The sequence below is a fragment of the Centropristis striata genome, chromosome 10 (genome assembly GCF_030273125.1).
Source record: "Centropristis striata isolate RG_2023a ecotype Rhode Island chromosome 10, C.striata_1.0, whole genome shotgun sequence".
Classification (NCBI taxonomy): domain Eukaryota; kingdom Metazoa; phylum Chordata; class Actinopteri; order Perciformes; family Serranidae; genus Centropristis; species Centropristis striata.
The window spans coordinates 20,729,640-20,801,728 of NC_081526.1; the positions used below are offsets into that span (position 1 = coordinate 20,729,640).

General features: G+C 39.7%; 3 protein-coding genes and 1 long non-coding RNA gene across 11 annotated transcripts in view; 2 read left to right on the top strand and 2 right to left on the bottom strand.

Moving 5' to 3' along the window:
* Window positions 1-7,363: 7,363 nt before the first annotated feature.
* Window positions 7,364-9,980, bottom strand: LOC131979480 (uncharacterized). Of its 3 annotated transcripts, none has more exons than XR_009395061.1 (4): window positions 9,936-9,980; window positions 8,167-8,231; window positions 7,728-7,814; window positions 7,364-7,567 (listed from the first exon to the last, which is right to left on the bottom strand). It is a non-coding gene; the product is annotated as an uncharacterized LOC131979480 (long non-coding RNA). The 3 variants fall into 3 exon arrangements; XR_009395062.1 differs by lacking the exon at window positions 9,936-9,980 and adding an exon at window positions 8,594-8,836; XR_009395063.1 differs by lacking the exon at window positions 9,936-9,980 and adding an exon at window positions 8,302-8,322.
* A 1,646-nt stretch (window positions 9,981-11,626) lies between these two features.
* On the top strand, window positions 11,627-12,966 carry LOC131978539 (trace amine-associated receptor 3-like). Its single transcript, XM_059342206.1, has 2 exons — window positions 11,627-11,834; window positions 12,147-12,966. Exons 1-2 carry the CDS (start codon window positions 11,662-11,664, stop codon window positions 12,964-12,966), a joined length of 993 nt encoding a protein of 330 aa, XP_059198189.1. The 5' UTR covers window positions 11,627-11,661.
* A 3,319-nt stretch (window positions 12,967-16,285) lies between these two features.
* rubcnl (rubicon like autophagy enhancer) lies at window positions 16,286-40,998 on the bottom strand. The gene is made up of 17 exons (XM_059342160.1): window positions 40,948-40,998; window positions 38,738-38,831; window positions 37,628-38,024; window positions 36,968-37,242; window positions 36,199-36,296; window positions 33,777-34,140; window positions 32,820-32,865; window positions 32,633-32,738; window positions 31,434-31,570; window positions 31,130-31,194; window positions 30,401-30,440; window positions 23,765-23,842; window positions 20,048-20,168; window positions 19,449-19,510; window positions 18,687-18,840; window positions 18,415-18,505; window positions 16,286-16,578 (listed from the first exon to the last, which is right to left on the bottom strand). The coding sequence occupies exons 1-17, from the start codon at window positions 40,948-40,950 to the stop codon at window positions 16,493-16,495; spliced, it is 2,217 nt and encodes a 738-aa protein (XP_059198143.1). The 5' UTR covers window positions 40,951-40,998; the 3' UTR covers window positions 16,286-16,492.
* A 6,243-nt stretch (window positions 40,999-47,241) lies between these two features.
* The window catches only part of lrch1 (leucine-rich repeats and calponin homology (CH) domain containing 1), a 95,264-nt gene continuing 70,416 nt past the window's right edge, over window positions 47,242-72,089 (top strand). For all 6 annotated transcript variants that reach the window (XM_059343522.1, XM_059343525.1, XM_059343520.1 and 3 more), the window contains exon 1: window positions 47,242-47,554. In XM_059343522.1, coding sequence (XP_059199505.1) covers window positions 47,344-47,554 — 211 coding nt within the window. In that variant the 5' untranslated portion in view covers window positions 47,242-47,343. The remainder of the gene's footprint in view (window positions 47,555-72,089) is intronic.

Genomic DNA, 72,089 nt, shown 5'->3' on the forward strand with positions numbered 1-72,089 from the left:
TGCCTGAACACCGCCTGCCCCGCCAAGTCCTCTACAGCCAACTAACGGGCGCAAAGCGCTCCGCTGGAGGGCAAAAGCGGTGCTTAAAGGACTTCACCAGGGACATCCTAAAGCAAGCGAACATCCCCCTCACGCAGCTTGAAACTCTGGCACTCGACAGATCAGCCTGGCAGGTCACTTGTGCCACTGCAGTTTTGCAAATACACCAAAGCAACCAAGACCGACGATCCGAGAAGCGCACCCAGAGACACCAACGGGCTGCCTGCTCCATCTGCGGACGAGTGTGCGGCTCAAGGATTGGACTCTATGCCCACTAGAAGTGGCACCAGCGGCAATGTCGCTGAACACAGCATCTTCTGTGCTGTGTTGATCAACTTAACTTTGCCATGCACATCATACCTCACAGCCTTTTCTGTGTTTCATGCTTGCTAGCATTGGCTAATTCTGTTCAAATCTTAAAGACACTGTAATCTTAGTTGAAGTCCTTCTTTCATAATGACTGTGTCGAGTCTTCCGATTCTCTCCAGCTCTTTACTGATGCAGCTCCTACAGTTGGTTTTGGGGGGGATCATTTAATATGAGTGGTTTGCAGATGCCTGGCCAACTGAAATTCAGTCCCTCAGTAACCATTCAAATTAAAGTCCCCCATTGCCGTGGCATGTTTACTGTGGGGTAGTATATGGACAAATAAGCAATCATGGCTTTCTGTGACAATTCTGCTACAGTGGAAATAATCAATAGGGTTCACTCTAAAACAGTCTCAAGTGATGTTTAACGTAGCCATGCATTTTTAATGAATTCATTGTTTTCATTATTATTATTATTATTATTATTAATAATAATAATAATAATAATAATAATAATAAATGTATTTCATTTGAATTGTGCCATCTTCAAGTGGAATGTAGCCTAGCATGCTAGCAGGGATTCAGTGCCATATTAGATGCCAAACCAAAGCATCCCAGAGCATTCTCGGGAATCCCTCACTTCAGCTGCTTCTCAATGCCCTGAAAAGGCGCATCCTCAGGCAATGACAAAGACTGCCGTTATCTCTTTCACTGGTGCATAGGTTGATGTCAAGGTCTTCTAATGACTTTATGGGTTTCTCATGTGTAGCGATTGTATTACTAGATTCAATTCTTTCAACTCTAAGAATGATTTCACCTTCTCTGATGTAACTATAGAAACCACATGTATATAATCGTCCTGATCGATCTAACAAGGTACCCAAATTTTCCTTTTTTTCTAATTATTTTTATTGGATTTTTCTTTTCAAACCATAAAACAAGACAGCCATTCAACAAACAACAGACACTTCAATCAGAAAGGAGAACAAAAAAACATACAGACTCAGACAGACAGGCAGTTCAGGGCTTTTTTTCTTCCCCCATCATGATGGGTTATAATGGCTTAAATAAATAACAGTAGTCACGTATTGCAGGCTTGGTCTGGAGATACATACAGGAAAGTGGGAAGGTTAAAGCTTGGTTTCAATGTAATCCGTAAATGGTTTCCAGGTATTCTCAAAGTTATCTGGGGAGCCTCGTAACATAACGTCTTTTCAGCCTACATGACTGGATGAAAAATGTTTCTACTGCCTGTGGTCTCACCTTTATCAGCCACTTTGACTCTTTCTGGACTAGACACAACCTATTCAAGAATGATGGTCTGCATCTAAACAGGGCCGGTACGGAAGTCCTGATTCAAAATTTTATAAATTTTATTGCTTTTAGCCTCGACTGACATACCCTACAGCAAGACCATGCTGAGCGTCCTCGCTCTGCTTGTCACAGTTTTTTACCCAAAAATGCGGGTCCTGCTGTTACTGAATCAGTCTCTGCTGTACCGATGCATATTCCTGTCAGAATCACCCATATGCGCCCATGTACTCCTTGTCCCCGCTGGCGTGGGGCAAATATAAATCCTACAAATCTTCATCCACTAAAAACTGGAAAGACAGAATCTAAAGTCACCTCTCCGGTTAGCTGTGCTCTGTTAAATATAAGATCCCTTTCTAATAAAACCTTCGTCTTAAATTATTTTATTTTAACCAGTAATGTGGAATTTCTCTTTTTAACCGAGACATGGCTCAGAAATAGCGATTCAAGTGCTTTCTCCGAGTTATGTCCTCCAAATTAAACCTTCCTCAACTCCCCTAGGCTGAGTGGCAGGGGTGGTGGACTTGCAGCAGTTTAGAAAAATCATTTAAACTGTACCTTTATCCCAGTACAGAAATCTTCCAGTTTTGAGGTACTAATATTAAAAATCAAACTTGATATCCCTCTATGCTGCATCATCATCTATCGCCCCCCTAAACCAAATAGTCAGTTTCTTGTGGAATTTTCTGATTTTAATTCCAGTCCTCGCAGCATTACGTTGGCTCCCCATCCGTTACAGAATTCAGTTTAAAATCCTCTTTATTACCTATAAATCTCTCCATGGTCTAGCTCCACTTTATATTTCAGAACTCTTAAGCCCCTACTCTGCACCGAGATCTCAAGATCTCAAAATCACATACAGTTAAGCGTCCCACAGTCTAGGCTCAAGACAAAGGGAGATCACGCCTTTACTGTCTTAGCTCCAACGCTGTGGAACAAGCTCCCCCTCAGTATCAGAGCAGCTGAGTCTGTGTATCATTTTAAAAAACTTTTAAAAACCCACTTATACAGACTGGCATTTGTGCAATGATTTCTAACGTTCTTACACATATTTTAATTTTGTATTCTATTATTTTTGCTTGTTCACTGTTTTTGATGATGTTCTGTTATTTTTGTTTTAACTGTTGTATTGCCTCCATGATAATGTACTTTGTAAAGCACCTTGTAACCCTGGTTTTGAAAGGTGCTATAGAAATATATAAATAAATAAATAAATAAATCTCAATTTCTCAAGTTTAAGGTGTTGCCTCACATCTCTCAGCCACTAGTCCAGCTAGGTGACTGAGAATTCTTCCAGTTGAGGAGGATCAATCTCCGTGCTAACAGGGTGACAAATTGGGTTATTCTGAGTTTATTTCCAGAAAGATTCTCGTTCATCCCTCCCGCTATACCAAAAACAGCTATCAGAGGATCTGGCTGAACTACCGTTTTGAAGGCCTCTGATAGCGTTGTAAAGATTGAACTCCAATAGGCGTGCAGGTTGGGACAAAGCCAGAATGAGTGTGCCAGGGAGGCAGGAAAGGCCTTACACCTGTCACACGTGGGATCTACATTGGGAAACATTTAAGAAAGTCTAACTCTAGAGAAATGAAGGCGATGCAACACCTTAAATTGAATGAGGTTATGGCGAGCACAGATTGAAGCCGAATGCCGGTACCCAAATTTTCCTTGCAAGAAACTAACTCCATCTTCTTTTCACTTCTTGCATGATGAAACACCTTCTTCAAATAGTCTTCACTCCTTGACAGATCCTTCAGGAGCAAACCTCTGACAAGATCCTTGTTTTTTTCAAAGCTGCCCAATCTATGCCTGAACTGTGGCCTACCTCCAGAAAGATACACTCCTCACTCTTTAAGAATTGCAGCTACCACTGCAGCACATCATCTGCCCACCTCAACATTGAAATCCATGGGCAGATGGTCATCCACTGTGTACTAAGGACATGTCAGGTTTAAGAAGAACGAGATCCTGCATGCTCAAAAGCTCCTGAGTTCATGCTTCCTTTACATATTTATAGAATAGATATTTGCAGCTACTCCTGCCTAATTCATTACTGCATATCAGGTGGTTTGCTGGATCATTGATCTCATAGTCGTGCATGTGCTATTTATGCATTTCAGGAGTCTGCTTTTCATTGACAATATATTCGCCAGGTGGCCTAGGAGCTCCTGGGGAATGACCTCATGGTGGCTGCTGCCAGGCCCCCACATATAGAATGATCAGTGCTAGGCTCTCAATCCATTTGGTTTTGGTGGATTTTACTACATCACTTCTTAATACCTCATGTAACTGCCTGATGGGGTTGGAGCCTTGACACCAAAATCTAATATGTTCTGCTGTTGCAATAAACATACACTGGATAACATGAGTTGTTCTCAGGTTCTTGTCAATGTAATGTAATCTTTCTCTTTTGTGTTGTGTGGGAGTTGGGGCACTCAGCATTGCCTGAGACTTAAAATTATGACCTGAACTGGGCCATACACTGACGGGACTGGTCATTTACGGTTAGGAGAGGTCAGAGTTCAGGAAAGGTATGCATGGGGGAGCACAGGATAGGATGTGGAGCTTCAGCAGACAACAACACACACACATAAAGTTTGATCAGTGAGATGTTCAATCCCCAGATGCTTGGTTAATGGGTGGTAACCAGTTCATATCATTTCCAAATTGACCAATTGCGTTAAAGAGCCCACCCATTGTACGGGATTTCGCCAAAATCCAAGAAGCTATATGTAAAATCAGAGTTGCTTGTAGGCACTTTGTCCTGTGATGCCATTGGGGTCACTTGGCAGAGTCCAGCGCTGAGCATTGCATTTGGCTATGATTCTTTCAATAAATGGTTGACTTTATTCATTTGTCCTGAGTGTTTTGTAAACCAAGTTTAGGAAAAAGAACCCGGGTGAGAGGTAGAAGCTGTAAAAGCTTTACGCTCTAACAGTTGTAATATGAGATTTTTTTTATGAAGCAACAATGCACTGTGACAAAGCCAAATTTCCCTTTTGGAACAATAACAATAATAACAATTTAACTTTAACCTTAACCTTAACCTTAACCTTGATAGATGACCTACTGTGCATGCTACTGGTATAATTGTTTTGCATATTGACTTGAAGACCTTTTTCATCACAAGGTTATTTCTTATTTTTTCTACTATCATACTAGCCTGGGTATACCCAGACTGCCTTGCATGCTCGATTTCATTTCGAACTGCCAAAGGGTCTGGAAACTACGGAGGTTTCTTAGCCCTGTTTTAGGGATCCAATCACAGAGCGGGGAGGGACGGCAAGACGATGACGCATACTACTCGGCAGACGTAAGCTTGTAGTCTTGTAGTTTTCTTACGGATCCAACATGGCTGCAGCTGACACGAAGCTCTCTTTCGATCTAGCTGACGGCATTTGAAATAGTTTAGAGCTAAAGTTTTTTTTAAAAGAAGAACAACAATTGACTTTACACTCTCACTGGTTTAAGCAAAAAGGTATGTTTTAGCCTTGCTTCCGACAGGATTTGGCCAAAGCCTAATCTACCAACTAGCCCCGCTACCGCTCGCTGCTGTAATGACGGAGATCTGGCTACGAGCCGGGGGACAGTGGAGCCGCCCAGAGACCTGCAGCAGCTAGTCTATTGGCCATAAAATCAGTGGATGTGTGTGGCTGAATGACATGAGGGGGGATAAGGCGTAAAAATAAATAATCTTGCAGAATGCAAGAACTGGAGAAGCAAAGCAGCAAGCAACACTCTCTCACAGAAACACAGACACACACACACACACACACACCAACATTACCGGAAGACTGTGAGCTGAAAGTATTGAGCAGCCAGAGCCAGAAAATGCTGCAGAAAAACGTTGCAGAAGCACAACTTTAGAGCATTTAAGTGTCAAAGTAGAGATGCGAAGTAGAGATGAGAGGGCTAGCCTGGCTATGTAAACATTCATTTCTGTCGCTCTACATACGTCATCTGGTAATAACTGATACGATTGGCTAAGAGCTACCTACAGACGCTTTTGATAGACAATAGTAGCGCCCAATAAACGGCTCTGGAGGATCGTAAACCACGCCTCCTCTACAGAAACATGAATGGCTGGTTTCCAGACTAATCTCATTTGTGATTAGTCTGGTGTTAGCCAGGCTACTATCATACATAATTTGCATACATATGTGTTGACAGATGTTACTTTCCTGGAAAAATAAACATTTAATAATCATTGGCATCATCAAGCTGTGACCTGCAGCAGACAATGGAATGGTTTGGAGTGTGAAGTGGCCGGGATGAGAGTCAGCACCTTCAAGTTCGAGGCCATGGGTATCTGTCTGAAAACAGTGGATTGCTCCTTCTGGGTCGAGTAGAGTCACTGCCCCAAGTGAAGGAGGATGCTATGGTAACACAGACTACTTCATCTGATACTAAAGTCAATTAGTGTTGCACTGAGAAAAGCCATAAAGATATCCCACAGCTACACATCCATGTCAAATCAAAAGAGAAAAAGACAGCAGACAATTGAAAGGGTTTTGCACAGAAGTATATTGTTGCTTTGGGTCAGGGGCACAACTACCTACTTTCTGAGGGGTATGCAGTCATCTTGGAACCTCTTTTGCTTCCTAAAACATCTCTTTGAATTCTGGAGAAGCACATATTTCAACGGCTGTCCTGCATGCAATGTCAAGTGACTTCTAAAAGCCTGTGAGGCCTTTCCCAGTTGTTTCCACAGCAGTGAACCCCACAAAAGACTCCAAAAGTACAAGTTATAAAAGTAATAGTGACCTTCCTCTTCTCATCTGTATGAACATACTGCATGATAACTGAGGCCTGCTCTTGCTTTGAAATATCAGGTGTGCAGTCCAATTCCATTGCAAAGTACTTGGAGGCTTTACAATGGGTACAACTTTGACTTAAAACACATTCTGACATTAAATCCTAAAATGAATTTAGAGTGCACAAGGACAGATATGCGTTGCTTTTTTATTTTTAGATCCAGCCTTTCCAAAATGCTCTGCCAGTGTAACATAATGCTGTGCTATGAGCTCAAGGATACCCAGAAAATTTCCATTTTTAGGATTTCCCAACTGTGCATCTTTCCCCTCAGTGGCAGGTTAAGAGTACGTAGTCGATCACTCGAGTCAACACACTTCTTCAGTGTGCCTTTTCAGCGCACATTGCTCAATATAAATAATATTTAGAATTAATCACTTTAAGTGGCTTTTCCGACACTTCCACCTAATATTAGACCTGCCTGTCGCCTTCCCCTGTCTGTCCTGATTCTTTTTCTCCATCCTCACACCTGAATGACATGAACTTTGTGTTAAGAAGGTTTAAAAAATACAGCAGTCAAACCACATAAACAAACATGAAATTTTAAATTTTAAATGACATGCTTATTGGATACCAGTTATTGATTGGATGCTGCATCTGATCAGACTTATCCCATACATCACAACAGCACTGTAGTGTTATGTCTTAGTGAAGACATTAAACTCAAGTATATCGCTCCCAAGTTCTATAATTTATGATTAACCATCTAAGTTCATTTAAACAATAATAAGTCTCTGAACAACAAAATAACCACAAACAAGTTCCTTTATTTCTGTTATATTGTAAATACTGATCAGTACAGTTGCAAGACAAACCTGAATATTTACAAGCCTCCTCTTGATACAGTGATATAGCATACCTACTTGTGACCAATCAGAGGTTCAGCTTTGTAGTATTTTTTGGTAATAAACCCTTTTTGAATACCCAAAATGACAGAGTGATGGTCAATGATGGACAGAGACAAGTAGTTTCCCCGAGGTTAACAAAGTTTATTATTTACCAAGCGCTAAAAACAATAACAAATATCTTAATTTATTAAACTCTATAATATAAGACCAGAAGATCCAGAGCTATAGTAGGGCCAGCTGTGGACACGGCTGCAGAGGGGACATAAGTCAAACTGAGTTAGAGTCCTCGCCAACCCCCCACACACTTCCCTCATATACACACACACACACACACACACCAAATCAAAACAAACTAGTGCGAAAGCAAAATAGTGAGGGCAGTGTAAAACAAAACAAATTGCCAACTCACTCCAACAGGGGGAGAGAGACAGGGAAGAAGGCGAGACCCCAACATCAGAGGCCTGTGCAGGACTAGCGACCACTGGCTCAGCCACTCCTATCACTCGCACACCAAGGGGTTAAAAAAAAGAGAGAAGTTAAGTGCGTCACACAAAAACCTCCTGGAGGAAAATCTTTAGTAAAATTATAGTACAAAATAATACAAAAGTCAAAGTAAAAATAAAAGCAACTACAATCCAACCAAAAAGAAACTTAAACTAACAGTAGGGAAATATAAACAACTGAAGCAACCAGAACTAAATGTAACTAAATAAGCAAAACAAAACAGCAGTGGCAATCTATAAAAAGAAAAACACATTGATAAACAACCCACTGCCACAATTAGATTAATTAAAAATTACAATATTTTTTATCTCAATTAAAATGAATAAAATACAATAATCTTTTACCTCATTACAGGTCACTAGAGTCAAACCCAACTTGAGGCACTGGCTAAATAGCTGGAGAGCAGGACCTGAAATAAAATAACACATTATGCCTCAATACTAACAAATACATGTGTAGAGAATGGCAAGCAAACCTACCCTAATACCAAGGCTGGCATGTGCATGCTGGGAGCGAAGAGGGAGGTATGCACTGAAAGGCACAGCCTTATGTAGATCACACACAATTAAGGACAAGGAAGTGCAAGTGACTGCACCTGTGTGGCTATGGTAGCCTACAAGGACACATCACTGGCTACATTCTGCCCCGCGTTTTTTTAATTGGCGACCCGACAATTATCTAAGACAACGGCCTAAAAAATGGTGGAGTCTGAGTATAAGAACATGTTGAACACATCTGAGAATTTGCAGCCCTGTTTTCCCTACTCCTTACTGTCACTGGCAGATGATGGGGATTAGAATGTTGGCCAGCAGTCTGACGTGTCGATCTCCGCACTGCGACCAGTACCTGGGCTCGCACTGGCGCCAGGGGGGTTTCCACAGAGGGGTGTTGTGAGAGGCACTGTGTCTTCTTGAGGTGGAGTTTGAATGCTGGCAGGGTGCAGGTCCCTTGGTGCATTGTCCCCAATTGCCACCCACAAGTTATAGTCCTCTGGGTTGGGACTTTGTACAGATGGACTTGCCCCAACAGGTATCATTTGCTCACCAGGAACTGGTACAGGCTTGAGCATAGATCGATGGACACACCGAACTTCTGTCTGCCTATGCTGTGGAGCAACTGCATACACTGCACCCTCTGGTTCAGGGGGTTTAATTACCTGGAAAACCTTGGGTGCCCAGGCATCTTGGATTTTACTCCTCCCTCTGCGAGAGTGGTCCCTTAGGTATACATGTTGTCCCTCTGGCAACTGGTGTTCTTTGGCCCGTTTATCTGCCCTCTCTTTTCGCAGGGTGGCAGCCTGCTGCATACGTTCCTTGGCGTTCTCTACTGCCACCTGAAGTCGTCGTTGATGCTCACATATCCAATCACAGACATGACCAGCAGCAGGCTCTTCCATCCGGCCCAACAGGAAGTCTACAGGCAACTGTGGTTCACGGCCAAACGTCAGCATGAAAGGAGACTGACCTGTGGTTTAATGGGGTGTGGTGTTATAGCTGAACGATACCTGGGAGAGGTACTCTGGCCACCGGTGCTTCTGGTCAATTGACAAAGTGCGAAGGAGATCATGAAGGGTCCTGTTGAAACGTTCACACTGCCCGTTTCCCTGGGGATGGTAAGGCGTCGTCCTGGATTTCTTAACACCATACAAGTCACACAGTTGCTGAATGATAGCATTATCAAAACTGCGGCCCTGGTCGGAGTGTAGGTGAGCTGGTATGCCGAATTTATAGAACCATTCTTTGACAAGGACATCTGAAACTGTGGAAGCCCGTTGTTCTCTGGTGGGGAATACCTTCATGAACTTTGAGAAAACATAATTTAGCACCAATACATTTTCTCTTCCATCCCTGGCAGGCTCTTGTAGTGAGAAGTCGATTGCTCGGATCTCATTTGGTTTGGAAGCTAGCAGGTGGCCCATAGGAACTCTGACCTGAGGATGTGTGTTAAGTCTGGCACCAGTCTTTAATCATCCTTCCTATCCCAGGCCAATTACACCTCTGCCAGATTAGTTCGATGGTACACTCACTGCCTTGATGGCCATGGTGGGTGTACAACTGTTTAAAAACCTCATCTCTCAAATACTCTGGGAGAACAAGTAGTAGTACACACTCACCACCATCTGGCCGTTTAAATGTCCTGTACAGGAGTCCATCTCTCATGGTGAGGCGACCCCACTGTCTGAGCAGTTCCAGTGTTGCAGGGAGAAGGTGCTGTTTTTCCTCCCGGCCTGGCATCCATTGCTGTTGATAGAATGGAAGGACTGCACCTATGGCTGGGTCAGCTTGTTGCAGCGTTATCAGGTCAGCATTTGATCGTTCTGGAACAGCAGAAACAGCATGTTGTGCAATTGATTTAGCGTTTACCACAGCTGTCTGTAAGGTTACTGGTACAGGGGTGCCAGGGTGAGATGGGCCAGCCACTGCATGGTTAGAGGATGGTTGTTGTCTGGACAGAGCATCAGCATTTTGATTGATGCGTCCCGGGCGGTACCGCACTGTGTAGTCGAAAACTGCCAGCTCCGACACCAAGCGCTGCTCAATGGCTCCCAGTTTGGCTGTTTTTAAATGGCTGAGGGGGTTATAATCAGTCCATACCACACATTTGTGACCCAGAAGTACTCACGAAATTTGTGAGCCAGCGCCTATTTCATGGCCAGGAACTCAAGCTTCATGGAGCTGTAATTTTTCTCCGCTGGGAATAAGCTGCGCTAGCAAAGGCAATAGGCCATACCTTGCCACCTTGTTCCTGGGAAAGGACTGCCCCCAGACCATCATGACTTGCATCAACTTCTAAAATGAAGGGAAGTTGGAAGTTGGCTTAGGCCAATACAGGTGAGGACACCAACCTTGTTTTTACTTCCCAGTAAGGCTAGCCACTAGTTTGTGTAAGGGGCCAGCTAGCTTCGCAAACCCTTCAACGAACCATCTGTAATAGTTGGCGAACCCAAGGAAAGACCTGAGATCTGCCATAGTACCTGGATGCGCCCACTCAGCAACAGCAGCAATCTTCTTTGGGTCTGTGGAAACTCCAGCACCAGAAACTACATGCCCCAAGTACTGTACTTCTTGTTGGAAGAAGTGGCACTTGCCCAGCTTGACTTTTAGGCCTTCTTTTTGGAAACGTCCCAATACCATGTCCAGGCGACTGAGGTGTTCTTCCACTGTAGAGGAAAAGACAACAACATCGTCCAGGTACAGTAACAGAGAATGACAGTTCTGGTCCCCAAACATACGCTCCATCAGCCTTTGAAATGTACTGGGTGCGTTGCACAGGCCAAAAGGCATCCGTTGGAACTCAAAAAGGCCGAATGGAGTGCAGAAGGCAGTTTTCATTTTATCCTGCTCAGTTACGGGGACCTGATCGTAACCACTAGCCAAATCGATTGTCGAGAACCACTGAGGTCCGGATAGGGCATCTAGGGATTCCTCGATCCTTGGGAGTGAGAAAGCATCCTTTCGTGTCCTTCGCAGCCTATAGTCCACACAGAGTCTCAGAGAAACACACACACACATACACATTAACTCAAAGAAGTAAAAAGTGGAGAAAAAAGGTAGGAAAAACTCATTGAAATCAGCAGAAAACAAACAGCAAACCACACGCTCTCCACACTAAATCATCCATTCACTCAGAGCGAGAGAGAGAGAGAGGAAGGGTTTCAGAAGGTGATGAAGATGATGGTTTGATGTGCAAAGTGAGGATGGAAGGGACATCAGAGTCAAAAATACACAGAGGGGAAAAGAGGGGTGGGATTATGAGAATGTGAGAGAGGTAAATCAGTTACATGACTCAGTTTTGTTCAGAAAGCTGCCAGAGCTGCAGCTATCTGCAGATCTCTGAAGATGGAGGTTGGAGACGATTGGGTGATCTGTTACCCAGAATACCCCAATATTTCTTGCTGGAGCCCACCGTCTACTTGGGCTGAAACGTTGTTCATTAACATTACACTGTACTCCATCTCTGTGCTCACTGCGGTCCTCAATCTGCTCATCATCATCTCAGTCTCCGTATTCAGGTAGAGATTAACTTTTTAGTTTCTCTTTACAGGTTTTGTACTTTAAACATGTGAAGAACTGATGTAGATTAAGAAGAATTGTCTTTCAACTGGTACTGAATAATGTTGCTCCTCTAACACTAGTCTTATCTTCTGTCTTCCTGACTGCACGTTAACACAAAAATCCACTGTGACCTCTTTATTGTTTTTTAAATTGTCTACATTTAGATCTGTTCACTTTATATGTTGCTGAATGGAAAAAAATCAGACCTTTTTTCCAACTTATTTCATGGGGACTGTTTTGTAAAATGATGCTTTTCTCTTTTCCTCCAGGCAGCTCCACACACCCACCAACATCCTCCTCCTCTCTCTGGCTGTCTCAGATTTTCTTGTGGGCCTCCTGGTGATGCCAGTAGATGCACTACAAAGAACACAGTGCTGGTTGTTTGGTGACCTTTTCTGTTCTCTTTTTAGGTTTGTGTCCTACATAATTTCCTCTGCCTCAGTCATAAACATGGTACTCATATCAGTTGATCGCTATGTGGCCATTTGTGACCCTCTGCATTACACAACCAGAATCACTGTGAATAGAGTTAAAGTTTGTGTTTGTCTTGTATGGTTCTGTACAGTTGTCTTCAATAGTGTTCACTTTAATTTACATCTTAGTCAACAACAAGAAAACAATGATCCCTGCTATGGACTTTGTCCAGCTGTATCAGATAACACTGCTGCTGATCTTCAACTTGTTTTACATTTTATTGTTCCTGTTTCTACCATTGTAGTTTTATATACAAGAATCTTTGTTGTGGCTGTGTCTCAAGCTCGTGCGATGCGCTCTCACATTACAACTGTCACAAAGCAGATTTCGGTGACTAAAACAGCAAAGAAATCTGAGCTAAAAGCAGCCAGGACTCTTGGTGTTTTGGTAGTTGTGTTTCTAATGTGTTTCACGCCAACTTACTTTGTAAGTATGGGAGGATATGACTCCATGAGTTATTCAACACTGTACTTTATTGTTTATCTTTACAATTTCAACTCTTGTCTAAACCCTGTGATTTATGCCTTGTTTTACCCCTGGTTCAGAAAAACAGTTAAACTCATTGTTAGTCTTCAGATACTGCAGCCTGGCTCCTGTGAGGCCAACATACTGTAGAGAAGCTGTGGAAGGATGACTTAATGACATGGTGAGAAAAAAGTAGTATTTCTCTGTTTTTCCCTCTCTGCTGATTTTTATATAAAAAGAAGAAGAAGAAGAAGTTAAATAATAATGAGATGTGAAAATGCTGTTTGAAACTGAAAACTAAACAGTGTGGTGATATCTCCAATATGAGGTCTCTTTAATCCCACAGGGGTGAAAAAGGTTGGGGAACATAACTTAATTAATCACAAAGTTTTGGATGTTACATATTATGACTTATTCTGAATTGTAAAATACCTGACATTTGACTCACGTCAAACAATTAAACAAATTGTATAATCTGCCCATCTGTCATAAATGCGCTAATCTGTCAGGGCCATGAAGTCAAGTGAAAACTGACTCTTTTTTTCCTTGTTGACTTTTCTCTCTCCCATGCACAATATTTTCCATGTGAATTTGATTTTAGCTTCACAGACTGTGGCCTTCTTCCTGTGTGGATCTGCAAATGTTTGTTTTTTTGAGTGTATCACAGGTGGGCCTCTCTGGGCCACACTAAACCGTCAAAGTACAAGTTACACATATTTTTGCCAAAGATTGTTTCTGTCATTTTAAGTATTTATATTAAGATGCACCAAAATTAACATTGCTGTTACGGCAGATAGCCAATATTTACCGATGTTTATATATGAGATGTTTAACAATAATACCTATTATCATCACATGTTGTACATGCTGAAAATCATGGGTACACACTGTGAATTCAAAAAAGGAATGTCTATCATTTTCTAAACATTTGGAAAAGCCCATAAATCATAGTTCCTCTCAAGAAAAAAAAAAGTAAGTAACTCTATTAGTTTTCTGCTACTGTCTGTATAACTTAACAACAGTCCAGTTTAACTCACATCTGTGAAACGTTTGAATTATGAATCCATAATTAAGGATCATAAATCTAAATATCCTGGCATGGCTTTATGACAAATTAAATTTGCTAATATTAATGGCAAACAGACAGTAATGTTTATTAAAGTGCAAAACATGTTTAAAGGTAAAGTAACTTTAAACTCGAGGGTTATTAAAAAAATATCAAGACATGTCCTGACGTCTGACAATTTCCTCATTTATCAAACTTAACAATATTTATAACAAGTAGTGTTGTCTGTTTTGACCCGTCATCATACTCATTCACACAACATACTTTTAATTGTCTTTTGACGGATATAAGGCTTTGTATAAGAACCCTTGGCCTACACATACATTTATTTTCGGACATACTAACATTCTGCAGCTTCCCTTTCTGAGAGAAGTTGCAGAATAGGTTGATAATTCTCTGGTGATTTGTGGCTGGCAGCGAACCCTCTCACATTACACATGGTAATTGAATTCATTTTTATCCCAAAAATATTTTTTATTTTTTTCTCTGAACAAACAATCACTAAAAATAATGACAGACACAATATCAAATAGAAAAAAACTATGACTGTATAGTAATAATTGCATCATGTGTTTATGCTGAAGCTTGTTTTTCTTCACACTTCTGATGGCAGTGATACCTCAGAGGTTGAAATGTTGTCATGTGACTAATCCATGCAGGTGTGAACAAAGTTCTTGTCTCGAGGGGCTCATTACACCACCATCAGGAACAACTAATGCAAACATTGTTCACAGAGAGGCAGATTAAATCTAATGGGACCTAAAAGTATTTGTGTGTCTGTGTGTCTGTGTGTGTGTATGTTGAGAGATGAGTTTCTACACTTTACTTTTAGCTCTGCTCATGTTCACCACAGAAGTTACATTAACTTTGTCTCATTAAACTTGCTGAAGACTACATATTTTTCATCTGTTTTTATTTTTTATTTTTACTGTCATATGAAGTTTCACTGTGGTTGTTCATTAGAACCTTAGGTTTCGGTGTTCCTTTAGTGAGCATATTCCCACATGTGGTCTTGTGTTATCTTTTCCTATGTTTTTCAGTGATTTAGTCACAAAAGCATTATTCTTTGGCATGTTATACAGCAGCAGGTTGTATCTTCAAATGTAAAAGCGTTTTTTTCACAGACATCACAAACTCTTTGTCCAGGAAAACAACGCTGTTTAAATGCAATATGTCCACAGACTTTTAGAGATTTACCTTTCCACTCACTGTTACAAGTCTGTGCTTTGGTGACATTGGGAAGGTTAGGGTAAAATTAACAGGCTTGTCTAGCAAAGGGCCTGTTACTTCTATTAGGACCACAAGACCCCCAGTGGACAAATGGGAACAGTGCATTTAATTGAAAAACTGGAATTCATTACTTCTCTGAAATTTTCCAGTGGGCCGGGATCAGACCCATTGCCTGGCCAGTTCTGGCCTGCAGGCTGTATGTTTGACACTGCTGCTTTAAGCAGTGTAGCTGATAACTTGCTGACAAATAAGTTCACCTCAGTGCTTATATATAACATCAGTATGTGGTTGCTGAGAAAAAAACAACCTGTGTACTCCACTTTGCTGCTGCTCCTACCAACTCTTGTTCATACATGCAGCCCCTAACACTTCCTGTACACGCTGATCTGCAGCATGTACACCAAAGAATACTGAAGAGACCGGCCTTGATTAAACTGCTGAATACTGTGTAATGGAGCAACCTTACTTGTAATCTATGTGCTATAGAGCAACATTCATTTAACATTCTAGAGCTTTAGCACATGCACTTTAATTAACATATAGCAATGTGAAAAAACCATGCTGTCAGTAATGTCCTTTTTTTTTTTTGTATTATGTGATGTTTTTTATGAAGCAACAATGCACTGTGTCCAAGCCAAATTTTTCTTTGACGACAATAAGGTTGAACCTTAACCGTGATAGATGACTTATTGTGTATGCTACTGGTATAATTATTTTGCATATTGAATTGGAAGACCTTTTCCATCTCAAGGTTATTTCTTATTTTTTCTACTATCGCACATCATTTGCATACATATGTGCTGACAGATTGTACTTTCCTGGAAAAATGATAAACATATAATAATCATTGGCATCATCAAGCTGTGACCTGCAGCAGACAATGGAATGGTTTGGAGTGTGAAGTGGCCGGGATGAGAGTCAGCACCTGGGACCATGGGTGTCTGCCTGAAAACAGTGGATTGCTCCCTCTGGGTCGAGTAGAGTCACTGCCCCAAGTGAAGGAGGATGCTATGGTAACACAGACTACTTCATCTGATACTAAAGTCAATTAGTGTTGCACTGAGAAACGCCATAAAGATATCCCACAGCTACACATCCATGTCAAATCAAAAGAGAAAAAGACAGCAGACAATTGAAAGGGTTTTGCACAGAAGTATATTGTTGCTTGGGGAAAACAATCACAATTTAATTTCCACAGGAAACAAGAAATATTTGAATTTGATTCAAACATTGAGATGATATTCCCAGATTTTAGTATTAAAGACATTATTTTGGTTAACACTAGGAAGAAATGTATGAACTCTGGTGAAGGTAATGTAGCTGTATCTTAAAGGGCGGTGCTGAGCTGCAGCCGTTCAGATGTCACTTCATGGATCCATCTCAATGTTTTTTCCGTGATTTGATACGTGCACATTTTGGACACCACTTTTTTGCAAAGCATTGTTTATGAAAGCAGGACCTGCACACTGTAAAATAAGAATCAACATTAATACAGTTTATTATTCTGCGCTATGCTTCTGAATAGAACAGGCATGTTTTCCCAATTTATTCCCAACACTGTGAAAGCCTTGGTCTGTGTTTGACAGCTCAAATGTAAACACATCAGTCCCACATTTGATTTTAAATCTACTTTAGTTGATAAACTCTGTAAAGCTCTGGAAGACCACAAGAAATCTGCAGGACCTTTATCTCTTAAAGGCGACAGGTATTGCTGCTGAGCCCATTACCCATATCTTTAATTTTAGGCTTCTATCTAACTCAGTACCTCAAATTTGCAAAGCCCTCACGTACAGACGGAGACCCTTCAGAGTTGAACAACTACCAGCCAATTTCCAAACTCTCAGTGCAGGCTGAAATCCTTGAGTCCCACGTCAATTTACAGTTACACTTATTACTTGCTAATAACATTTTAAGTGATTTTCAATCTGGTTTTAGGTTGTTGTTGTTGTTGTTGTTGTTGTTGTTGTTTTTTAAATTTCTGCTGAAATTGTTGCGACAAATGATCTAAGAGGTGCCTTGGACAGAAAGCAGCATTGTGCTGCATTGTTTGTGTATCTATCTAAAGGATTTGATTCAGTGTAACAAAACTGCTGCTGAACAAACAAAGGAATTCTGGTTTCAGTCCTAAGGCTGTTAAATGGTTATTATAAATGTAGATAGAGCTCTACATATAAGTGTGTCCATGCCACAAATATTTTCTTGATAAGTAGAGGTATCCCCTAGGGTTCCATTTTGGGTCTTTTTTCTCTCCTTTTACTATCACTTGGGTAAGGACATTCAAACAAAAAATACACTGACAGTTGTGTGATGATTTAAGCATTTTCACATCTGATGGTAAACTCATTGAAAGGGTGCCTTCGTACAAGTACTTTTTAAGAGAAAAAAACTTTTATTTATTGCACATATCGCTATCTATTGACGAAGCTCAAAGCAAAGCTTGGCTTTAATTTTAGAAATTAATCTTTCAATACTTTCAATGCCAAGAAAAAACTTGTTGAAGCTACTTTTCTGTCTGTGATTGATGACATATTGAATATTCCATTTTATAGACCCCTGATTCAGTGTACCATGCATCTCTACAATTCATTACAAATGCAAAGTTTCATTCTCTCTGATTCGGTGAGTTGGACATCATTGGGGATTCACAGACAACTGCATTGTTTTTTTTTCATCTATAAAGCAATGCTAGGTAAACTTCCTGCTTACCTATTTATTTAGTATTTAACAGCTACGTTCTTCCAAGTGACTGCTTTTTATTGTACCATGGGTTTTGACAAATCTGGGGAAAACTGCATTTTCATTCTCTGCACCTCTGGCATAGAATAATCTTCAAAAAGATCTAATTAGATGAGAAAAATGTTTGTGCACTGATTTAGTTACGCCCTGAAAGGTAAGGTGAAAAAAATATTTTTGGGGCATTGTTGGCCAAAACTGTTTTGAGGGAAGTGCCTGACGCATGATACAAAGGGAAGCAAAAGTTCAGTAAAATGCAGGATAAACAACTTAGGAGATAAACTTAGGTTTTGGCCAACAATGCCCAAAAAAACCTGAGAAGAATGTTGTTTTTCTGGAGATACCATTTTTTAAATAGCTGTTTTCTATTTTATTGTGATTTTTTGCATACCATGTTGTGTATGTTTTATTTTTAATTTGTTGTAATTTGTGTATGGCTGTTACCTTGGCCAGATCCCTCATGAAAAAGAGATTTTTTTTATGTCAGTGGGACTTCCTGGTAAAATTAAGGTGAAATAAACTAATAATTTACAAAAAACATTTCGTATTCAGCATTTGTAAGTGCTTACCTGGACAGCGCCTACATATGTCTTTCTGAAAAGGAAAGATGATGTCTCTTTCTCTGCAGAACTCACAGATAAAACCTCGGGCCAGACACAACTGTGTAAATAAAATTAAAAAGTCAGAAGGCTTGTTGAGATCCAAAAAAATAATTCAGAAAAAGGGATAAAGATTGGATTTTCTCCCAGCCCTTTCTCATTTTTTAAAAACAGTTTATATGGAAAAGCAGAATAATTTTAAATACATGTACAAATCATGCACAAAAGCCCCTTACACTAACCTCACAATGTTCCACATGATTGATAGCAGAGAGCAGCACCACTCTGGCCTGTGCCACCAGCTGACTCTTTTTCACCCTCAAGAGGTCATCCATGGAGAAGAGGTGCGGCTGCTCCGTCAGGTGAGCAGGAAGCTGTTCAAACTCAGACATCACCCTGAGATAGAAACATACAAAAAAGCACTATTTCAGCATCAAAAGCTGTACAGTCTTGCATTAAAAGAGACGCCTAGTCACCATACGTCCAGATAGCAAATAACTTGTTTATGTGCTTTTGGATGAACTTTTTTATCCCTTCCTGCCACAACATATCAACATCGACAAAATTCTATCTGTGAAATATCTATATAATTTAATACAGGAAACCAAAGGGAGCTTTTTGATTTGCTGGGCTACATAGTTTGATGCTCCCCTGTGGCAGTTTTACTCCCGCTTTCACACAAATGTGACACCAGCCGCAGTCTCCTGGGTGAAAGGCACTCTCAAACGTACCAAGAATGTGTCATATCAGTGCATCTGTGTTTTGCAGAATGTACAATGCCATTATTTCTCTCTGGTGACTGATGCAGGCAGCAATGCGTGCCCAGTCCTGAGTCATTTTGGCTGGAACTGCCAATAGATGGCGCCAGAGGAATTTCAAATCCTTCAAACACATGGAATTATTTTACAACTCTACTACAGTTTACAATCTCTACATAAGTAAAGTATTATCAGCAGTAAACAGAAATATTTAATACAAATGTTTGTTTAACAAATTCTGTCTACCTTCCTGATAATCTGCAGGCTGTCAGCAGCTTCTTGATGCCAATCAGCTGATCCTGAAGCTCCTGGAAGACAGAGGAGGTAAATAAAGAAGGAACAAAGAAAGTCAATAGGAATCACACCAATGAAAGTCCCCAGTAACCATGACTGCCAAATAAATTCAATAGAGAAGTTTTTATAAGTGGCCTATAACATGGAAATACTAGTAAAGTACAGACTGACTGAGACACCAAAGCCTTGTACTTGTGGCACTTACATGATATGAAAGTAAGATTTGAATTGCACACACACACACACACACACACACACACACACACACACACACACATATATTTTATACATATATTTATTTTATTTTTAATACAAGAATACATCTGAGCAGCACATTTATCATTTAACAAAATGCACTATGTAAGTCAGATCTATTCTTGCCCTGAATCAGGAAGTCATAAAATAATGTTTCCCATCTTTTTTTCCAGCACCTTTGACTACAGCAATATATATATATATATATATATATATATATATATATATATATATATATATATATATATATATATATATCCTCTGAAAGAAGAACACTAATTCAGTCTTTAACTCACCCTGAACTTGTCGAGCTCTTTCACTCTGCTGTAGAGCATCTTACCGACACAGGTCAGGTCAAACAGAGGCTGATGCCAAATTGAATCCAGTAGCTGTTTGGAGAAATCACTCACAGGATATCTGCAAAAAAAATAATTATTAAGACATATTTAATGAAGAGTGAAAGTGTTCCAGTTCTTACTGGGCTGAGCTCTCCAGTAGTTCATTCTCAGTTTATTGTATTATTTTTCATGCTTTAATTAACTTTGTAGTAATGTTAATATGACAGGTCCCTGGAGAGGTCACCACATTATCACTGGTATGTTTAAATACGTCCTGCTCTACGTAATTTTGTTATGTACGTACGAACAAAGCGACATAACCTAGCCCTCTCCCTTAAAACCTAACTTGTTAGGATGTGCTACCTTTGTCTATTACCCTGTGCTTTCCTGGTGTTTCCCTGCCCTTCGTGTTCTGTGTTTGTTTTCGTCTGTCTTCCCAGTCTGTGAAGGCTGACCTACTTCTTCAACCACTCCCTCATTGATCCTCACCTGTTCAGCTTCCTCACCTGACTCTCATCATCTAATCAACCTCCTGCAGTATTTAACTCCGGTTCCCCCATCCAGACTCTGCCAGTTCGTTGTTGTACCTCACGTGGTAACTTGCTGCACCGGCTCCCAGAAGAACTTCTTGTTTATTCTTTATTGTCTTGGATGTTTTTTTGGATACACGCCTGTTTTTGACACAACCTGTTTTGTCTCCAGTCCTGCCATACCTACCTCCTCTGCTCACCGAGCTCAGCCTGCCCTCATCATCTCCCTCGTCCTTGTCATCCTGCCTTGGAGTTTTCCCCCTGGACTTCCCCTTGTCTTCTAAAGCCAGCTATACCAACTCCTGTTTTTGGGTCTGCTTTGTGGGTTCAGTATTCTGCTAGGCGCTAGCCCTTAACATAACCAAGTAGTTTTGGTGCCTAAACCTAATGCTGGGCTTACACCAAACGATTTTCCCAGTCTAAAAACTGAAAGTATTTAGTTAATCTAGGAGTCTTACTGGAGTCACAGCGCTCCCGCCATCCCGATTGTTAAGTGTAAGGTAGTAATCTGCTCTGTTTCATATCAGTCTTTTCCTAGTCTTTGGTTTGCGATCATATCAAACATGTTTGATATTATCGCAAGTCGCAGTGACAGAACACAATCAACAACCAATAGATGAGCGGTTCCAGACCGGCCAGTAAAACCACTTTGACGGGAAAAAGTTACATCACAATAATGGTAGTAAGCTCAGTCCTAAATACAAATATAGAGATGCAATATCTTTACGGCCACAAGGGGGATTTGGGGGGCGCTGTTTCTTAGTAAAGAGAACAGTAAGGAGACCCAGTTAAAATGTATAAATAAATGTATACATGAATAAGTAATAAATAATTGATGTGTGATCAACTAAATGAAAGTTGATAGACCTGATGAGTATAATTATTCTCATTAAACAAATTCTAATTAAATAGGACATAAATGTATATCATGAATTATTTTCTAAATTTTTCTTTCCTTTATTCTTCCTTATCTATTCTTCTTGTCTAATTTTTACTGTAAAATAGTCAACTTTTCAGCTTTGTAAAGGGCATTTTGTGGCGTCTTCTCTTCTTTTCTTTTTTTTTTCCCAACACAAACCACTGCACACACAAACATTGCATGGTAGGTAAAAAATGCTAAAGGAAATCTATTTGTAGTCTTGTAAATAGTGACCCTGCAAGATTCACAGTCTTTGTAGAATCTCAGTGTGAGACTAGGCTGGGACTAAAAACTCTAAACACTTCTCTTTAGATGTGAGCAGGTGTGAGCTGATAGTCTTGCAGGAGTCTTTCCAAATCTTTTCAAAGTCTTCTGGGGCCGGTATTTCAAAAGTGATCAGATAGGATTATCCTGGTCGGATAGGATTAAATCTAGATCTGATCTGAAAACTGGGTATTTCAAACACGGATCCAGATAACCCTGATCCTGAAGATCAGGATTCCGCTCCGGTAATCCAATCCTCCCTTGAATCCAGATAAAAGGCTGGATTTGGGTATTTCAAAACTCAAGGCAGATATCTGGATCAACTTGGTACCAAAATTTCAGGATCATCCTGATCCCACCTCAGAGGTGGATTTCACTTAGATTGACAAAGTCTCAGCTCCACTTCTCCTAGATATTTTTAGTCAAGGTGTTCATTTCACTTAATCAAGTGTTAGTGTTTTACTTTTAATAATTAAAGTAGCCTAATTGAAAGAAATTTAAAGCATAGTAAAATATTTGACCCCACTTTCTGAAATTGCTGTAAATATATCATGCAGCACATTGAAGCACTTTCAAGGTATATTTTCATGCTTCTGATTATTGAAGACAAATTCTGTCAAACTTAAAAATGTACCTTTAAAATGTCTGGAAATAGCTTGAATGTGATTTTTAAAACATGCAGGAAGGTGTTTGAGTACAAACTGATTATTCTACTTCATCAAATCAGATTATATTTTGCTATAAATGACCATAATTATGTTTAGTGAGAGTCTTCTATATAAGGGAGACAAATTAGGATGAAAAATGTTTCTTATTGTGTCACTGACCAAGCTATATAGCATGAAAGTAATGCAATTACAATTTCAAGCAGTTTCAATAACTTTATTCAGAATCCAATAACATTGAATGGATCAATACAATTAAAGTGTTTCCAAGGATTTCCATCACTCATAGAGACCCGGTTGTCCTTAATAGCTGAGAGGTCCATGGCTGAGTGACTCTGAAAGTAAGAAAGAGAAGGTGTATGAGTATATCTTTATGTACACAGAGCATGACATCATCCCCAGCATTACTGGAGCATTCTGACACTTCTAAATGACCCGTATAGTTAATACCGTGTAACGTTACGTTTCCTAAGTACTGCAGCAGCCTGCTCTGTACACATGGAGCAGATTTTTTTTTTAAGTCTGCCGTGTTGCCAATAATGTAACGCTAATAAACTCTAAACAAGTTGGTGTTAGTTTAAAGAGTTAAGGTATGATGTACGTCCGATTAGTTCCTTTATAAGTTAAACCATAGACTAAAATTAATCAACAAAGCAGCTACCTCGCTAGCCCGCTAGCTACTTAACACACAAGTCAATGAAGCGGAGTTAGCTACCGTTAGCACGGCCGCGTCTCAATTAGAGATCGCTGCGGCCTGGTTTTAATTAGGTGACAATTCAAGAAGTTGGCTAGCATGATATGTTGGTTGGCGTTCGTATGGTCTTAAAACCGCTACACATTAGATGACTGTTAACTTACACTTTTGACGTGAAAGTGGTGCTCACTGCTCCTTTCGTCAGGTAGTCCGCCATGTTTCGATCCCAGAGTCGGAGACACGACAAGATTTGGAAATCCAGATCCGCCCACATGGACGTCACGGTGATCCACTCTGCCAATGTTTTGAAATACTCAGATAAAGTCAGCAGGATCACCTTGATCCATGACTGAGAAAAGGAGGATTTCGTTATCCGGATTATCCTGATCCGGATTACAAATTTTGAAATACCGGCCCCTGGTGTATAGGTAGCATAAGGTGATGTTTAGGTTAAGGTATTTGGACGGTGTTGATCTCCGGCTACTGTAGGGCCGCTAATTAAGGAAACACTTCTGTGGGTTGTATCACAAGGTTGAAACAAACAGCATTTGTGATTATATGGGTTGAAGGACTTCCATAATGAGCTGAGAATTAGTTCATTACCTGCCAAAGTCCCAGCAGGACAGAAGTCGACTGGGAATCACAGCCTCGGAGCCGCTGTGGCAGCAATCACAGAAATACCTGCCAAATTAAGAAGAATTAAAAATAATTCAATCAAAACAAATAAATTAAAAATAATTGGCTTAATTTAAAATGGACCCATATGATTTTGTTAAAGACGAAGCATTTACACTATGTAAGAGAATTGTTTTTTTATTCATGCTAGCAGAGTGGCTGTAGAGATGACATGTCGGTCTATGCCACGTGTGGATTACTACCAACTTTTTTTTTTAATCATCCATTACTTCTTCCGGTGCCACCATGGGGTGGCTGTGGCTCGGTTGGTAGATTGGTCACCTACTGGATGGAACGTTGGTCGTTTGCTCCCAGACAATGACAACCTACATGTCGAAGTATTCTTGAGCAAGATACTGAACCCCAAATCGATCCCAATGCTGCGTTCATCGGTGTGTGAATGAATTCTCAATGGTGGCAGGTGGCACCAGTGTACCCTGGTAGTCTCAGCCGCCAGTATGAATGTGTGTGTGTGAATGGGTGAATGAGCGTGGTGTGTAGTGTTTATTTGTTTATTTATTAAGGATCCCCATTAGCTGGTTCCTTAGTAACCAGCTAGTCTTCCTGGGGTCCACAGGAACAACACAGAATATACAGAAGAAAAACATATTCTCAACATATCATACATTTACAGGTAAAGTCAATCACAATATACCTAAAAAGGGTAAGAAAAGGAAAGAAAATATAAGAACAACATTTAAAAGTTTACAGCTTGTATAAAATAAGATTTCAGTTTCTTTTTAAATACCTGTTTACTTTCAGTGCAACAGAGGTAGTGAGGCAGACTATTCCACAGAGTTAATGCTCTATAGATAAAAGATCGCGATAAGGCCTTTGTTCTTGGGTGAGGCACTTCAAAGTGACCGTTGCTGGACCCTCTAGTGCTATAGTTGTGCACGGAGTTTCTACACACAATTTGATTAAATAAAAAAGCAGGCACATTACTGACCAAGACTGACTGAAACATTACAGCAGTGCTTGATGCTAACCTGTTATCTACCATCAGCCATGAGAGGGAATCATGCATGCTGTTAACACTAGACCGGGTGGAGCAGCCCAATACCAACCGTGCAGCCTTGTTTTGGGCAATCTGCAGCTTTTTGAGCTCAGTTTTGGCAGCAGATGCCAGACCACCGAACAATAATCTAGGTGGCACAACACCAAACTCTGCACAATCTGACACATGAGGGGTCGAGCAACATAGGAAGCACATTTCCTAGAGATACCAACAGCTCTTCCCATTTTTAAGATAATTTGATTAATGTGATTACTGAAGGGGAACCTAGAATCCAACATTACACCCAGTAGTTTAACAGCCTCTACTTGTTCCACAGTTACATTAACTATAAATCCAGCTTTGGGCTACAAGATAACTTATGTCTTGTACCTATTAAAATGCTTTTTGTTTTGAGACTGTTAAGGAATAACTTATTACAAGAAATCCAGTCATGTAGAATTTGCAGTTCCTTATTAAGAACATCATTCAATTCACTGTATGAAGGCACAGCATAATACAAGCAGAGGGGAAGCTTCAGGGCCTTCTACGCCTTCACAGAAGGCCTTAAAAATTCTAAACCAAAAAATATGAGCTTTAAATAATTTATGTATATATTTTTTTTAAAAACTATCTCATTTAATTTAATACAATACATTTAATACATTTTCTCTCATCTATGTTCTAAAGTTAAGTTTACTGTCAAGTTCACATCAGCAATGAAAGGGTTACTGTCCTGAAACATGTTATCCAATCAGAATCGTCCGTCTCTATGAGCCCGGTTAGCTAGCTCATTAATTGGTTAGGACTTCACGAATCTCGGGGCAGGCCAAGCTATGTGTTTTGGTTTGGAGAGTGATGGGAAAATTGACCAATCACGGTTTGATTTTAAGTGGGCGGGACAACAAAAAAAAAGGTCGTAGGCCTTCATGAAGTCCAAACAGCGGACAGAGTGGTGAGAGCGGTTGAGAGACAGTTAAAAGGTGGAAGACGAGATCGACGTTGTGGCTAGCTTGATAGCATCACCTTTTTCAAGGCGGCATTTTACAGAAAAACTGCAAATTATGAAAAACTGAAGACCAACTCCAGAACTGGAATTCATAGAAAAAGTAAAGAAAGTGGAAAGCCATTTCAAGACTGAACATTTTCAGCGATATCGATGGATGACGGGCTGTTGGGAAACAAACAGGCTGTACTGCTGGAGTTGTTTACTTTTTACAACTGACAAGTCATCCACTTGGGTCAGCGGTGGATTTGTCAGCCTTACAAATCTGACAAAGTCAGCCCACCGGCATCAAGATTCTGCGGCACACCTGCAAGCGACGGTCAGTTTGAAAACTTCTGGGGACACAAGAGTTGATCTTCAGCTAGATGAGCAGCGCCGTAATCATACTACGGTCCACAACTACAAGGTCAGGCAGACATTTCGAGGACATGATGAAAGTAAAGATTCCGCAAACAAGGGGAACTACTTGGAGTTACTGGACTTTTTGGTGGAGTATGACAGCCCTCTGCGCTGTCACCTGGAGTCAGCCACTGTTTTCATCGGCACCTTCAGCAAAATTCAGAATGACTTGATCCAGTCGGTGGCGGATGTAATGACCGAGGCAATGAGGGAGGAGGTGAGGAACACGCCTTTTGTCTCCGTTATGGTAGACGAGACAACTGACGTAAGTAACACCGATCAGATGTCATATGTCCTACGTTACACCACTGACGGCGGTGTGAAGGAGCGTTTTTTCCAGTTTGGTGATGTAAGTGGTGACAAGCGCGCAGAAGCCATAGCTGGACAAGTTTTGGAGTTCCTGGAGGACTGTGCCTGCACCAATAAGGTAGTTGCCCAGTGTTACGACGGAGCTGCAGTCATGGCCTCTGGACTGAATGGGGTCCAAGCTAAAATAAAGGAAAAAATACCACAAGCTCTCTTCGTTCACTGTTATGCGCACTCTCTGAACCTCGTCATGTCTCAAAGTGCTGCTAAAATCAGAGAGTGCAAATTTTTTTTCTCACACCTCAGTGGCCTTGCAGCCTTTTTCTCAAAGTCAGCCAAATGCACGAAACTCCTGGATGAAATATGCCAGCGGAGACTGCCCAGAGTGACTCCAACACGGTGGAACTTTTCATCACGTTTGGTTTGCACTATGTATGAGCAGAGAGAAGAACTCTTGGAGCTCTTTGGATTCATTGTGGACAACCACAATGCTTTTGATGATGATGCTGTGCACAGCGCTGATGGATATATCGCACTACTGACGGGCTTTGAGTTCTGCTTTCTCCTCGCCACATTCAACTCAGTGTTTGCCTACTCCGACGTGCTCTTTGGGATCTTGCAGAATAAGGAGTGTGACATGCAGTTCTGTTTGTCCAGCATTGATGATTTTTGCACCACCACAGAGAGAGAAAAAGGCCAAATTTGACTCCATCTATGAGGACACTGTGCGCAAAGTCGGGGCTCCCAGCGGGCGCAGGGCACGGAGAGTTGGAGATGTGCGCACAGTGTACCAGCAGCTGCACAGTGAAATCCTGGACAACATTCTCACTCAGCTGAGGAACAGGTTCAAGGATCATGAAAAACTGATGTTCCTTGCCCTTCTCGACCCCAAGAAGTTTGCCTCATACAGAGAAAACTTCCCCAGCTCTGAGTTTCAGAGCCTCGCTGAAAACTACGGGCTGCACTTTGACCTCCCCAGGCTCAAGACTGAACTGACAGTCATGTACAACATGGCAAACTTTGAGGGAAGGAGCCCATCAGACCTGCTGCAATTTCTGACACTGAAAGAGCTGACTGAGAGCATGCCGCAGCTGTATCACCTCACCTGCCTGGTGCTGACCTTCCCCGTGTCCACTTCCTCCGTGGAGCGGTCTTTCTCGGCTCTGAAGACCCATGCCAGAAACAGCACTGGACATGATCGCCTGGGAGCTTTGGCACTGATGTCCATAGAGAAAGGGCTTCTTTTGGAGCTCAAGTCAAAGGACAAACTTTACGACGCTGCCATCGCCCACTTCACAAAGAAAGACAGACGAATGGATTTCGTTTTCATGTAAGGTAGGCGGCTGCCTATATTACAAATCACCTTTATTATTATTTCAAGTGATTAATTGGAAAGTGGAAATTCAGTAATTTGTATTTATTGCGGAGGTTGTATGTAACATTTCCAGCACAAATTGCCTTTAATTCAATATGTAAATTTATCAGAAGTGTGGTTGGATTTTTTTTAGAGGATTTTTATTCCCCCCATTTTATTCACATTAGAGAATTAAGGAGGTGTAGCGGAATCTATATGGAAGTTGTGACTTTTATTTTTTATTTGTCATGCGTAATTGCGCATGGAGAGGTATTTGCACTGACGCCTGAGTCTCGGAATAGCGGACCATTAATATAAAGTTTGTCAACAGTCAGTGCCACTTTACATTTTTGAGCCCTTTTTTCCTTCATGATAGGCAACAGAACTTTCCTCCTGGCATTGATTTCAGCAGGGAAGTGGTCATTCAGCCAGAAGGAAGTCCCCCTCAGTTCCCTTGACCATTTCTTTCTGCTTGTAGTGTTCAAAACGAACTATAATTGGCCGGTTCTTACCCTCACTTGGTTTGCCCAGTCTGTGAACTGTCCTTAACAACCTCAGGAGAAAATTTTAGATGTTTGGACATGAATTCTCTCTTGTTTCAGGGTCAGCATTGTTGGATAATCAGTGCAGAAATATGAGAGATAATCTAATTGTTGCTGGCATCCAAGAGGACAATGTTTCTTTAATGCGCTTATTGTCCTGCATGAGAGAGCTTGAAAATTGCTGGACCTTATTCATTGCTTCTTTGAGAGTGATGTTTTCCATCATTAATCCTCCGGAGTCCATGAAAGTACCTGCACATTACTTCTTCATGACGTGATGACATAAAAATGAAGCAATATTGAGTCTTGCCATCAGCTTCCTTCTAAAGTTCTAGCTTGAAACTCCATGCCGGATTTTTTTTCCAATGATATTCAGCCAAGTAAAACCGGAGAAATTGTCAAATATATTTAGTATAAAATATTGAACTAGATATTATCCTCATTTTACCTGTTATATGTTATATATGCAACCTGTATTCATATTTGCAATATTTAAAATGATGTGTTTTGAAACATAATTTTCAAGATCAGTTTTTATTAGGGCCGGGACTTTAACAAGTTAATTAAGATTAATTAAGATTAATTAATTACACAAAAATAATCACACTTATTTTTGCACCGCGGAACGTTTCTCACTGGATGAGTTTCAGGCGGACCGATTATACTGGAGCACCAACTAGCGTTCATGAGTTCAGACAACAACAAACCACAGTGAACATGAAGGAAGAAGCTGATGAGACGCTTTGGTTGGCCCCGTGGATGATGGGACATTTTGTTACAAAAAATGAACGGATGGAAGCGTCGATAAGAGCATGGTTGTGTTGCTATGCAACAAGAAATTCACATATCACCGCAGCACATCGAGCCTCAAGTATCACCTCAATGCAAAACATATAGCAGCTAGCGGCTAGTGTGGTAGCTAGCGTGGATTGTGTTTTACTTCAAAAACCAAAGTATTCTAGTTTACAGAAGGTCTACCTACCTATAGGCTACCTGCATTTCTGAAATGTACTATATTTCTAAATATGCTCTTTCTACACTTAATGACAAAAATTGCACTGGTCTGTTGGACTTGAACAAAAATAAACAATAGTTAGTAGTTTAGTTGCTTTAGCTTATGTATTCAGTCATTATTCAATGGTATACTAAAAATCCATGTGAAAAAAATTACTTCTCTGTTCTCAGGTCAAATGTTTATATGAGATTAAAATGTGATTAATTTCGATTAATTAATTACAAAGCCTCTAATTAATTAGATTAATTTTTTTAATCGAGTCCCAGCCCTAGTTTTTATGTTTCGTTAGTTTCTTTTGGATTCAGAATTTTGATCAAGTAAGTCAGAGTTCAAAATTAATTATCAGGACATATAGGTGAGGTTGCACTGAAAAAAACTGATACCAACATGGCATGGTATAGATTTCTTAACAGATTTTTTAACGGACATTATAGCCGAAGATTTCAGAGGGTTAACTCTTCAATCTTTTTTTGGCTAAATTCTAAGCTCATTTTCAGATCGCGGATCTCCATTTGTAAAGACTCAAGAATATCTAGTTTGCTTAGTCTGGCATTAATTGATTCAAATATTGCTGCATCTACTTCCAAAGAAGCCATATCAGCATTTGTTGTTGGAGGCTTACGAGACCTCAGATTTTCAGATGGAGGCTTACCTGAGGCTACCTTGTCATTACTCATGTTTGGCATTTCAAGGAGCAATGCAGGGCAGAGCAGTAGATGGAGTAGGCCTCAAGCTGCTTCAGGCTGCAGTGTAAAGCGCTTTGGATAAAAGCGCTATATAAGTGCACTCCATTCACCATGAAGATAACATTTGTGGTTCTGAGGTAAATATCTCAACAAAAACTACTGGGTAGATTGCTTCTCAAGATGATTCCTGTTCATGCTGATGTTAACATTTAGTTTAGTATTGTAAATGCACAAGTGAGAACAAATGAAAAAAAAAACATACCTGCCAAGATAATCACAATACCGCAGTTTCTTGATATACCCTGGTGGCAGAGAGAGGCAGAATTCTTGTAACTTTGTGAAGACATTAAAAACCTGTTGGGTGTTCTAATATTTAGACAGTTTTACCCATGAAAATGTCAATAAATAGTCAAAGAAAAAAACTTCCACTGCACACTGCTAGAAGAACTGCACATTTTCTATTTTTAGTTTCTCGCTTCAAATGTTATCAGACAATTAAGGTTAACTAGCCACCTTTTTGCACAACTAAGGTTAGTGCCTGGGTAGGTGTTACGAGAAAATAAATGCTTGTAAATGCCGGAACTGACATCTCTTCAAATAACATTGTTGACTTTTGTTTTGAGGTTGACTTGAATCTTGGTCTCCTGGATGAAAGTCCTGGGTTTTATTTGACCCGGCCATGATGTGTTTTATAGTCTTTCCTTCTGCCATTCAGTGGGCTAATAACAACCTACTGGCCTACCAGCTGATGGAGCATGCCCCTACTTGCCCATTTTTATGGGCTGATGACAGCTCATAAACGACCATTCAATTGTCAATAGTTAAATTTGAATCGGGTGCCTGTTGATCAAAAATAGCTGTGCCATGAAAATGTCTGTTTTTGTAAAGCACTCTCACCTTTCCTTTCGACAGTGCTGCCCTATGAATTATATATCCATTATGATTCAAAAATGATTATTGCTTAATGTCATCTTGTGGATCCAATACTCACTGGGCTCCACTTCCGTCCCACATCCTGCACACAGGAAGTGCTGCAGAGCCACAACTTCACTGCGTCTGCAGGAAAAAACAGTCCACAGTGAATGTCCACATCTATCTATCTATCTATCTATCTATCTATCTATCTATCTATCTATCTATCTATCTATCTATCTATCTATCTATCTATCTATCTATCTATCTATCTATCTATCTATCTATCTATCTATCTATCTATCCAATCTTTCTAGCTATCTGTCTCTGCTGTTTTTTATTCATATTCTGTGTGTGTGAGTTGTGTCAGATGCGATGAAGACCTGTGTGATGGCTGAACAGTGAAGATGATCTGGAAGCGTGGAGGGGCCCAGCTCAGGGATCCTCTCATTCTGGTCCTCAGTCTGATCTTTTCTGCTAGGCTGCTGCTGCTCACAGCCACATCTCCAGTGCCTGGCAACTGGCAAAAAAAAAAGTTTAAGGAAAGTTAAAGATTGGCTGTAGTTTCCAAACATGTGAGCCAAAGGAAAGCCAGAAAGCAACAGTTAAAACTATTAAAAACATTTATTTTGCTTGTTAAAATGCTAGACCAGTCATCAGAAAAACATTTCAACAAATCCATTGATTTAAAAAGTGTTTTCACCATCTGTTTGAACCGCAGCAGGTTTTCAGCTTAGCAATGTAAAAACCATTCAGAGAAACGGCTAAAGAAGTCAGGTGATGTAGTTAGATGAGCAGCTCAGTGGAGATTTGGGTGGATGAAACAGATACAGGACTTTTACCCGGGAGTGTCACAGCCCAGCTCTGCCTCCTAGTTAATCTCTATTTAGCCAGCCTCTATCTCTCCATCCCCTGCTTTACACACACTTTTTTTACCCTTTCTGACTGATTACCGGTTGCCAACCCTGCCTGTCTTAGACTCACCTTCTCCGTCCAAACCCTGGTAATTTATCTGCATTTTTTCCCCGACCAGTGTCTGTATATGGATTTCCCGTTTCCATGGTACAGAGTGAGTCTTCTTGTGTTCATCGTCCTGTTCATGTTTAGACTTCATGCTCGGCTCCCGTGTGCTTTCCTGTGTCATCTGCCACCACGCTCTCCACCCTGCCCATCTTTGAACTGCTGTGTGTTTATTTTTTTTATTGTTTGGTATGTGAAACTGCAAGTTGTAATCCATTAACTTGAAAAGGGAGGACTCAGAGAGGGCAAGTAAATTAAATGTAGGAAATGTTTTTATTTTCCACACACATCCTGATCCCCACATTATTGCTGGCATGCCTACAGTAAACCAGCTGTCACATCTACATTTACCATTCATACAACTCCACAATGTTAACCAACATTTGGCATGTTTGCCTGTTAACATGAGCAAATGCTGATAGGAATTCTTGAAATGTAAGGGGTCTGACTTGAGGGGGCATTCAAATTAATTTTCCCATTCATAAACATTTTTTTTTTTTCAATTATTCTGACACGCTGACACCCATGAATGCAGCACACATTCTCCATCTCTTGATCTTACCTCCTGCAGTGAGCTACGGAGGCTTTGCCGTCCACGCCGAGGCTCATGGGAAGGAAGCCAGCTCCTCCTGAACTCCAGCACCAGCTGCTGGGCCAACCACTCTGCACTGCATCATGGGGCAAAACCCAAATGGTCAACAAATGTATAGATTGTGACACACACATAGTAATTTGTGTAATTTTCTTACTTTATGAGAGAATCTCTCTGTGTCCGCATAGGGTCAACTCCAAAGTCTGTAATTAAAACAAGCAAAAAGATATTCAGGAATGTTCTATTCTTTAACTACACTGAGTAATAATCCATCCCCTTACTCATATGCCAATGTTACAGTTTTTCTCAGTTGCTTTGGCACATTTCTTAAATCAACCAAGTATATTTCTCAAAACAATTTGTACAAACTGCACCACACAAGGGAAATCCTGCAAGAGTCTGTTACTTGTTCAAAATCCTTAGTAAAGTAAATACTTCAATGATAATGTTGGTGCCATCAGAATGACACATCCTTGTGTCATTGTCTGCAAACAAGATAGTCAAAATGCTGAGTCATGTTGTCAATATCACAGTGTACCCTTTAAGTTTCAAGGTTTTGATGACAATAGTGAAAATGCACTGCACTTTTGCTGTATGGCATATGCATTTCAACAGCACATAGTTGCACATTAGTGTACGTGGGAGATTAATTGCTGGAGATTGGCCAGGAATCAGCTTTACAACTTCACTTTTTATGTTTACTGTACTGATATACTGATCGTATTAATAATGTAGAAAGTAATCCGTCTTTTTTATGTGCACATTTGATGAGATGGTGCGGAGGTTGAACAGGTCATTTTGAGAATTTCAATTCTAATCTGAAAAAGCTGCCAAATTAAGTGAGGAAAAACTGTAATAAGGCCACAGTCTTGAACACCTGCTGAATTCTAATTAGTGTTGGTCTCTTTTGTATTTCGTTTGGTGCCATCTAATGGTGATTGTGAACAGCTGCAAGCTGATCATACAAAGGAAGTTCCTTTTCTCCACATGTTCACAGAGTGAGCATCAGAGAGTGCCATCCTCTTCATCCTTCCTCTTAAAGCCCACAGAACTGTATTCCCCAGTAAATAATTTACTCTTGATATGTCTTAATGTACAGAGAAAATAATTTGACCTTCAAATCCGCTGTCTGTGGAGAGGATAGAGGAAGTCTTGGGCGGATGCTCAGGGTTCCCTGCTTCCTCCTCTTCTTCATCCTGTGTGTGTTGGTGTGTGTGGACATAAGAGGAGTGTGTGTTTTTATGTAGCGTCTTGCAAGTCCCTTGTTTGGGATCACCTGCACTGCATGTATGTGTGTGTGTGCATTCTTTACATCTCTGTTCATGTGCTGGTGTGTCCTGTGCCAAGCTTGTGTGTCTGTGTGTGCACATGTTGCAGTGTGTGTCTTTTGTTGAAGTCCACTGATCAGAGCTCAGAGTCCACTTCACACCTTCCAACACCTCCAGCATCATGTCCACCACGATGAAATGAGCATTCTCCTGCACACACAGTCAGTCATACAGACTCTGGTCAAATAACACTGTCATCATTTTTAACGCAGTGACAGAGTCAGATGATGGATATCATTATCACATTTTCAGAGAAATCAAGGGATGAAACTTATACCATCTCTCCTATAATTTAAGGCTGACTCAATATTGCTATTGAATGGGCATTTCTCAGCAATTATTGTCCCGTAAGAATGGGCAAGTGGGGCCTAGTCTACCTTGTAGCAGGTTGCAAGCAGGTTTCACTTTCAGTTTCGCAAGTTTTAGGCACCGAAAAAGGCCACATAGTCATTCTGTTTAGACTACAAAACAACTTCTCTAAGGTTAGTGCTACAAAGTTCTTGATGAGGTGTTTTAAAATATGTGTTAAAAGATGTTAAGCGATAAAGTGGCGTGAAAACACGACATACTGAAGTTAAGCGACTTCTGGCTTCACGTGGGTGCAAAGCAGGCGGCAACCTCCGTGTCTGGTGAGGGAGGCAAACCAGGAAGTGCCTTAAGCTGCATTCTACCGAAAATTCCAGCAGGGGGTGCTAAGTTTGGCTGCAAAAAAATCACTTGATTTATTACCTCAGAATTTTTTTTTATGACAACACTACAGTCTCAATCGCTAGCAAAAAATCTTCTTCAAGACAATTTGATATCAATAGTGTAAATAATGGCTCCATTTAGAAGAAAATAGAAGATAAAGAATCATATGATTTGGGGTGTGGCTACCTTTGATTGACAGGTGGCTAACAAGGCGAGCCTGTCACAACTTCTGCCAGGCTTTAGTTTTTCATTTGTCTGTTTCCTGTTTTGCCACACTAACTTTCATATCATTTCAGACTCGGCCACTCCCTCCTGCTCTGCGTCACCTGCTGATTTCATTCACCTGGCCTGCCCCACCCCCATACTCACCTCATCTGCCAATCAGTCCCTCAGTATATATACCGTTCCATTTCTCTCAGTTCTTTGCCAGATTGTCTAGTGTGTGAACCTAGCTCTCCAGCCTCCTGTTACCCTGTTTCTGATCGTGCTTGCTCGTGTACTGACCTGCCTGTTTTGGACTTTGGACCTTCCCTTTTGCCTGCTCCTTCTGGATTTGTTTGCCACGTGGACTGACTTCCTGGTTTGACCTCTGCTTGTATTAAACGTTTATTCTTCACCTGAACTGTTCCCTGTGTCGTGCTATTGGGTTCTTGCCTGCCATTTTGTGATACCTGACAGAGCCGTCACCAGGAGAGAAGCAGAACAACGTGTATCCACAGCAACGTGTCAATAAAGTTATATATAACGTTACGTAGATATAAAAAAGGACGTTTACTGATTTGGTCTCATAACTTTGACCCTTTTACACTGTATTTTCACTTAATGACAGTTTATTTGAACGTTGCGTTCAGTAAAAATGTCTCGTTCAGCGTTCGGTTGGACTAACAGACACTCCAAGGAGTCGCTGTTCATTAACGCAACATACATTTTGTTTCTGTTTTTTGCTAGCCAAAACGAACATCCCAGTTCATGCTCCAGTTAATGCTAACATGAATTAGCAGCGGCTTTGCTCAGTGGTGTTGCTGGTGTAGAGAGGCGTGTAGTCAGTGTCGTTAGATCCCTCGCGCTCCTCCACAGTCCAAATATGGTCTGCTCCGCGTATCAGAAACAAGATGGCGATGAATGTAACGCTAAACTCGATGCTTCCAATGGGCAGTCCACAAACCAGTGGGTGATGTCCCGGTGACTACGTCCATTATTTATATACAGTCTATGGTGCAAAGCAATACACATACACCAGTAAATGGGCTGATAACGACCCGCTGTACCTAGAAGGCAGAACAGGAAGAGTAGGCTCTTAATCGCTGATACTTATGGAGTGATAGTGGTGGTTCACTAGTGTGATAATGACTGAATCAGGTGGACTGTGGCAAAAATGTCAAAATGTTCATCTATTGTCTGAACCTGTCTGCACACACTGAACACACAATAAACTCACTGTAGCCTCAAAATGTGTGCCTAGTTCATCGTATTACTTCCATCTATGGTCTCCTGAAAGTTTAAAAAAAACAAATGTACCTTTTCCAGCTCACAACTGGTCTTGAAGATGTCTGCAGAGAATTCTGGCATTCTGCTGCAGCTTCTCTCTTTGCAGTTTTGTGTTGAGGTAGAAAAACCTGACAAAACACAAAAACACGCACACATGCTCAAAGAGAACAACTTTAACAGTTATTGGATGGCTTGCGATGCACACAGTCATGGTCCCAAGAGGATGAAATGTAATAACTTTCATCACCTGATCTTTTAGGTTTATGACCAAAAAACATTTAAAATGGTGGTGGCATCAGTACATTAGCATTGTAATTGTGAGCATGCAAGTATCCTCATTTTGTTGGTATTTTCAGTCTCACATAGCAGCTAGCCTTAGCTTTGTGCACAGGACTTGGCTGTGCATGTAAACAAAGTTTCTTTAAGGTAGATAACCTGTAATGTTAGCACAGCTAACACACAGGTTGCACAGCTGCAAATTTAACATTGGTGAACATTTGCTTCCAGTTCACCAGTTCTATTCTTAGCAAGTGAAGCAACAAATTAAACTTTCACTTACGATGGCTAACCAAATTTGCATCACAAGTTTGAGCCAATCCCAGCTGACATTGGGTGAGTGGCGGGCTACACCTTGGACAGGCTGCCAGGCTATCGCAGTGCCGACACATAGACACAGACAACCATTCATGGTCTCATTCACTCCTACGGGAAATTTAGTGTCACCAATTAAACCTAAGCTCAATGCCTTTGGACTGTGGGAGTAAGTTAGAGGAAATGTGTGATTGTGCCCTGAACCGACCTGTTGAATGGGGGGCCCCACAGCTGGTTAGCCCCCGTCCCTTATGCTCATTAGCCAATCCCTGCTGTCCACTGAAGGGAATTTGGAGCCCAGCACTGAGGAGATGGTTCACATGTGATGAGGCAGAGACACCGCGTGGCTTTGTGTCCTCCTGGAGCAGGGACCAGTGGTGACAGGAGCCCGGTGTGGATTCCTGATCCTCCACACTGTTGAGTCTCAAGACCCCATGCTGATCCAGAGGCAGCGAACCAGAAGCAGGAGACCCGGAGTCCAAGCTAAAAGAAGTTTCACTTCAGTTTAAAAATAAATATGGCAACATGACAAATCATTAAATACACAAATTGCAAATAAAAAGATTTAAAAACATAACATTTACATTACAGAAGTTTCCTGTTATTTTGGATTTCTTAAAAGCTTGCCAAAACAATTATCCTCATTAAAAAAGCATCCAAAACAAATCAGGGTCAAAACTTTAACTGAATCTTTTCAAAAACTGCACACTAAGTCACAAAAAAATAACAAAATAATCAACAAAATAGAGGTCCCAAAAAAGTGCCCCAATATGCAGCAGTAAGTAGCTTAAGAGGGGTTTTTGCTATTCAAGTAAGAACAACAAAAACCCCTGAGTAGCAAGCATTTCATGTTTTATGTCTGTATTACCTTGATGGAGTGTCAGTGCCCCCTCTCTGCCAGGAGACAGGCCTGTGGCGTCTGGACATGACCGGACTGCTTCTGGGAAGGAGGATGTTTTTGTCCTCTGGATGCAGAGGAGACAGGTCCTCTTTGTCCCCCGTTCTCCCTTCTTCACCATCATGAGCAGGATTACCACAGGCTATGTCAGTGTCGTGCAACTCAGAGCTGGAGTGTTGCTTGAACTGGGGGTGATGTGTGAAGACCTCATGATTTGTCCTCTTTTTGAAAGCTTGCTGCAAGTGCTGATGGGAAACTGTTGCATTTGGTTCTCCTCCACTGGTTTCTGGTGGTGACAGAAGGAGAAGTGGGACTGAGCCTGAAGCAGCCAGCTGATGGTTTCGATGTGAAGGTTCTTCTGGAGTGGCTTATAGAGAAAAGGGTAAGCATGCAGACAAATTATTAATAATATGTCAAAGTATTTAAAATCAAACCCCACCATCACACCATAAAATGTGGCCAAAAAACCCCAAACTAGATCTTGTTAAAAACATGAAATTCTGCTCCTCAGTGACACTGTGAAGCCATGATTGATTCTGCTGACACAAACGGTCACATGACAAATATTAACTGAAAATCTGTTTACACAGGGCTGACAGGAGAGTACAGGAGAGGCTGGAAACATGACAATACTTCACTATGTACAATATGAGACCCAATTTTTTTTCCAATAATCAGAGTACTCGTGGGCACTGTACATGTACATAAATTCCAATTTATTCCAATTTAAAAAATGTTAAAAATAAATGATGTACATTATGCCATTAACACAGTTAGTGTTATTCTTTACAAAAGACGTGTTTGAGTTGTTCCAACTTTAGCCATGATTGTGCTGATTATATACAGTTGCTGACTTATATATTTTATATATTGCAGTGAAATACAAGGCCACAGTGAGTAAAATGTTAAAAAGGTTTACAGGCCTCCCAGGAACAGGATTATCATGTCATTTTAGCTGAAATGCTTTTATGAATCAGATTTGATCAGTGTTTCTCCATGAACACACTGATCTCAGTCTTAAGAATCCCTAGAGCTGCTTTATAGCTCTGCTACCTAAATTGAGAGTGTAGTGGATCTTACCTGTTGCTGTCAGAGTTGTAGTTTCAGGTGTTGGTGATTCTTCAGATTCCACACACCAGCTGACATATCTGGCTCTATGGTGACAGCTTCTCATCTGCACAGAGGGTGAGAGGCAAAGTTTCCCAATGACAGCAGCTTTGGTGCAAACTTCCTGGTGCAATGATGCTTCCTGAGTGAGTAGAAAACCGTTATTCCTTACTCACTGTTACAGCTGGGTGCTGACCCAGACTAAAGCAAACTTGCTGTTGGTTCTGTTTGGGGACATAATAGGGAGTGGAGCTACTGTTCCTGCTGCTTATTCACAGAGCCTTGCTATGATTATAATCATAAAACTAGTCTGAGGTCTGAAGATTACTGCCCTTATCTACTCTGACGTGATCAGACAGGTAGAATTTATGGACACTGCTATAAGGAATGCCATTTCCGAGAAAAGATATCAAGAATTTTAACATACAAGTTTTTGTTTTGGGAGTTTAAAGCTTGAGGAAATGTTGGCAATTTTCACCTTTCCAAATCATGGCACTCCCAGTGTGGAGCAACTTATATTTACAGACATTGTCAAGAAATTAATGTGAAAAGAAGTGATGTCACTCTGCACTTGTGCAAGTATAAATTTAACAAATATCAAAGACCATACAAAGTTTGCATGTATGATTTACCTACCTCTCTGACAGGTTGTTTCAGAGTCAAGGGGCCCTGATTTTAAACTTCTGCTTTTTTTGTTTTTAACCTCAACTTTGAAACAGCTGACATATGCATGCTGGTTTCTGGTGTCACTCTTTTAAACATGTAAAAAAAAACAAAAAAACATGTAGAGATGCTTGAATTGGTGTTACATGCACCGCCCTGTTAGACAACGTGAGAGAGCCGTTTCAGGGCGTTTTTGCTCTTTTAACATTTTAAAATGTGAATATAATATATATAAAATATATAAGCCCTGTATCTTTATGCAAACAGCACAATCATGGCTTAAAGGATGAACAACTCAAAAATGTAATTTGTGCAGAATAACAGACATAAATCATAAAAAAGAAGAAAAGTAATTTGATATAAGTAATAAATACTTTAAAAAATAATTACAATTTAACACTTTTCCAAGTGCCCACAAGTGTATTTGAAAAAATATATAGTCTCTCAGCTCTGTGTAAACAGAATACAGTGAATATTTGTCATGTGACCGTTCGTCTCAGCAGAATCAATCATATTTTTTAACAGGATCTAGTTATTCACTTTATTTTTGGAGACGCTTTAACTGAGACATGTACAATAATGTGATTTTGACATATTTGACACATTTTGAAATCTCACAATTTTAAGCTTCTTTTTGGTCACTTTTCCTAATGAAAATATTCATATGATCCATTCAAGGACTGCCTGGAAGTTCAAATTCCAATGATAATGCCTGTTTTCACATTTCTTTCTTCTACTTCTTTCTACTTTTCAAACCACTGGCAGGATGGTGGGGTTCAGCTGTTATAATGAAACCTTCCTGTAATGTTTGAGTCTCTGGTTCTGAACGTTTCTAACTTTAATTCAAACTCCAGCTTGCACCAGTTCTGTCTCTGGTATTTCCCTGCCAGTACAATGTGACAGAATACAGTACACCAAGCATCACAGCTTCGTCAACATATTAAGCTGGTTTCACTTCATAAATAAAGCTACAATCGCTCAGGGTCAGTAACTGTTAAACAGTAAATATGCAGCTCATGGAGGCTTTGGATGGATCACCATGAGATTTAGTTCACAAATCAATAAAAAACCCTCTGGTATTGGTAGAAATAATTGTTATTCAACTGATTTTTCATCAATTTTGGTCTCATCACTTGATTTAGCCCTCCAGGTCCTCTTAATAATAGAAAACAAATAAAAGGTCCCTTAAAAGAATGTACATACGTTGTTTTTTAAGAGGGTCTCAGATTTTCAGGGAAAAAAAAGGAAAACACAGAGGAGTTTTTAAAGCCTGTTTAATTAGTATTTTAAAAGAGTAAGATTTAGTTTAACATGTTAATATGAATGTTTTGGCCTCACTTCAAGAGGCTGAATCATTTAAAACTTCCTGTGTGAGTGCAGTACACTCTGATTGTAGATCAGAATCAAAATAATGCTCATTTCACATAAAACAAAATGCATCGGCTTACAGAATAAAGCAACACGAACCAAAACAAGTGCAAACATATCAAATAAAACACAAAATAAACCAAAGTACTCACCATTTTGTATACTCTCCAAATGAAACAGCGACGCAAATAAAACACGTCTTCATCCAACAGAAACAGCAGCACAGAAAGGAAGAGGTTGGTTATCAGCACTTCCTGTATTTAATACTGGTTTGTACTTTCTGCAGCCAAGCTGTCAGCAGCATTTCTTCTGAGAACAGACAGGCCAGAAAACTTTCATTATACTGCACAACAAAACTTTCCTCAAATCATTTAACTACAAAAACATCATCATGAATGTCCTAACAAGTGGACATTTTGAGAGAAATTTCTTGTATGATTATTTAATCTGACACTATTATTAATGCCAGACAGTTCATTCATTCTTAATCAACCCATGCTTTTATTTTTTACAATCTTGGGGTTTACATATGCCCCAAACCTGAGCACCTCTTGTGTGGGTCTCAAGATGGCTAATAAAGTTTGTAATAATGATCATAAATACATTTTTTAAAATCTCTATGTCACCTCTAGATGGGGGACCACTTACAGATAGGTGATTTAACTAAATCAATCTCATAAAGTTACTAAACTATTAATTTGTCTCTCTAATTACCAACTCACTTAATAATTAGGACCAAATTATCATTTAGTATTTAGTAATGGTTGAAGGAATTTGAAATTAATTTAATAGAAGAGGTTGTCACCCGTCATACCTGTACAACATAAAATGGACAGCATGTATATTCCAAAAAGCATTTATTCATAAAAAGCAAAGGTTTATGTCTGTGTTGGAAAAGCCAATTCAAATGACACTTGTGGGCACTTGGAAAAATGCATACATAAAATCCAAAAATTTTTAAGGTTTTTTTTTTGTATGATGTATGTCATTATATCATTAACATAGTTAATGTTTTTCCAACTCTAGCCATGATTGTGCTGATCCCATAGAGTTGCTGACTTATATATTTTGTACAAGGTCACAGTGAGTAAAATGTAAAAAATAAATAAATAAAAAGGGTTACAGGCCTCCCAGGAACAGGATTGATTTTGTCATTTTAGCTGAAATACTTTTATGATTCAGATTTAATCAGTGTTTCTCCATGAACACACTGATCTCAGTCTTGAGAATCCCTAAAGCTGCTTCATAGTTCTGCTACCTACATTGAGAGTGTGATGGATCTTACCTGTTGCTGTCAGAACTTTAGTTTCAGGTGTTGGTGACTCTGGTTGGTGAATCAAAATCTTAAGGCAGGCTTTGGTGTGACTACGTCCGGAAGCTTGAAAATCAAAGAGCAGTCTGGGTCCAGGTCCAAAGGGGACAGGGTAGGCTGTGTGGCTGCAGGCCCTCTTATCTATGGATCCCTAGAGAGGGAGTCTCGATCCAGGAGGGGGGATGAAGAAGAGAGAGACTGAAGAAGATAGTCTGGGGTTCTTATGGCACAAGGCTTCCTGCTTTGTCAGATGTCCTACTGATCAATTCGGTTATCACCAATAAGTGCAACTCCAGGCTGTGTGCTTTTGTGGGGAAACAAAGAGATTCAGCTGCGATTTTAAGTGAGCAGATGTAAAATAATGGTAAATGGTAAATGCACCTGCACTTATATAGTGCTTTTCTAGTCGCTTGGTGACCACTCAAAGCACTTTACACTACAGACTGCGCTCATTCACCCATTCACACGCACATTCATACTGGTGGCAGAGGTGCCACCTGCCACCATTGGGAAGTCATTCACACATTGATGAACGCAGCTTAGGGAGCAATCTGGGGTTCAGTATCTTGCTCAAGGATACTTCGACATGTAAGTTGCCATGGTGTGGGATCGAACCACCAACCCTCTGATCGGTAGGTGACCACTCTACCAACTGAGCCCCAGCCACCCCCTAATGTTGCCTTAACATTCAAACTAGTTTGATATGCACAAATGAGCTAAATCCATCTGTAGTTTACCTGTGGTCTAAACATTGATGTGAGAAAATCACAGCGAGAAGTTACATGTTTAAAGATAATAATGATTCATCTTCCTCAATCTAACAGTAACCATAGAAATGACCATAGAAATATTAAAGCGTTTCAGCACAGCAGATGTGTGGCTCGTATGTCACGTCAGCTGGCAGCTATTATAGAAGAAAGGGGAAGTTTACTCAGAGTCAGAGTATCAGAGGAGTCTGACAGTGTTCTCGGTTGAATCTGAGCTAATTAAACCCTCTAAGTGCTTCCCTCTGTACATCAGAAATCCTTCTAAATGGAAGAACATACAAAAGTGTCTCCTGACTTTAAAAAAATGCAATGAATGTTTAGAAATTGAGGACATTTTTTTAGAAAGTAAGGATTTTAATTTTTTTTAGAAAGTGAGGACATTTATGAAAAAAGAGCAAAAATCTGGAAAGTGACGAAATTATTCGGAAAGTCTTGCCATTTTTGCAAAGTCAGGACATGTTTAGGAATTGAGGATTTTTTCTTTAGAAAGTAAGGACATTTTGAGAAATTAATTTCAACGAGCTGTTTAAGGGTTTAGTATGAAAGCTGAAGACTGCACTGCTTGCATTATTTTAAATACCCTAATCTCAAGATCACAAGCTGATATACCAGCTTTCAAAAAACAAGCTATGTTTGAGATAGCAAAATAAACTTGTTATCACGAGTAAAAAAAAAAGTTGTTTCTTCTTATCACTTATAATGTTTAGGTACATACATAGAAATACGAATACATGGATTATATATACATAGTTACCTATGTCACTTATAAATTAAAAGGAAAATAACAAAAAAACAGATAATGACTGTTGAAGATATCTCTGACTACATACAGACACAAATCAAGTGATTTACTCTATCAATTTCAAGATTTTTCAAAGTAAAATTTGCACATTTGTACATTCAAACAGCGGGGCAACATTTCTAAATACTTGAGTTGCTGTAATTAACAAATTGCTTCATAACTCCTTATTGATATATTTTGGTTTAGGGCATCTGGTGACAAACAAACTCAATATCAGGTATAAGATTAAATAGATTAAGAGTTAGTCTGTGGGATGTATTGTGCATTATGTTAATAAAGGTCCTCACAAGTATACAAGTACAGTCCTCTGTTGGCACACATACTGTAATCAGTGATCTGCACGGTGTATCTGCTGATGTAAGCTTGTTATATAATCGGTTGACTCAGCACTCCCACTCCCCAGTGGAGCTCTCCCACACACACACACACACACACACACACACACACACACACACACACACACACAGAGTAAATACAGTAAATAAGGGTTTTTACCTTTAACACAAAGCAGATTCTGTCTCTGCCTTCAGAGCTGACCTGCTTTTACTTCATAGTATCATAGTATATTACTTCTTTTGATGTTAATGACTAATTTATCTGCTTAAGTTCACAAAAATAGGGTTTATTGATGCAAAGTTCAGAGTTCAGGCTGATTAAAAGTAAAGATATTTTGGAAGAAAGATCTTTGTGTTTCTCAAAATTCGATAATGAAAAAAAGTATAATTTAAGTGTCAGTACAGAAATCAGCACAAGTATTTAAAAGTGACTCAACACCTTCATCTAAACAGGAGTAAATATGTGTGTTTATATGGAGCTGAGTGTTTATCCTGCAACTGTTCATTCTGATGAAAGAGGCACCTCATGACTTTCAGCTCACTCAATAAGGAGCAGCCTGCAGAAAAGGTTTTCTTAAGTCATAGAAAATGGTATGGGTTTGCATTTCAAACTGGGGCCTGGTATGTATGACCTTCCCTGCAATCCCAGGCAGATGAGCTAGCATTTTTAAAGCTGCAAGTATCTAATGACTTAAGGGATAACTTATCTTCTGCTACATAAATGTTATATGTTTTTTTGTAGGCACACTAGGATCAAAGTTCTATAGATGGCAATGTCAGTCAGTCACTTGGTGACTAAACAACAGCATGCATTCTCTCTCCGGCTTCATCCCACAGTCCAAAGACATGCATCTTAGGTTTAATTGGTGACTCTAAATTGTCCATAGGAGTAAATGAGAGAGTGAATGGTTGTCTGTTCTATGTGTCTGTCCTGTGTTAGTCTCTGGCTCAATGCCAAATCCAGCCCCCCGCAACCAGAGTCCGGATAAGCAGTTAAGAATAATGAATTAGGATGAATTGGTCTGATGTTGATGATCCCTTTCCTTTCGTGCCACCATAAGGTTGACATTTGTAGTTTTTATTTTTTGTAGCCCTCAATAGGGGCACTCATTGAAATACTTGGAAATTGAAAAATTAAATTCTAAAGTGTTATTTGAGGATATTGAAAGACTTTTACTTTTGACTTTAAAAAAAGGTTTCATTTTTATTTAGGAAATAAAGGCCAATTGAGCTACCAAATAACCAAAAATGGTTCTTTGCCTGTTAAGGGGTTAACAACTATTATATAATTGACATATTTATATTAACAACTGATCACATGACTACTTCATTATAGCAACTTAAAGCAACAAGTTGGCCTGCACTTCCACACAGATGTTTTTATGTGTTTTGTGTTGATTGGCAGTGTGCAGTGATATGCTCCTGAGAGGGTGACAAAAAATGTGCCCATACAGTAACGAGGATCAGCCAAAAATAAGTGAAATGTGTTAAAAATTTTTGCTCCTGCAGCGTGTAGACTCAGTGAAACCTTTACTTTGTTTTTCAGATAAACATTGAAAAAAGTAAACATAAAAAATAACAAAGTCACTCCATATATACTTCATATTTACCAGTGGTTTGTCACTGTGCTGCCTCAGACCTGGGGTTAAAAAGATCCCAAACACAATCCACATCAGGTACATTTCAGGGAATGAAAGCCATATTAAATAATTAATGAACACCGTAATCCTTTTCAGCTAAACTATCCCTTAAAAGAAAATTAATTAAAGGTGTTTGATGCAGAGATAGTGTGAACATAGAGGCTAATTACTAATGATTTGACCTCAAAAAATATTTTAATAGCCATGAACCTCAAGGATTTGTTCCTTTCTGTTGTGAGTGAGCAGTATTGCAGTATTTTGGATCCCGATTTGTTGGAAACAACCTAGTGACTCAACACTGTGAAAAGCTTGTCAAACTTTCGTTATCTTCTCTTCTTGTGCAGCAGGTGTCGCTGTTTACTTTGTTTTCCTCTGCTGTTTTATTTCCCCTGCTGTTTCACAGCAGCACACTCCAGAGCGCAGCCGCAGTGAGTGAGCTGCATCAAGTCAAAGACATGCAAGATGAAAACGGAATCGTAGAGCGCCTGCCTTCAGAATAAAATATGTATATGTAATAAATGTAAATTGAAATCAGCCTTCCTTTCAAGTTGTTTTAAGTGCAAAATAAAATTTAATAAAAACTTACTTTTATTTTGAGGGTGTATTTCTAAAACTTGACTGTTATCATTGGAGAAAAATACTCAAATAGTCTTTGTGTGGTGTTTCAGGAGAGGCACAATCAGGGCTTTTATAGCCAACTGCAGCATTTTTCTGATAAATTCCATCTTTTCAAGCAGAATTTACAACTGTTATTATTATTCACACGCAAGTTTCTGTCACCATGATGCCAATAAGGGTGGAGGGAACATGGAGACATAATACAAGCAATGTTTACAACATTTGATATATAGGATTGTACTTTTATTGTTGTGCAAATAAGACTGAGAACCTAAAGAACTGAAAACCTATAATGGTATAACAAAACAAACAAGTTAATATTCAAGTCTTTCTAGCTAGCCTACTATTGACGGTAAAACTGAAATGTAGGCTACTTTCTTGTAATATGCGAAGAAAGCCTGCACCTTAGCAGCCTACTCATAAATATACCTACTCATAAATATACAGGGGTCATTTTTAAGTAAGCTAAATGTAAGAACTAAACAGTGTAAAAAGAAATTAGTCGACATCTCTAATTAATCTACATGTTCCCAAATGAACATCATCACAGGAAGTGTAGTTTAGGCAAAGATTTAACTATTCTGTGTGTGTGTGTGTGTGTGTGTGTGTGTGTGTGTGTGTGTATGTATATATAAATATGTATGCTCAATAATAATTTTGCTGAACTATAAATAGGTAGAAGCCATATCAACAATAAAATAGTAAAAAGATGATAAAAAGGAACATTAATCAATGTTAGCTATGTAAATGCAAACCTTTTCTTTTTTGTTTTTTATGAGGACACTACAGTATCTATGAATTAACACTCATGAACCCTTTACAGTGCATAGCGGAGATTTCAATATTTTGAAAGTTAGGACCGGATGTCGCGCCGCCGGTTCGTCTTTGACGCTTCACGTACCGCGCAGACAGGGAGGCGGACGCGGCGGCGACAACCGAGGAGGAAACGGAACGCGCGGCACGGCACGGCACGCCTGGAGAAAGTCTTGCCTGAGCACTAGCTAGCCCTGCAAGCATTCTCGGATATAACCGACACACACACAATCGGAAAACAGCGGAGAAGGGGGGAACATTATGGCGACGTTGGGACCGGAGTCGGTTCGTCCTGCTTCTTCCCCGTCGATCCAGACCCACCTCGGCAGCGCCAACCTGCCTCCCAACCGGGGCTTGGAGCGGGCGCTGGAGGAGGCGGCGGCCAGCGGCGCCCTCAACCTCAGCTCCCGAAAACTGAAGGAGTTTCCCCGGACAGCCTCGAACCACGACCTGACGGACACTGTGGAAGCAGGTAGGCACTTCTCCCGACAAAACACCACTGGGTGAGCCGCGGTGCTGCGTGGTAACGGCTCTCACTGACGGGTGCTTCCCTCACTGTACTTTTTGTTATATTGCTGGCGTTTACGTTTAAAATCAGTTTATTCATTAAGCCACACTGGGAGTTGAACTCGCCACTCGCTGCCTAGAGAGTGGGTCATCTGTGATACAGTATACATTTAGTCCAAATGGCTTATTTTCACCTGGACCGGATCCACAGCTGGATGTAACCCATCCATTCACCGTTATAGGCGGGCACAGTGACACTAAATGACCCGTCCTGGGTGTTTTTATAAACGCATGCATTTCAGGCCTAAGCACTGAAAAAAATAAAACCTCCTTAAATTTCCAGCTTGCTGTGTATGTCTGTAATGTCTGCAGGATCTGACTGCTCAGTGGGCCTTCAGTGGAATTCCCCACCACTTCCTTTATAATCCATTTAGAGTTGTAAACAGGCATGGAGAGGAGAAACAGTCAGAGCCACTTTATTTACAAAAATGATTCGAATGAATTCGAATGTTTATAAATAAAATCCCAGTTACTTCTAGATTTCCATTCATGTTACTTTAAAGATTAATAATACAAGATATAATAAATAATTAAATGATCGCGTATTAAAGGTTAAGATAAAGCTTTGACAAGTTACCCAGCAGTATATAAAGTAGTTAAAATAACTTTTACCAGCTGTAACATTATATTAATGAGCGTTAATATAAGTCACTTATATTTATATTTAAATATAGGCCTGTGATAATAACTAATTTTTGTCGGACAATATATTGTCTAAGAAATAATTGTGATAAATAGTAGTATTTTAAGACTATTTTATGCCACTCATATGGTTATATTTTAATAGCACAATAATGCAACTTTAAATTCTTCCAAATGTTTTGACATTGAAATTGTTTAAAAAAAGATATTAAAATATCCTAAACAAATAAATGATGAATAAATAAAGCTTCACAAAAAACACTGAATAAAACTGATATTATTATATTATTATTTTAAATTATTATTGTTATTTTACATTTATTATTATTATTATTATTATTATTATTACTACTACTACTATTGTTATTAATATTATATAGAGTTAGCTATTACGAAATAGCTGATAAACTGTCAATCCAGTTCCTCAGGTATCTTTGTTTACAATATATGCAAAGTAATAACACAGAGCTAAAAATAAAAATGTAATTCTATTCATATATTCTTAAACATACATCTTTGGTATGGAGGCTGAAGGACTGTGATGCATACATTTGTTTATTGTTCATGTATATAGTGCTATTGATTTATTTATTGCATCTGATACTTAGCAAACGCTATCTCATTCTGCCTTGCACAGAGGTTTCTGGGATATTGACAATACACTAGACACTAAAAGTTAGATATACTGTAGGCAATATAACAACAACAACAACAACAGCAACTTTGTGTTGCTACTGTTTTTAAACAGGCGCCCAGTAGGGCTGGGCAATAATTCAATACAAAAAACACTGCTGTTCTGGCATCATGTTGGCTAAAATGTTGTTGACATCCTTAATGTGTCAACAAACACCCAACATGATGTTATAATATAATGGGTGACCTCAGTCATTGATCATATGTGAGTTAAGATTTTGTTGTGTATTTGTCACCTCAAATGTTTTCAGAAACACATTTTAGTGAGCTAGTTAGCTGATTGGTTGGGGGTCATGTCTCCTTGTTCTGATTGGTTGGAGGCATTTTTATCTTGGCCTGTTGATACACGTTGATGCTTACGCTTTTGTGCTGTTGCTTAAGTAACATTTTGAATGCAGAACTTTTACTTGTAACAGTATTTTTTACACCGTGGTTGTATTACTTTTACTTAATTCTGAGTACTTCTTCCATCAATCAACGTGTTATTGTGCATTAAAGGGGACACATTTTTTTTTATACCTGTGGTTTCTCTTGGCCACACACAGTGAGCAGTGAAGCAGATGCACCAGTCGTCTCCTGGGGAATATGAAACTGCACTAGATAGGTTATTCTCCTGTCCAGTAAACAGTTGAATTCCTGAAACCATTTTTTATCCATCAGGTTTGAACTCTTTCGATTGTATCACAGGACTCTAACTTGTTTGTTTGAATCTGTCTGTCTACCTTTTCAGGTTTACCACTCCTCTTTGGAGCCCTATGCTCCTTAAACAGAATAAGCTGGTGTTCGTAATATTTGAATAAATAGTTGGATTGATGGCTGGATGTTAAGCTTAATTCTAAACTTATTGAGGAACAGGTAACAAAGTAATTAGAAGAAATATCAGCAGCAACATTTCCCATGACTTGAACTTTGGTGAGCAGGTCAAACAGCCACTGCTTCCTGATCTTTAAGTGTACTGGTTTGAGATGAGAAACCATGAGTTTAGGGGTGAAAAAGAATAATAATTACCTCAGTAAGTCAGTACAGATGTGTCTCTTTTTGCACTATTTCTATGATCAAATTAAAGGGAATCCATACTTGGAGTTAGGGCTGGGCGATATGGACCAAAAGTCATATCCCGATAAATTTAGGCTGAATATCGATATATGATATATATCCCGATATTTTTATCGCACAGTGATAGCAAATGTTCAATCAAAGTCAAAGCTAAAAGCTATGACAAATATATATAAATATATATATATATATATAAATATATATATATATATATAAATATATATATATATATATATATATATATATATATATATAAAGAACTATATCGATATATGCAATATGGTCTAATTCCATATCACATTTAAAAATATATCAATATATATGGAGTACATGTTTTCTCTGCAGCAGTAGTTGTTTTATATGCTGCAGCATTATGTGGATCTATATGCACAGATATGGAGGGGGGTCAGTTAAGCTGATTTGCTTTAATGTGCTGCAGATCACTAATGACTTGGCTGCAGGGTGGTCACATAATGTCAGCAGCTGTATATTACATTAAAAGGTTCAGTTCATATCAAATGTGAAAAATGATATATTTTCCCACTTACTACCTCTAATGGTATCTATCCATGCACATGTGTGCTCTTCACGGTATTTAAGAAATTGTATTTATCAATGCAAATATATTAACACTGAGATTTGTGGATTTTCAAGATTGACACAGACACACGGAAATTGTTGTGCAGCAGTTATAGTACAAAGTAGGATAGAGCGCAACCCCCTCCAAAAAAACCATGATAATAATAATATCATAAAGGTGCGAAAAACCAAATGTACACAATGTCAGAAATGAGACGGGTTAATGCAGGTATCGGCCGATAATATCTGTCAACCGATACATCTGTTGGGATCTAATATTGAATCATCTCCCCGCCTGAACTGAAACTGTCCTTTCATGTGGAGGCAGAGTGTTCTCTTCATAGCAGCATGAATATCAAGGTCAGCCGTGTTGCAGTTGGACTGGAGAGTCTCGGTGACGTGATGTTGCTGTACTTCACTGCTGTAACTTTGTTTATGTACACTAAAAAAGAAATGTGGCTTACATAACCACAGCGGGTCACGTCTACAGAAACATACACAGCAGCATGAAGGAAAGTCAGTGTGAGAGAGTACGAAGTGTTTCGGTTTAACTGCTTCCCAGCACACTGAGTCAGGGCTTATTTGGGTTTGGATTCAACCTCTGATAGCTTATGTCCTTTAATGCTTCTGTCCAGAAAATAATCAGGTTTTCTGTTTCATCTAGTATCGTACTTCGACAGCATATGATCAGTCATGGTCTGTAGGATTATTTAACCTTTTGCGTGTTTGTATGGAACACTTGTTTTCAGTTATGTTGATTGTATAAGCTTAAATCAGAACCTTCAGGGCCAATCTGGGCACTGATTAGAGATGTTCCGATACCATTTTTCCCCTTCCGATACCGATTCCGTTACTTGTGCTGTGGGTATCGGCTTATATTGAGTACCGATCCAATACCAGTATGTTATAAAAAAATATATATCATACTACACTTGCATGACTGTGATATGATTATCATTGTGGTAAGGCCTGGCTCAGGTTAAACCCTTTGTAAAACATGAATAAATACAGCAGATTCAAGTCATTTAGTTTTACATTTATATTTATCTTTATAAAACAGTATACAAAACAGTAGTGCAAGATCAACTTAAATAAATAAATCTGGGGGTCCTAGGGCATGCTCCCCCTGAGAACATTTTTGCCCTAAAAGCCTAAATTTGGTGCCTCTCGCACATTCTAATGCCACTATTCCATCTTAATCATTGCATATTTTAGAGAATTATTATATTATCTTATTTTGACAGTCTTCTTGTAAATTCTGTGCTGGACTCTGCTAACACATCCACAGGCTTTTATTTTTTTCCAAGCCTCGCGTCAACCTGCTCTGACACACGTGTGTGTCTGTTTTGTCTGTGTTACGTAATCAATTCCTCCTCGTCCCTCTAAAACAGCAGCTGCAGGTTGCAGCACAGCGCCACTGTTTTAACCCATTGAGGCCTGAAATGCCTGATTTAAATAATAGATTTTTCAGCCTCTGTAGCAGATAGAAATGAGATTCAAAAAGTATTTGAGAGCTTATACAAATACTACAAAACGACGTATCCGCTTTCCAGGCTTCAATGGGTTAAGAGCTAATTTAATAAATTACGTGGTATCGGATCAGTGCCTGGACTCCAGTACTCGCCGATTCCAATGCCAGCATTTTCGGCAATTTCCGATACTGGTATCAGAATCAGAACAACTCTAGCACTGATTACTGAATAAAGAGCCAACCAGTGTTCCAAAATGAGGTTTAAAATGTGTCTTACGAAGTGGGGTTATGCACCTAATGGTTGCTTTCATTGTCATTAAATCTGTTGATTTTATTTTTAAAAATCAGTTAATACGTTGTAGTTTAGTCTTCTTCGAATGTTGTTTTTTCTGACCAGCTGCCCCAAAGATATTCAGTGTTCTGAAGCAAATCTTCACGTTAGAAAACCAGGAATGTTTCATGTTTTTGTCCGGTAAATGGTGATTTATTTTCAATCCAAGTTTCTGTTAAAGTTGTGAATGATCTGACAGCTAATTGATTAATAGACTGTCTTTTGTGACATTTATTGAGATTAGACTTTAGTGAAACTTTGTAGCCTTCTGCCTTCTGTGCATGAGGAAGTGCATCTCCTGTTTGGCTCCTGCTACCCATAATGCCTTGTGTTATGGGGGTGTGTCGTCCGTCGCTGGGTTTAGATTTCATTTTCACTCCTTCACTGACAAACGGCATCACATTTTACTTCTTAGGAGGACTTTGCATTCATTGTGCACTTAAAAAGTAACAGTTTAGATGTATTTAACAGTGCACAGATTGAAATACTCACTGTAAGAGAATTTATTCAATATTTATTCATGCATCTAATACAAACTTTTACTAGCAAAAGAACATCGCAATTGATAAAACAACAGACATCCTTTTGACATAATGGTGGATATACAGTAGGTTCCTATAGCGGGTTTTGGCCCATATGATTTGATCAGATTGCAAGACTATATCATCGTCCATCCAGATGTTGCACTGTGGACGTTGTCCTGTGCCCATTCGGCAGACAGTGTCCAACCCTAGCTTGTTATTTTAGTTTAAGAAGCATCTTAAAAATACAACCCTGTGCTCAGACCCGGCAGGCTGCTGGCTGACAATACACTGATTGAGCGTTGGAAGTGTGATCAGAAAGGTAGAGGACATGTCAGAGGGGAGATAATGTCATTAAATTGACTTTCACTTGCAAATATCTAGTTGCAGTTTGCTTCTTCTGCATGATTGCACATGCAAAATATATAAATATTGGTTTCTTTTTTTGTGCATCTCCACACAGTCACAGGGTGCATCCTAACCAGCTCAGCAGGAGCTTTCAAATAACCCTTTTGCAGCTGGGCATATGCATATCATCAGCGTCGTGGCTCTGTGAATTTAAAACATGCAGTAGTGCAGAACTGTGCAGCCCTGGGGCGGTTCAGTTTTATAAATCTGAACCACAGAGTTGCACGTTCAGGTGTTTCAGTTTTATTTATCAGTGACAAACGGACACATCTGGACCAAACAACTGATACATAGCAGCAAGCCGTGCGAGTGAACATGTCATTATTTTAGGACAACATCATGTTTATTTATCAGATCATTAACATGCAGGTCTGATGGTAGTAAACAGTGAAGATGGAGTTGTCTCTGATCACACACGAGCTGTGATCAGCCCCCGTGAAATTAGATGAGAAAGAACGAAGTGAGTCACTGTGACACGTGGTGGACACACACACACACACACACACACACACACACACACACACACACACACACACACACACACTTAACACAAAGCTGCTGAACTGCAGGAACAGTTTGTAAGACGAACACGTACTCTGAAAACACACAAGCATGGACACACACTGTGGTTCAGCCTGGTTTCATGTCAGCAGCCACACAAGCCTCAACTTGTCGTGAAACCCAAACTTAAGCAGGTTTCATTAAACTTCTCTCCACCTTGTGTAACTGAAGGTCGAGTCACTCTGTGTTGGCAAATGTTGGAAGGCAAAAGTGTGTCGAGAGTCGCGGTATATATTGTGCAGATATCTTTATGTTGTTCCACTTGGTTGTTTGTGTTAAAAGTGACACAAATATTTGTCAAAAGAGAGAAGTTCAAACCTGGCACAGCAGTGGGTCTCAATGCAGCAATCTCATGTTGTAAAGTTACACAAATCATCCCATCAGAAAGGATGTGTGAGAGGGGTTCACATGCTCTACACTGGTAACTATCAGTCGCAACAAGCAGCATCAACAGGTCTGAATCTGTGCCTTCCAGGTACAGATGTAGTATGTCCCAAGACAAGTCAAATGTAGTATTCCACAATCCTCTGTGCAGCATATGTGTTCATGAGCTAGATGGTAAAAATTTTAGGCGCCATAATATTTTCTTACTTTTTCTATACAAAAATAATTAAAAAAAATGAAATGTTGAATGAATAGAAAGATTTTGAATTTGAAAAAAAAAAATGGAAAAAAAGGGTGGGGAATTATTAAAAAACAACAGAACAGAACAGAAGTTCATTGTGTGGGACATGTTAATACCATTTTTGATATACTTAATGTCATGTATTCATTATAATGTAATTTATTTATTCATTAATTTAATACTTTGGCAACGTCGTCTATAAACCGGTGGTCACCCATGCAGGGGAGTGACCACCACCCTTTGTCCACATAGAATGGAAGTGAATGGGATGTTAAATTTGTGGATGTGTGACCTCGGCCTAAATCTCTGGCTCCAACAATGGAAATGTGAGGAAAAAAAAATGTCATTGCGCATAAACACTTTTACGTTTGCTTGAAGTGGTTTGTCTCTTTTGAAAAATGGTTGATGCGCTACACAGGAAAGTACGTTTATGCAGCTTCATTTATCCAATCTAAACCAGTTGAGGGAAATGTCCCTAATTAGCATTTTCTTGAATGCAACATTTAAAAATTTTGCTTCAAGATTTGATTCAACTTTAATAGCAACACGGCTATTGTAACCCGAATGTCTTTGTGTTTTTGGGCTGTTGGTTGCACAAAACAAGACTTTTAAAGATGGCATTTTGGCTCTGGGAAGCGGCTTCTGTCTTTACAAACTATAATCAGTTGTTTGGGAAAAAAGGGGTAGCACTGATGGTGGAGTGGCCTGGTGGAAGCACTGAAACCTAGATGGTGGGTATCACCTGAGGAATGTGACGAAGGTGATTTCCAAACCAAACCAACCGGTCAGTCTTCTCTTGCAGCTCTTATGGTGGTATCAACTGCAACCATCTGACCGTGTGTGTGTGTGTATGTGTGTGTGTGTTTGTCTGTGTCTGTGTGTGTGTCTGTGTATGTCTGTGTGTGTCTGTGTGTGTGTTTTACCTACCGTTTTGAAAGGTAAACAGGTGGTTTAAACATTATTGTTGATTCTATTACTGTTCTTTTAGTTAATCTACTGGTAATATTAAGACTTAACTCTCAGGGAATAATGGACTTTAAGGGGATTTTTAAAGACAGTGTCCAGGACCAGAAAGTAAAGGAGGGTTATTTCCAAACCAAACTGATGACTCATTGTTTAGACTTTATTTTTGCTGTAGGCTGCAACAAATATTAATCAATCTGAGGTAGGACTGGGGGATATATCGATATGTTTTTAAATGTGATATGGAATTAGACCATATCGAATATAAATCCTCCCCTACTTGGGTTTTTTATTGCATAGGATACTTTTATTTAAGATATTTTTTTTATTTAAAATATGCACTTTACGGAGCTTTTGATTTAAAAAAAAAAAAAAAAAAAAAAAAGGTACTCCTGTTGGGTTAGGTTGTGTTTATGTTCACTTAAATAAACGGTTTCAATAAAACTACTTGTGACATGTCATATTTGACTGATTATTTGCTCTCACTTTGCGATAAAAAATATCGGGATATATATTGTATATTGATATTCAGCCCAAATATATATAGGGATATGACTTTTGGTCCATGTCGCCCAGCCCTAGTCTGAGGTGTATTTTCTCGCCTTGGTCCATTAGAGTCTGAAATATGAATAATGCACATCACAGCTTTCCTCATGCCACATATGAGGTTACCACGTTATGAGTCTGCAACTAACTTTTTCATCATAAATTAATCTGCAGATTATTTCCTCAATTATTCATAGTTTGGTGTATAAAATGTCAGGTAATAGTAGAACAAAGGTTCCTGAAGTCGGTGATGAAGTGTTTATAGTTAGTTTACCCTCACATGAAATTATTAATAACAGCAAATCATCACATCGCTGATTTAAATGATTGTAGATTAATTTAAAACGACTATGCTCCAGTTGTATGTGTGGGTTTGTACAACATTGCAGAAATGACTGTTGGTTTTAACTCTGTGTGTGTGTGTGTGTGTGTGTTAGCAGTCCACGTTCCCAGCTGCAGACAATACACATTTCTGCAGTGTTTGGCAGTTTTTTTTTCAGTGGAAACACGCAGATACAAACACACACACAGTTACACTTTATAATGTACGTTTGCATGAGTCATATTGACAGAAACAACGTGTGTGTGTGTGTGTGTGTGTGTGTGTGTGTGTGTGTGTCGACCATGCAGAGGGAGATTATATAAGATTACATGTTTGTGATTCACATTACAACCATCTGCAGGATTTTTTTTATTCTAACTGACTTCCTTCTGTGCTCACAACAGTCACACAGATCGGGATAAAAATAGCTCTGCTGTAAATTTCAGACCAGAATCTTTCATTTTCGTCCCTTCACCCATTCAGATTCAGTCGGCTATTAAACCTTATATTTTGTGAAATGGCTGATAATCCACACAGTGTTTTCCCAAATTCACTTGCTTGTTTTATTTATTTTATTTTACCTTAAAAGGATTGTGGTAAAAAATGTGAATAGTGTTTTTATGTGTGGATAGATGCGTGATGACTGTCTGAGTACCACCCTCTACCTTACTGCTCTTACTTCCATTTTATTTACAGTACACACACAGACACACAGACACACACACACACACACACACACACACACAGGAAGCTGTGGATTCCTAGGATTGTGGTTAGAGGAGGGTCCTTCCGCTCAGTGTTCCCGCCACACCTGAACGTAATGACAGCTGGGGCAGAAGCGCACACACACACACACACACACACACACACACACACACACACACTTATTGATACTTGTGTGAACATTAACAGGCATGAACTACAGTAGTTTTTATGGATGTGTCAAAATATTTTTTTATCACACAGAAAGGCAACAAATGGGCAAACTTTGAGCAATTAGTGCTTTGATATTCATGAACACATCCACACGAATGCATTTTAATTTTTAAAAATGGAAACAATCGACTTTTTCTGTTTATTTCAGAATTCTGGTGCTAAAACGATCTCTGTTCATGTTAACACTTAGACTGACCTTGACCTCCAGCCCCTACATGCTTAAACATGAACCCTCACCTTGATCTTCTCCTTAAACCTCTTTCCATTGATGGAAGTGGAGTCCCCAGAGAGCTGCAGGGAGCCCCAACCCCTCATGCATAGTGGATGAAGTCGTTGATGAAGCAGTTAATGGAGCAGTTAATGGTTTCTCTCAGAGGAGCGTATAGCCACAGATAGATGGACAACAGCAGACCAGAGATGGAGAATAATAGACAATCAAACGCAATGAAAGTGCACACCTGTCAGCCCTGAACTAGTGCAAAGACCTGCTTTATCTACTATATAATGTAAAATATAGATCAGAATAGAGTGTGCATCTATCTTCTCTTTGTTGATTTGAAATTGAAATACTATATGCTTCCAAAAAATAGTCTAAAATGTAAATATAACAAAATGTGATAATCTAGTAAAACTGTAAATAATAATAAAATAATAATAAAAATATAAATGTTTTACACATTGCAAACTTTTTTGGAAATGAGGTTGTATAATTGAGGTTGTATAAATGTTTGTGTAGCATTTGTTTTGATTCTTCTGTGGTCGCAGAAGTCTACTATAGCCAATAGTTGATTGATTACATTCATAATAGAACTGAAGCGATTAGTCTATTAATTGAGTAGATGATTGCAAAATATTTTGGTTTATATTTTCAAGTCACTTTACTTCACAAAGGCACAGTGGGACTCAGAGGTAAATGCTAACAAGCTGCCAGTGACTGTGGCTGTATCCCAAAGTCAAGGATCTTTCCTTCCAAGTCGGGTCCTCCAAAGGCGAGGACAGAGTCCTTACTCTCCCTGGTATAACACACAAATGGAACAGCCTTCAGTGTGTAGGTGTGCGTCATTGTGTAATTGGACGTCCTGCTTAAATTCAGCGTTGCAATTTCAAAACCTGTTCACGACATGGATGTGGCTTTGGCATCAGCACTCTTCCACATATTTGTGGAAATGGAGGACGATGCTTTAAAGTTTAATCTCCACGATTTAGCAAGTAAAAGCCACAGTGGATTAAACCTAAATATTTCACTGATCCTGGAGCATAACTCACCATGGAGATGTGTTATGTTTCTCTTTTTTTAATTTTACAGGACAATAACAGTTATTTATAAATGACAATGAAGGATAAATGCGGACTATCAGTCCCTGTTAACACAATAAACAAATGTACAGCTCTCTGAATGGCGTAGCTACATATAATTTTCACATAGTAAATCATCAGACTGACGCATATATTAACCAAGTAAGAATTTCAGCCGGCTGAGACGGCATTAATTAACTTAACTGGCAATGTATCAAGATGATGTTTATTATCTTTTAGCTAAATATTCTGGCATTTGTTTATGCATATGGTTTGCTCGACTTCGAACAGTTGATTGAAGTTTTGTAAGTTATGTGATAACAAATATTCAGTGTAAACTGAAAATACTTATTATACTTATATTTAAATTCATATTGCGCCGCCAGCGTCACTGTTTCTTCGCTCGCCATTTTTAAATCTCCCAGTAAACCGGTATGTGCAAGGCTTTATGGGTACTCGGGATGCATGGAGGATGCACACAGGCATCCTTGGAATTTGGGCACAAGAAGAACTCTGTCCTCCGGAGGATCCTGGACATTGGGACAGTCCTCCGACGGATGTCGATGATGTATTATCCTTCAAATTCAGCTGTTTGAGGATCCTTCCTTGACACTGGGATACAGCATGTGTCTTTCAGATATTTTAAATCAAAGAACTGGACAAAACAGAAGTTGAACCTGAAGACGGGTGGGGTTGTGATGCTCTGTAATGACACTGTGAGGTGGTGCCTCTCACCAGCACAGAGACAGGAAGTGACCGCTCCCCACCTCATTGTTTTCAGAAGGCAACAGCTCCGATCCTTTCCTGTCAGAGAGACCAAGGACTCCCCAACTCCCGCCCCTAAAAACTGTAGAGTACAGCTGCAGATGACAAACATTTGGCACTGATATGACTGCAAGCTCACAAAATACTAGATGTGTTTGCAGGTGCTTGGTAAATTGTTGCATTTATATAGTCCAGGTGGTTATATATTGGGATCCACTGAAGCTACAACGAAAACTAGGCTTACTGTAAGTAATGGTTATTTTCGTGAAACTACAGTTCCTAAAGTAAAGACTGAACCCTTTGATGTTTTGGGCTTTTTTTATTCCTTTTCTTTCTGCCTGTATTCACCACTCAGTAAAAAATGGTCACCATGCCATGTTGGTAGCACAATCTTACTCATATGACCTGACAATAATTTTTTCACTTTGACTTACTGGATCAACATTTTTTTTCCACAATCATGCTCAATGAAGAAATCTTGGGTCCACATATAACATAAAGGAGGTAAAATTAGGAGAACATATATGTTTTTATACTAAATATATATTATATATATATGACCTTATCTCCGGTTTCACTCTGCCTATCATCATCAAACAAAAACTGGCAGGGAGTTTTAAGCCAGAACCTGAAAGGGAAGCTGACGGCAGGAGACACGCTGCTGAAGGTTACAGCAGCGTCACGTCAGCGTCTCTACGCGAGCATTAGGTAGGACTTCTATTTCTCCGCGAGACGCTGCCAAATCGCCTGAATCTCAACAGAGCAGATTGCACCAGACAGGAAGTCCGACTCAGAATCAGCCCACTTCCGCCCCTTTCAAAATAAAACACAATACGCAGTTCATGCAGCCTAAAACTACTTCACATCAACATTATGTTATGACCGGGGCACCAGATCAGCAATCAATCAATCAAAGGGTCTCAGAGGATCGGCGACACGGACGACAAGAGACTGATTGTTGAAGTGGAACATCATACAATAATTTATAGGGATGGGTACCTTTCACATTTGAATCGATACGGTACCGATACCCGGTACCTGGGAATCGGTACCGGTACTCAACGGTACCAATTTTCGGTACTTTTGCGTAACATATTTATTTCTCAAAATATAAACTTTAAAAAATATATCAAAACAATATAAAATCCAGGATGAGCAGTGCTTTATTGTTGAGTGAACGTACATTTTGTAACATGAAGGTTGCAGTGTTATCAAAGAATGCAGAGGAGCGCTCTCAGGTGGCACGGAGGAGAAAAAAAAAAGTTGCAAGTGCACGTGTGATTTGTTGTGATGACGTCGTAGCTGTGCGGCGCAGCACCGGTCAGACAGTATTGTGGGCATAGCATGATGGAATAAACAAAGTTGAGTCGGGCTGCTCTGTGCACATATCGAGGATGACGCAGGAGTCCGAGGGATTTAATTTCAGCGAGGCAGTTTGGAGTTAAGTGGCAAGTAATATTCCTGGGTTGAAGAGCGGAGTATTAGCGGAGGACCAGAGATGCAGCAGCTAGCTTCTAGCTGCTAATGAAAAGTCTACGGATGATTGGAGAGAGCAAACGGAGTAAGGAAGGTCTAATCTGGAGGCAGACGAAGGCCAAGCCCGGGTAGAGACATTGGAGAGATAGTAGCTGGCGGCTAGAAGACCTAGAGCCGGCTGTTGGTCTCTGTTCCGCGGTGGAAGAGGGCAGCAGTTAGCGGCCGCGGTGAGCAGACAGGACCAGACGAGGAGGTAAATACATTTAAAAAAATAGTGCGATCGTCAGCACGCTTGTTAATCAAAGACATCAAATGAAAACGGGTTGAAATCAATGATCAGTTTAAAGTTAACGCCGTTTAGGTACCGAAACATGGTACCGTTTGATTTTACATGAATCGGTACTCGGTAGTACCGACGGAATTCGGTCGGTACCTATAAAAGTACCGAATTCGGTACCCATCCCTAATAATTTATGATATAACATATTGTTTTTATAAGGATAGATGGTCAGATCATCATATCTTTCACGTCAGAGAAGCAAAGTAAGTTGGCTGTTGTTTACTTTATACACACAGTTTATCCATAGACTGTATAAATAGAGTTTAGAGTTTATCACTGGATCTTAAGGTCTCCCTTATGGTCAGGATTATCGCGTGATCTCGTTATCTCGCGTGTATACGACCGGCTCGCTAAACTGACGTGACGCTGCTGTAACGCGCCCGGTGTGAATTGACGCCGGGCAGAAGACGCAGCAAAACCGCGGTGGAGACGTGCTGCTGCTGTAACGCGCCCGGTGGAAATCCCCAGTTACACGTTATATACCAAACATGAACCCTCCTCAAAATGATGTCTTTATGTATTCGTGTGACACTTTGTCCCTTCAGAAAGGATTTTTGTACTTCAGCGGAGGTCATAACTTCACTGTGGGACACCTGATCTCTGAGCGCAGCAGGAAGTGGTCTTTTCTTCTGATACCTGACACCGGTGAGTCAGAGTGTGGCCGCAAGCCTAGACATCGCTTTACACACTGAAACTATAGAGTTGATGTCACTTATTACGTCACAGTTGCGAGCATTTTTTCTTGATATGTCTCCCCTCCGAGTTCACTTAGGTGAAATGTGCAGCCGTGTTGGATGTGATGAGGTCATACCTGCTGTTTGTGGGAGTTTTTGTGCCCAAATTAGGTCTTTTAAGGGGTTTCTTTCCTATCAGTGTTTCTCATCTGCTGCTGCACTCTGCACAAATCAGACCATCTCTCTGAAGCTGCTATGTGGAGCAGAAAATACTAACACACATTCACAGAGAAGAATTCTCTCTGGTCTAAACCTGACTGTACAACACACGGACTCATTAGACACAGGGCTGGGTTTGTTAGCTCTTGTTGTGAAATGTAGAACCGATACTCATGTCAATCTCTGATTTTTCTTTCTCTTTTTATTTTCAAAATACATTTTTAAAAAGTTGATGAATCTGACAGGCAGTCAAGGCGAAGGAGAGGTGAGATCCTAACCCTAGCCCATTGAAAAAGGATATAAATATAATACAGTATAGTGTCGTGATATTTTGTGTGACAATATTATATCAATTCATGGCTGCTAAGTATCTATATTCAGCATTCCGGGGGGGCCGTCAGTATTTTCTTTTTTTCGGGCTCACTTTTATAAAAATACTGGAGATACTGGTATCACATGAAACATGACCAGTGTCGGGAAGTTGTGTGAGTAACGCTGCAGTTAGGCTTTTTTAAATGTTTCCTCCAATAAAATTCAGAGAGTGAAGCTTAAAGTTGAAGAAAGTTTGAGAAAATGCTGCAATTGTTGTTGCTCATATATGTTTGATATCAGTTCAGTTTAACTGAATTGAATGCCAAGTGGTGTAGTGGTCTCACAGCAAGAGGTTTGACTTTGGCCTGCAGCTCTGTGTGGAGTTTGCATGTTCTCCCCGTGTCAGCGTGGGTTCTCCCACAGTCCAAAAACATGCACTTTGGTTTAATAGGTGCCTCTAAATTGTCCGTAGGTGTGAATGAGAGTGCGATTGTCTGTCTATGTGTCAGTCCTGTGATATTCTGGAGACCTGTCCAGGGTGTACCCCACATCTTGCCCAATGTGAGCTGGGATCGGCTCCAGACCCCCGCGACCCGAGTTCGAAAAGTGGTCAAGGAAAATGAATTAATGCCAGGGTAATGTTGATGGCTGACAAATATCGACCACTGAACCCAGCATTGTGATATAAAAGCCCCACCCTCCATCCCCATTGCGGTGGCAATTATTAAGTGCTTAATAAGTAATAATTCTGATTTATTTAATGGACTGATTTCACGAGTGGATCTGAAGAGGCAAATTAATTCAGACTTTTTACAGTCTGTAAGATTTAATGAGAGTCATCATTTTATTCTTAGGTGGATTTAGCCCCTGTAGTGGGTTTTAGAGCCCATGTGATTTTTCACTACGTCATGCTAGACATCGCCCCACCCTAATATATGCATTTAATGAATTTTTTTTCGACATTTTTTGTACGAAAAATATATTTATATTTCTAAAAATAAGCAATTACAATGCACCAATGCTTGTGGACATTCAGTGACACAGAGTGAAAGCACCTCTCTTTTCGTAACCTTTGAGATGTAGATTTCATTCTTGCTGTATTTATATTTGGTTTATTTATGTTCCTATTGAGTGATTACACCCCGACCACCTGACTCACAGCAAGCTTGTTTATTGAACTGAGTTCTGGTAACCTGATAATAACAAACTAATCCACATTCACTGCTGTAATGTGTCTCTTCAGACCAGTTAAGAAGACAAATGTGTGATAGTGAGCATTAGTACAGTCTTCATTTTGCCTTCATGTGCACGTACCCTCTGCCCATAATCCCTTTTGATTTGTGTTCATAGTGGATCTGAACTGTGGTCTTTCTTCTAATGGATCACACTTAATCTCTCTATTTAGAGAACTCAAATAATATATGGTATACTGTTCAAAATACACCAGAAAAACCTGAAAGATCAACAATAAATACAGCATAATGATTCAGTAAACTAATACTAAACAGGCGTACATTGGTTCAATATCTAGAGAATATTAAATAATAATCCCAAAACAGTAATCAAACTGTAAAAGCTAGATGATGATGTCATCTCGTCCTGCAGCTTCAGTGTTAAAATCTGAGATGTACAGTCAGAGTCTGTCCTGACAGACGCCGAATCCCTCTGAATAAATAAACAGGAACAATCTCTCATCCTCCAAATGTAGGCCAAATTCACCCCCAACACACACACACACACACACACACACACACACACACCTCTATCTCCCACCTAAATCCCTCTGGCTTCAAACTGGCATCCAAACATCTCTTACACACACACACACACACACACACACACACACACATAACTGGTTCACCATGATGACGAGCACACACACTTTCCATACCCCTCTCCTTCAGGCTTATCCTAATACACCATGAAGCACATGCCAGCATACATAAATAACTGTTCGCATATGCTCTTAAAGCACACACACACAAACACACACACACACACACACACACACACACACACACACACACACACACACACACACACACACACACACAGCAAAATAAATCCACTCCCACACATGAAAGCTGTGGCATTAAGTGAAAGCTGTTTCAGTGGAATCTGATGATTGAGTGTCTGGCAGCCTTACCTGCCCAGGTGTGATGGTGAATTACAGTGTGTGTGTGTGTGTGTGTGTGTGTTTTTGTTTTTGTTTGTGTGTGTGTGTGTGTGTGTGTGTGTGTGTGTGTGTGTGTGTGTGTGTGTGTGTGTGTGTGTGTGTGTGTGCGCGCGTGTGCGTGTGTAATTTAACATTTAAAGGATGTTATTTTGCAGATATTTGAAATGTGGTGTTGCTGTCTTGACTTCTTTAAAATTAATTGTGGGTTCTGGTCATACATGCAGACCTTCATGTTGCTGATACATTATATGTGCATTGGGTGTTATTTTGTTTTGTTTTGTGATAACCAAATGAAGCATGTGACGTGTCCGTCTGGCCATCATCATCTTCAGTTGGAATAGAAGCGTTGCTGGTGTTTGCTGGGAGCCCTGTGGCATTTCTGTTTTTTGTTTCTATCAAGCGATGTGATGCACATTCCTCATGTGAAGCAGCTGATGTGTAGGTGGTTGTAACCACTGACTGTATATGAAATAGGGTCTCCATGTCTGCCCCCTGTCCAAAATTCCCTGGACATGGGCACTGCCATCTTGTTTTTTGGAGCCAGAGTTTGTGCAGTCATGAAAAGTGAACACTTGAACAAACATCAGTGTGAGAACAAAAATCTTGATCTTGATTTTTAATTGTGCATAAAAAGTGCATACCTTAGCTACATGAGCACCTTTATTGTATCCCAAGCCATATACTGTAGCTTCTCTGTCCGTGTAGGACTGGGCGATATATCAATATAAAAAATATATAGATATATTTTAAAATGTGATATGGACAATATCGCATATATCGATATAGTTCAATTTTATTTATTTATTTGTAAATGCTGCCCTTCCTATGATTTGTCATATTTAGTTCTTTTGTAATGTTAGTTATTCATTTCTCATATATTTATATTTATTTCAGAAAAAGTTTGGCCTTTTTTATTTCATAGGCTTTTTTTATTTAAGTTATTTTTTATTTTATTTAAATGTGCACTTTATGGAGCTTTGATTTTTTTGAAAAAAGTACTCCTGTTCATGTCATATTTGGCTTTTACTTTGACTGAACATTTGCTCTCACTTTGCGAATATAATATCAGGATATATAGCGTAGGGGTGGGCGATATGGCCCTAAAAGATTATCACGATATTTCAGAGTATTATCGCGATAACGATATTCTTGACGATATCAAAAATACTGAAAAATATATAGAAAATTATTTTGTAGTCCATATAAATAAATAAAAATTGTACAACAAAATAAAAATCAATCATAAATCTAAATGTAGTGTAAATTGCAAATCTCAACAGTTGCCAAATACAAAAAAATTACTTACTTGAGTATTAGCGAATAATAATAAAAAATAACCTTCTAGGGGGTCTGGGGGCCCCCTGGGAGAAAATTTTGTACATTTTATAGTACAATGTGATCAATCTCGTCCACTTTGAGAGCTAAATGTGAGCAAACACCTCACAAACACATCATTGCCTATTTTAATTAATTATTGTAAAGGAGAATAAAGGTTCTTCTATGTTTTATTTAAGGCATCTTATTTTGACAGTCTTCTTGTAATTTCTGTGGTGGATTCTGTGCTCTTATTTTGAAAGCTGCATTTGTGAAGCGACAGGAACTAATAGTAGCTTTTTGTGATTAAAACAACTTTAATTGTTAGCTAATGTTAGCTCGCGGCTAACGAACGGCACAATGCAACAGTGTGTTTGGACCGTTTGGACCTCTGACAGGACATGTTGACAGTATTTAGATCGGCTCACGCACATGCAGACGCACAGAGAGAGAGAGAGAGAGAGAGGGGACGGGACTGATACATTACAGACAGGTAGGTGCTTGTTTTGAAGCGCAGTGGGAGGGCAGCTCGGTATATTCAGTGCGTGTGTGTGAATGCGTGCGCATGTCTCGGAGGAGGACAGAGAGGTGGGTAGGGGTTTAGACTTGACTGACGGGTGACAGGCACTGCTGAGCAGAGACACAACGCAAAATAACTTTATGTAATGAATAGTGTAGATATACTTTCAGTAGCTTGAAATGTGACGTTAGAGCAGCACAAGAGACTCTGGCGGGCCGCCAAGGTTTAGGTAATTAATAGGAAATCCTTACGCCACTTTGTCAAGAAGTAGGGCATGTTGCCAATATCGTGATATGCATTTTTTTTACCCATAAAAAAAATATACCGGTATTATCGTGAACGATACGATATGGCACACCCCTAATATAGCGTATATCGATATTCAGCCTAAATATATCAGGATATGACTTTTGGTCTGTATCGCCCAGCCCTATGTCCGTGTAGGTATTAGTTGTGTGTAGCTGTAAAAACGACATGAAACGTGGATGATTTGAACTGGACCTGCTGTGCATTTGTTGCATTCACATGATAATTCTGTAGTTCATGAAACTGTTGACTCTAATGATGTCAGCATGCGTGGTCTTTGTGAGGCGTTTGCTATAAAACCCTGCAGGAGGACCATGTTGTTATAAACGGGATCTGCTTTGACTCACGACTAATCAGTTTCCTAGGAGGGACCAGTGCCCACCCACTCCATGCCCCTCCCACTGCAGAATTAATAATCTGAGTTTTAAAGACTTCATTAGCCCGAATTGGTTTAACACAGTGCCAGAAATCATGTTTGAGTCAGTTGGGGTGGTGGCTGCTGGCTGCTGGGTGGTGTTTTGTGAGAATGCCACACACAGACACACACACACACACACACACACACACACACACACACACACACACACACACACACACGATATTTAGTGATATGCTGACAGCAGAGAAAGATGTGGGTCAGTGGTGGGGGTCTTGTTGTTGTATTTGGTGATGATGATGGTGTGTGTGTGTGTGTGTTGACAGTGTGCCTGGTGGGTTGCCAGTTTCAGGAAACTCCCCCTCTCTAATCCTGTTAATGTCTCTGCCTGCCAGCTCTCTTCCTCTTTTTTTCCCTCTCCGTTTCTTTTTTCTGTCTTTCTATTTTTAATCTGGACATTTTTTCCCTCCGTCTCTTGAGCTGATTTGTCTGTTGTCTGTCTGTTCACCATCCTGTCTTTACTGAGACATCACTGATTCTTTTTTCTTCCTTTTTCTTTGTATATTATTTATTTAATTCTCTTAATTTCCATGTTTTTTGGTTAAATTTGCACTAGGAAAAAGAAAACCGCACAAAAAAAAGGAGATGATAAAAGAAAAATCATATTACTAGTTGACAGTAACATGAGCACTCTCATGTTAGCTGCCTGTAGATTATCACTGGATGTGCGTCAGAAATAAAAAAAATAAAAAAATCTATATATTATCTGTGTGAACCCCCCTCATAATATTCATCCCCAACCCTCTACATCTACTGTGCTGCTAATCCATCATGACTGTCTGCTGGTCACTGGGTCAGACAGACAGAGAGAGACATCCCGCACGCGCGCACACACACACACACACACACACACACACACACACACACACAGGTTTTTGTTCATGTCATGGATTACAGTTTATAAACCCAGAGAGTGCTGCATTTCATATCATATAGACAGTATATCTATAATAGAAACTTTATAAAAGAGTTTGTTTATCAGAATCATCTTGCTGGCTTCCACTAATTATTATTTAATTTATAACACTGGATGAAAGATGAAAATGTAATGGAATTTAACACTTAGGATCATGGGAATTTATTTTACTGATTCATTCATACATTCATTCATTCATTATCCTTAACCTCTTATCCACACTTGGGTCGTGGGCGGCTGGAGGCGGGCTACACCCTGGACAGGCCTCCAGACTACCACAGGGCTGATACACAGAAACAGACAATCCCTCTCATTCACACCTACAGATAATTTAGAGTCACCAATTAAACCTGAGCTGCATGTTTTTTGACGGTGGGTTTTTGAACAAAGGAAGCCACAGGCCAGAGTCGAACCGCCGACCCTCTTGCTGTGAGGCAAGAGTGCTAATCGATACACCACCGTGCAGTCCTATTTATTTTTGTGATAAATGTGAAAAAAACTGCTCATATGGAGGAGTGTTGGCACACTGATTGTGTTATTTCCCAGTGGGGCATAGCTGATGACCTTTCAATGTTCATTAAATCACCACACACACACACACACACACACACACACACACAGAGTTTGCATCAGTTCAGGTTCTGTGAAGTTTTAGCCCGCTGTTACTGTTATCCTGATTGACACATCTGACCTTTACTGTTACACACAGCCTGATGATTGTACCACACACACACACGCACGCACACACACACACACACACACACACACACACACACACACACACACAATATTTGGTCAAGTTGACATCATGTAAACAGGAGATTTGTGCGATTTGAGCAGCTTTCAATGGAGATTACACTTAATAATCCAGAGAAATAATTGACTTGAAGAAAATGTCTTTAACTATCCTACTATCTGTTTACTGAGGTGACCCTGCTCTGCTAACCTACTTACTGTGTTCTTGTGTGTGTGTGTGTGTGTGTGTGTGTGTGTGTGTGTGCTTTCAGGCTTCTTCTGTCAGTGATGCTAATCTGCAAATCTTTAGTCATTCAACTGCATGTACAGTATCCTACTATCACTGACAACTTAATTAGCCAACATTGTGGAGCCAAATGATGTGTGTGTGTGTGTGTGTGTGTGTGTGGATGACAAAGAGGCAGACTGATCTTTCTGGGTGTTCTTCTCTCGTCCTACTTTCCCTTCCAAAGGAGGCAGGAAAGTGGGACGACGGAGGAAGCAGCAGGAGGATGAAACGTTCCTGACTGAATTATCAGACAACAAAACAAACACACGGATTGTTTTCTTTATGTTTGGTTCATCCTTTAAAAGGGGAATAAAATCCCTCCGGCTCTGGCTGTGCCAGTACGTTGCTCTACACATGAGGCTTGGCTGTTCTCAGAGAGAGAGAGAGAGATGGAGAGGCAGGCAGGCAGAGTGGATGTGGGTGGATGCTCATTTGAACTACTCGGGCTCTGTTATGTAACAGTCGGTTCATGTTGGTTGTTCCTGAGAACAAAACATTGAGATTCAGCAGAGAAACGGATTGAGGGAACCATCAGTAAATTCATAGAAAGATCGGGCTGGTATCATATGTTATCCTTACCATCAACGAATTTCACTAAAAGCCCCAAATTAACAATGTGTTCGACGGTATATCAATACTTTACTCAGCCCATTGGTTCCTTCTTGAAATAAATATAAATATTTGTTAGCTTTGACATGCGAGGTATTTTCCTGTTGGTAACATTCAAAAATCCACCTTAAAACATGAAAAATGGGGATGAATGATGTATGATGATGTGCATAGTAGGTAGGGCTATGCAAAATAGGATATAGAAAATATATCTTATGTATGTATATATGTATGTTTGTTTTTAAATGTGATATGGAAGTAGACCATATCGCATACATCGATATAGTTTAAAAAAAATGTATTTATATATAAATAAAGTCATATTGAGTTCTTTTGTAATGTTCATTATTCTTTTCTCATATAAATATATTTATTTCAGAAAAATATTTTTTTTTATTTAAATGTGCACTTTATGGAGCTTTGATTTAAAAAAAAAAAAAAAAAAAAAAAAAAAAAAAAGTACTCCTGTTTTACAGTATTTATGTTGAGTTAAATAAACTGTTTCAATAACTACTCATGACATGTCATATTTGGCTTTGACTGAACATTTGCTCTCACTTTGCGAATATAATATTGGGATATATATCGTATATCGATATTCAGCCTAAATATATCGGGATTTGACTTTTGGTCCATATCGCCCAGTCCTAATTGTAGGCCTTAAAATTCCAGTGTTAATCAGGCTTTAATTGAAGTAATCACTGGATTTTTATATACTTACAACCACAAAATCTTGAGCTTTTTTTTCTGCATTCAATTTGTTTACATTTAGTCAAATGGTAAAATAAATAAAGCAGAAAAGTGGCCAAAAAAAAAATGTCAGTTTAGACGACACAGTATATTAGTACCGGTATATGGTTTCATCATATTCACATTGAATTATTGCCTGGTCACATCTGCTACTGGATATGAGGCTGTAATCTCACTGCAGCACTTTAGCCAGGCCAGGGTGGGCAGTTTTACTGGTTATAGTGTTGCAGCAGCTGCATGTGTTCAGTGTTCAGACTGCTGATCAGATTGGCGACTGCTAGTAACAACGATTAGAGGATATGAAAATAGAAACAATTGCACAACCCAAGTTTCTATTAGCTGTGTACTGGTCTCTTCAATGTGAGTCACTGTGGCTACACAGAAACTAAATCAGTTTTAAAATGTCAGTCTCTCTTGCCCCCTCACTAGAAACCCTTGCCCAAAGGGGACCTGAGATTATTTTCTGAGGTCAGATAAATCTCCTTCTGGTGGACGGAGAATGTTCCAGTAGCTCTGGAAAACAATTTGGGGTGTGTGTTTCCTGCCTCCCATAAACAGACCTTATGAACAAAATCTTGTGTTTTTATGGGTTTTTTTGTGAATGTGTGTGTGTGTGTGTGTGTGTGTGTGTAGGAATGGCTGGTTGTCCCACAGGAATTTGACATGACCTATTTCTCGACCCGCGTCCATCTGCTGCACACACACACACACACACACACACACACACACACACACACACACACACACACACACACACACACACACACACACACTGTGGACCTATGTTTAGATCTGGAAACACTTGGACGATCTGCAAATATGCATTTTTTTGCCCCGAGATTAAACCACCCCCCCCACACACACACTCATGCCCACGTGTATCTGTGCAGCCGCTGATGCATGCAGCATCACTCACATGCATGTTTGCACAGACATTCATGCAGAAATTCTCACATGGTTGTCATGGTGACTCCAGGTCCTGTCATCCTTTCTTTTCATCCTGTATCCACTTTTTCTGTCTTTTTTTCCCTCACTCTACAGGTAAAGGTAACAAAAACACATGGTGCATTCAGAGCAGCACTTTGTCAGCTGTTTACGAAAGTGAAGGTGTTTAAAGTTTTGGAGGTGTTTTCTTGGTGGTATAGATGCTGTGGCGTAGTGATTTAGGCTCAGTATTAAGGTGCAACATTGAAATGAGCAGAAATGGTGAAAGATGGAAGTTACTTTTTGTCATCAAATGGAAAAAGGAAAGGGAGTTTAGACTGCCACTGAAGTAGGGGTGGGTGATATGGCCCTAAAAGATTATCACGATATTTCTGAGTATTTTCGGGATAACGATATTCTTGACGATATTAAAAAATACTGAAAAATATATAGAAAATTATTTTTTAGTCTGAATAAATAAATAAAAATTGTACAACAAAATAAAAATCAATCATAAATCTAAATGTAGTGTAAATTGCAAATCTCAACAGTTGCCAAATACAAAAAAAATCCTTACTTGAGTATTAGCAAATAATAATAAAAAATAACCTTCTAGGGGGTCTGTACATTTTATAGTACAATGTGATCAATTTCGTCCACTTTGAGAGCTAAATGTGAGCAAACACCTCACAAACACATCATTGCCTATTTTAATTAATTATTGTAAAG

Coding starts and splice junctions, on each gene's coding strand:
- LOC131978539 (XM_059342206.1), top strand. CDS start 11,662: ATGGAGGTTGGAGACGATTGGGTGATCTGTTACCCAGAATACCCCAAT. Junction 11,835..12,146: donor ATCTCAGTCTCCGTATTCAG/GTAGAGATTAAC, acceptor CTTTTCCTCCAG/GCAGCTCCACACACCCACCA.
- rubcnl (XM_059342160.1), bottom strand. Junction 31,571..32,632: donor TCCGTAGCTCACTGCAGGAG/GTAAGATCAAGA, acceptor TTTTTTTGCCAG/TTGCCAGGCACTGGAGATGT. Junction 30,441..31,129: donor TGGGACGGAAGTGGAGCCCA/GTGAGTATTGGA, acceptor CTCTGCCACCAG/GGTATATCAAGAAACTGCGG.